Here is a 72,089-nt window from a genome sequence, read left to right as displayed (position 1 = left end):
TCAAAAGTTTGCATTTCAAATATTCTTCGCTGCTTTTCCAAGCCTTTTTACTTTCTTTTCTTCTCTCATCACACATTCAAGCCCCCCAGTGTTCATGTATCATTTCAATCTAAATTCTTCACTTTCTTCTTACACATTACATTTCAGCATAGCAGTTTAGCGTCAGCTTTTCTGCATAAAGCATTCCCACTAGCAATTTCTTCAGGAATTGCATTCTCTAGTTTTAGTTGTTTGTGCATGGTTCACTCTGTGAGCATCCTGAGGCTACAGCTGTCCCCTTCTTTAATGTGTAACGTTTGTATATACATTTGGGGCCTTTTTTAGGCCTTCATTAGAGACAAAGAGCGATGTCAGAAAATCTTTAATCTTTAACCTTTAATGAGTTCAGTTACCACGGTTACAGGTGGTGTTTTGTCTGACTGACATTCAGACACATACTTCATGTCTCTGCTCTGTGGAAGTCTGCTCAGTCCAGGTATCATTCAAACAAATTGCCAATATTTCCATGATTTTAGCTTTGTCCCAAAGTATTTGACCTTTTATCAGAATTCCCAGTGCCCATGATGACATCTTCATATTTCTGGTTTTCAAGCTTATAGTCCAAAACTTACGCTTAAGAAGACGTTCTGTATATTTCAAATAAATAGATTATTAAAATAGTTGCTGATACATTTGAAGTTATTTCATTAATTGTCTAAATCAAATGTGTATGCTACATTGATTTGTTCTAAATGGCTGTATTTATTGTGGTATTGGTTTAGATTTAGATTAAAGTGTCACATATGTGCACAGTAAACTTCTCATACTATAACTCCTGTGCATTATTATAACCTAGAGGTTGTGTTGACTCATATTTACAGTTCATAGTCGACAAAGAAAGTAAAGATGGCTGCCATGCTGTTCATGGTGACCTGTTGTTCTTGCCCTCTTGGAAGTAAGAAGTGGTTTGTCTTCCTATTTGACTCTTCATCCTGCTGTTACACAACTTCATATAACTGTCGTCATGTTAAATAGTCAGCATTTATAGTGTTATACCTGTTCCCTTGTTCTGCTACATGTAGAAACAGTGAATGACATTTTCTACAATAAAAGGTAAACAAAAGTGAGTTTCCACAGCCTGGGGGCGACCCAGTTAAATATTGCTTACACTTGACAACTATCCTGAACTAAAACAACGTCTCTCATCCACAGCAGCTTGACAAATTCAATTTAAAAAAAAAAACAGAATGTCTTTTATTTACAGTAGCACTGAATGATGGGAAACATAATTAGCTCAAATGTAGGCGGGGTGATCAATTATGTATGACTACATAGAATATCAATATTGGGACTAAATGGAAATAGTAGTATTGCACTTATAGTAAGTCACTTTGGATAAAAGTGTCACAATATACATTTTGTAAAATGTTAAGCTGCACTTATCTCTCTACTTTAGGCTCATATTAGGTGAGATATCAGGTTTGCACCGCTTTAACTTTTATAGAAGCGAGGGCTCCTTATTTTCATCTAAGTAACAGACAGAGAATCAGCACTTTGGAAACAGGGCTGAAACAGAGGGGATTATGGGATGCTGCAATGATCTGTTTGGTGTTTGGAGCCAAACACTTCAGAGACATGTTTTGTATATATCCGAGACCTATAATATATTGATGAAAAACAGTATAATAGGGACCTTTAAGAAAAACCTTGTAAATTAATTCTGAGAACCCAATCCAAGGTGTACATTCTGACGTATACATTTTTCTGTTGTGTTCTTTGTTTCAGGAGCCTGTTTTAAAGGTTGAGCCGGAGAATGAGGCCCACTGAGGGGAGTGGGCCGAGTGGATGAAGGAGTAGAGGAGTTCTTCACCAAGAAAATCATCCCTGACTATGCACTGTGAGTTGGACATACACACACTGTGAAGGAAATCTTTAATGTCTACCTATTGTAACCAACGTAACATTTTGTTTTTAACTGAAGGCAATCATTGCCTGAAAGTGCGATTCAATCTCACAAACGCAGGTGAGTAGAAGACGGGGGTTCTTCTACTCACCTGTATGAAGCAACCAGTCGTGGATAGTTTCCATGACGCAATCCACCTAAACCAATATTTAACATGATTGTTTAATATTGTGTTGTTTCAAACATATCAAAACAAAAGAGCAATAAACATATTTTAAACTCAGTTCGATATGCAGTATGCTGCAGCTAATGACAACACACAAACAACACTCGTTTCCGGTTGCATTATAACAAACAACTCTTTCCATCTCAAGTGTTTTCAGGAGCTCAGCAATCAGAAAAACAGTGACTGTCAGAGCAAGAAGACATAGAACCATTCTTGCTACTTTAAATAGTAATGACTGATGAGTTATAATTATAGTGTTTGCATTATGAAATCAAAGGCCAAACCTTTCCTGGAAATGCTATAAAAAAATAGTTTATTGTTGTGTAATCAACATGCTGTGAAGCCAGCCGTGCAGCTGTCTGTGTGAAATGCATGGTAAATGTTTGTGTGTCCCGCATAACTCATAAACTAATATTCTTTTTACTAATTCTGTCCTGGATATATCTCAGTTTATTGAAATCAAAATTATTAGGACAGCTGTATTTTAGCCAGATATTAAGAATATATTTCAATTCTGTAATTACTCTCATTAGTCTGTCTTACACTGCTTGCAAGAAAGTTAGTTTACCCTGATACTACTAAAATCTACTCTAAATAATCAACCCAGTCTCACGGCATTTCGTGTTATAGTCACGACATTTAATCTATTGATTTGTGTTCACCAACACGATTTTCCCCTTTTTTCGTCACACAGAACGATTTTAAAAGCAATGTATTTCTATTGGTAGTATGTTTTGTGCCTGCACCACGTCTTTTGTCCGGTCGGGTCTTGGAAGACCGGAAGCTGTGTGGTTCATAAAAACATGTTCTTACTCAATATCAAGCCACGATTATTGTTTTTATTTTAAATCGTATAATGTCTGACTTTTTTTGCCGTCTGTGAGGAAAAGAAATGGGGCTCAGAGCCTCAGAATACTGAAATCAGTATTTTTTAAATCTTTTTTTCCTTCAAATTTGTTCTTCTTTTCTAAATAACACACTGTTATTTACTCAACAATAACACACAATTATCCTTGTTTTTATTTATTTGTTTAATTCTATAATATCGGGCTTTTTTGCCGTCCGTCAGGAACTGAATTTCAAAATAAAGTCACTGGAAACAGACGTAGGCGATACACACCAAGCCCCCAGGAAGTGCGCCGGACTCAGATGAAAATATTCGTGCTGGCCAAACGGCGGTACTACACTTCCTTTTGGTTGCCAGGCCCGGAAACACTTTTTCCCATTGACTTACATGGGGAAAGAGTGGTCTGTAAATCGTTGGATAATTTTTTTTAAACTAAATAAACTACCCAGTATGAACACTTGTATAGCCCTTATTAAAAACATTCGTTCCTCAAGTTGTAAAAATGTGCTAATAACGTTATTCTGCAAGTTATTTCCCTAACCCACGGGACCGCGCCGCCCGGCACGTTCATGTTACGTGTTCAGCACTACATGCGTTTATCTTTACCCATGGATGCACAATAAGAACGGACCCATATCGCCTTACTGCCAGCCCACGGAGCTGTAATAATGGATATATTGCACATGTTTGCTGTAATTCATCATTTGTAAAATATTATACTACATGGGCTGTATGATTAAATCTTGTACCGTAAATGTTGTATTAAATAAAGTTAATATTACCGACGTAGATTAACGTCCCTGTAGCTTCTTATTGCACTAAGAAGCTTATTGCACTGTATATATATATATATACAGTGCAATAATTCTTTCATGCTAAATGAAGCTCTGTTGCTTGGATATCACTAGATCCTGTTACAGCGTAATATAAAAGTACATAACGATTGATGTGTAAATTAGCATAATTACTAGCTAACCGCTAGCTGCTAACTGCCGCCTCGTTAATATCAAATCTATCATAATAACAAACCATTACCATGCTGTCATGAACGTGCGGTGCTGTTACGTGTACGCAAATTAACGTGCTTGATGTGTGAACGAGCATTTTGGGGGGCATGGTTAAAGTTGCGCATGCGCTATGAGCGCACATACGGGTACTTCTCAGGCATGCCGGGTAATCTGTGACGTTTCGCTCTCTCAAAAGTTGGGCCATTTTATCATCATGCGCGAATGAGCAACTCTCATAGGAATGAATGAGGCCCCGCCTCCCACGCTGTATCCAGTTCTTATTATACATCCATGATACACACCCACTGAACTGATAACCCAAGATCCTCAGCTATGGTTGTTGAGCTCGGTGATTGGATGTTTTAGCCGCAATGCACGTTGGGATATGGTGTTAATGCGATATGAAATAACTATCAACAGAATTGCGTTGCCATGCAACAGCTTGGGGTGAAAACAGTATTTCCGGTCTCGAAGTTTGCATAGTAATCTGCAGTACTCATCAACTAAAAACATCAGTTTATCCTTGTTAATTACTCAACATTGATTGGTTTAAATTGTGTACAATGCTTTTGTGTTTTCCCCCTTCGATTCGAGGAGAAACAAATATTTTTTCAGAGTTTATGGCCGAAGACACTACACTACCCATAATCCTCCAAAACTGGACTCGAAAGGGTCCAGCCCCGACATTGACAAATTCAATAAAATTGACTAGAACTACACATGCTGGCTATTGTGTTTCGCAACATGTTCTATGGCACGTCTCTACTGGGAACGTTTTCGTTTTTCCCACAATTAGAAGTTGCCAGTATTAAACTGTGTACATCCCTGGAGGTTTAGGGGATAGGAAACACAGTGGTGTTATCAAATTTAAAACATATAATTAATACATGGGTGAAAATTGCTTGTGTCCATAATGGGCAGCATTAATATATACCCACATGACAGCTCATTATTACTTTGTAATTCTACTCCACTACAATTCAGAGGTTAACCTGGTATTTTTACTCCACTACATTTATTTTTGTTACTTTGCAGATTCTGATTAATGATGTGAAATATAAACAACCCTTAAATCAGACTTTAGTTACACCTGAGTAAAATTCAGGAAAGGTGATTGTCAAGTGCCAACAATCAGGAGAGATATTTGATAGTTGCTGCTTGAGAAGACTAAACATTTATCTGCAGATCCCTATGAAGTATATTCATTACTCGTTATTCTCTACTAATAGTTCATTAAAGACTGTATATAATGGCTATTTTGCACATCCCTTTCAAGATTTCAAGATTTTCTAAGGTTTATTGACATATCATATACACAACTGTTGTAGTTATGCAATGAATGAAAAACTTGGGTCACAGGTTCCTCAACAGTGCATTACAAGACATCTATCAATATGTGTGTATACCTCCACCATTAAACTGTCATATTCTGCACATTTCTTATACTATCTACATACATAAGAGTATAATTCATACGTATAATATCAGTTAAAATAAGTGCTTCAACATAGTTAACATTGCAGGAAAGCAATATATTAGACGTTAAGTACTTTGTCAGGCTTAATATTTATCTGTAGATACCCCCAAAGCTTTTTCTTATTTAAAAGAAGACCTTAACCTAAATTATTCTTTAATGTTTAAATAATGTTTTTTTCTGTTTTGCACATCCTCCTATTAATATCTTTGTACATCCGGCACTAAACTGTTTTATTGTAGAGATCACTTACAGTATCTTCTTGACTTTTTTATATTCTATATGTCTATCATTGACCTTCTACTTTCCCCCTATGAAATGTAGTACTCTTAATATTTTTTTCATCAAATATAACATATTCAACAAAAAAATTAAATAACGTGCTTTAACCACTAGGTGGTGCTGGTTAAAACACTGTCAAGTTTAAAGTGTTTAACACAACAAATTATACTTTTTATTATTAGCGTAGGACACTTAGTATGTATAACATCTGCAGATGTGTAGTTTTATTCATGTTTTCACATAATTTGACAGGATATTGCTATAATATTTGACATGTTTTACTTCTACACATTAATATCTGATTTGTAAAACATCACAGATAGAAAGGTATATCCGTCATTTAATAGTAAGCTATTGAAATCTGAATCCATAGATGTGTCTCCCATCACCCCAAAACCCCTGACTATTCTTTCAACTCAGTATTTACATTCTTTAATTCAAAGAAAATCAGTAATATCTTTAAAAACGACAAGTCCCTGTCTATTAGCTGTGCACTGCTACCTACTGTATCTACCAATTGGATCAATATAAAAGTCAGCCGAATTAAGTATGATACTGCAAGGAGACGTATTGTGTGAAGAGAAATTGAAAGATGTTCTTTAATTGCTGATATATTTATGATCCACGTCACGTATTCAGTTTCGGTGGGAGTTCTTCCAGTTTGTCTAGAAGTCTTCTCATCAGGGCTCTATAAATAAAGAACTACGGCAGATCTGTAATATTTAATGCAGCCGAACTGTGTATTACAATGCCGTTATGTGATGACTTTCAAAGAGAAAAGCAAGAACACTCGGAATAAAGTATTAATTTCTTCTTTAAAAAAAAAAGTTTTCGGATTTCATATCGCATTAACACCATATCCCAACGTGCATTGCGGCCAAAACATCCAATCGCCGAGCTTCAACCATAGCTGAGGATCTTGGGTAATCAGTTCAGTGGGTGTGTATCGCCTACGTCTGTTTCCGGTGACTTTATTTTGAAATTCAGTTCCTGACGGACGGCAAAAAAGCCAGATATTATAGAATTAAACAAATAAATAAAAATAAGGATAATTGTGTGTTATTGTTGAGTAAATAACAGTGTGTTATTTAGAAAAGAATAACAAATTAGAAGGAAAAAAAGATTTAAAAAATACAGATTTCAGTATTCTGAGGCTCTGAGCCCCATTTATTTTCCTCGCGGACGGCAAAGAAAGTCAGACATTATACGATTTAAAATAAAAACAATAATCGTGGCTTGATATTGAGTAAGAACATGTTTTTATGAACCACACAGCTTCCGGTCTTCCAAGATCCGACCGGACAAAAAGACGTGGTGCAGGCACAAAACATACTACCAATAGAAATACATTGCTTTTAAAATCGTTCTGTGTGACACGAAAAAAAGAGGAAAATCGTGTTGGTGAACACGAATCAATAGATTAAATGTCGTGACTATAACACGAAATGCTGTGAGACTGGGTTGAAATAATACAACAATAATTAAAATAAATGTAGTTGGCCTGCTGTGAGACAAATATGTTCAGTTCAAAGGGTCCCATAGTAGCGTTTTCCTGGACTACCAACAATATTTCACATTCTTCATCAGTGAAAGAAGAATGGATCACACAACCCATCATATATTAGTGACTGCAATCACATGATGGTGATTGTACATGAAGGGAGTTGGTGACCTCATGTTGGCTAAAGCAGGTTGACCTGACCTGGGTTATGCATCAAACACAATTTACACTCAAATTGTACTACATGTCTTTGTAAAGTTGAAGACATGCAAAGTCATTTGAATGGAATCATCTCTGACTGCCCTCTGTTGGCGTCCATATGTTTTCATTTTCACCCTTCGTCGACACCAGCCATGAAGCAAAAGCATCCATCAGCAGTTGCCGTCCACCACAGCTGTTCCTCCACACAACTGCTGAATCATAGCTCTGTAGCCCCATCTGGACTGTGAGTGGAGAAAAAAAGAGTGGAAGCCTAAAAACTGTTCCAGCCCAACACACTGCAGCAGTTGCTGAAATTAAAGCATATCTGTTCATCATGGATGGATTAAAAAAAGTACTTGATTTGGACCTGACAATAATGCTAGACGAAATCTCAGAAGGCAACCACAGTAGTTAAAAAATATTAGCCCGGAAGTTAGCATCCAACATTTTTTTCATAGATTTCGGAATAGAAAAAGATCCATGTCAAACACACGTTTATGATACTTACAAGTCTTGTTCAGCATTATATACTCACAATATTAACACCACTTTAATTTTTTGAAGAAAAGCTAACGTTAAGCTATTAAGGAACTACAGTACATGACTTCACGTCACCATGGCTAAGCTAAAGACGGCTAATGTCGGCTTGATGACGTTTAGTTTTCCCCATTTAGTCAGTTGCTAGCTAACTGCTAACTGCCGCTTTTATGACACAGAAGTTTGGCCATTTATTAGTGCGGTATTTATGTTTTTCATGTACTTATTGTATATTACTTACCCGTTGTTCAGCGGGATAATCTTCACAGATTAACACCAATGTTATGATCTTTGAAGCATAAATGCTATTGACAGAAGTAAAATGCTAACGTTAGGCTAAACAAGGAAAATACATGATGGCGCATCAAAACCGCTAAGCTAAAGGCAGCTAATGTTTAGCGTGAGACATTTAGTAGTCTTATTTAGTCCCTTGTTAGCAACCACTCTTTTACGACACATAGACATTTTGGAAATTCACGATTACTGACGTATTTTATGTTGTTGAACAAAATCTCTCCAGCTTGTGTTAACCAGAGATCTTGTTTCAGGCATCCAACCAAAACTTAGTTTCAAAAGAAATGTTGACTTCTAGACAAGGGAACCAAAAATGGAAGAACTCAAGAACTTAAGAACTCATTCCTGCACCACTCCAAATATCCAAACCAAATTGAATGGCAATCCTTCCAAGAGTCGTATAGATATGGTACTCTGGATCATGGTGTGGAACAGACAGACAGTGTGGTCTGACGGATGTCTTTGCTCTGTGGGCCGTCTGCATGACCCTTCTTGTTGTGTTGTGCACCTGAACTGAGCATGTGTCCTGACTCCTGTAGTAGTAGTGGTAGTACTGAGTGTCTCTTCTTGTCTGTTGCTCTTTCTGCTGTCTCTGCTGCAGAAAAGGCCGGTGGGAGGAGTCAATCCCTGCCCCAGCCACTACCCCAGACTCAAGCTCCACCCCCTCAGCCTCAACCCCCTTTTCCTCTTCGTCTGACAATATCACCCTCTCCCCCAGCACCACTGTCACCTCTCCCTCTGTCCCATCCACTGACACATGCTTTACATCCACTGATGTACCCCTCCTCTCTACATCCTCCACTCCCCCCGCACCCCCCTCTTCTGTCACCCCCACCACCACACTTCCCACCAAAAACATCAAGAAAAAGTTTGGCGACTTCTTTGCCTTCAAGAGGGCTCGAGGCGGCCGAGCCCCCAAGGCAGGAGGGGGAGAGGGAGGAGGAGAGGGGGTGAAGGTCAAAAGGACCTCTATCGCAGACCTCATCCGACCCCTCCGCGAGGCCAAAGAGAGGGACAGGGACAAGGGGAGAGGGGCAAGGTCAGTGGAGGATGCTAACGTTTGTAATGATGCCGCCACCACAGAAGGAACCGCTGCCCCGGGCCAGCATCCTGCAGGCGATGCGAAGGGAACGATGGCGCCTGCCAAGACTTTAACCATGACGATGCCTTCCAGTGACAACACTCCCTCTTTCCCCAACACCGCCACAAGCCCCGACCTCACCACTGCCACGCTTTCCAATCTGACAGGAGAGGCAGTTCCTCTCTTGCCAGGTCGCCCCCCCAGTCCTGTGGTCACCTCCCCTCTCACGGAGCAGGAGAGGGGCGGGGTGCAGATGAAGGAGATGTTGGGAGGGAGTCCGTTTGGAGAGAGGAGACTCAAGGTGACCAAGAGGTCGCTGAGGGAGGGAAAGAGCCAGAGCCTCATCCTGCTGACAGGGTTAGAGCCTGAAGACAAGGATGACACACACAGTAAGGTCAGTCTGAACTGACCCGTTTTCAAAGCACACTGAAAATGCCACTATAAGTTTTTTGATCAAATCTAAAAAAAATTATAACTGCGGTTTCAAACCAGAAACTGGTTTGTAAAATGTACATGTATATTTCTTCTCTTTGACTTGGTTATACAAATAATTATAATTTATCTACAGCAATATTATGCCTGCACTGCTGTAGTGAGGTGCATAGATTATTGTATGGTACTACTTGTTAGTAGTAAAAGGACAACAACATGTAAAAGCACAGATACTGTCCTAAAGTCTATCCTGAGGACCTGAACAGACTCTTAATCTTGATCAGACTGTCAGAGTTCAAAGCTAAGAGATGTAACAAGAACTTATCTGGAAAGAATTCCAGCATCTGTCAGCTGCATCTGATCCTTTAAGAGATGGAGACACTCAGAAGTCCTGCAGCAGTTTCAGTTGTTACCAGAATGCGAGACAACTGTAAGAGTGTTAGATCAGATTCTGTCAGATGAAGTATTCTGCAGGCTTCATGTGTTTATCAGTTTGGTCCACATTTATAATGATTGATTATTTGATTGATTATGGTGAAGAATACCACAGCACTGACAGTAAACATACAAAATGCATTTTTTATATTCTAAATGTCTATGGATGGTCTTTCAGAAACATTCGTCTGAGAGCACGTCTAGTTTGAACAGAGGCTTCAGATGATGCTGCCACAGAATGGGCGTGGCCAAAACTCCACCTGCTGACACCAAGACCAGTCAGGGAGGATTTGTGGTGTGTTTTAGAGGGATTTTATATATTTGTGGCACATTTATTTAACGAGGACTGCTTATCCATCATACATGTCTGGATCCTGTGTTGAGTAGTTTAATAATGTATTTGAATGTGTCTAGAATAAAGACGAGGAGCTGAGAAAGGCCAACTCTGAAGGTGAGAGTGCATTTCTATTCAAATCTTTAACACAAAAAAATAATACTAATCATTTTACAATCTTCAGTATTTAACTTGCAAAGTCGTGTTGAAAAGTGTAACATTTGAAGTGATTCTACAGTGGCAGACAGTTACAAACACGTTACAAAGGCCCAAAACTCTTCCATAAGGAGAAATGCACCACAGTTTCAAAACTATGCAAATAAAAAACACTAATCTGACAAAAACACACGCAGATGAAGAAAAAGTCTTCACCTAATAGGATTATTCTGGGGCCGTTGAAGCCAATTGCGCTTGTCGACCACCGTAGATTTGAATTTCATTTGGGAACTAATGAATGTAATATATTGCCAGCAGTAATGTTGCTGCTGCACCTTCAGTGAAGCTCCTGCTGATGAGAACAGAGCAGCAGATCACTTAGTGCTGTGTCACTTAATTAAAAGGCTTCAGTGGAGCCCGGTGTTCCTGTTGTATTCATACATGTACAGCTCGGATTAAAAGTGACCCTCAGTCTTACTGGGACCTACTGTCTCTGTCCCTCAGGTGCTATCCTGGACAAGCCTGTACCTCCTCCCACATACATGAAGCCCAGAACCATGTCCACGTCATCAGGTATAAGAAGTTGGCATCTCCCTGGTTCCCTCGACAAATAGCATGAGATTTAACATTGGATTTACGGAATATTGCAGAAAAAAGGCTCTGTGGCAAACACTTGTTTATGATATTTGGACACACCTGCTCATTCTAAGGTGTTTATTATTTTAATAATTTTCTACATTGTAAATTAATATTGAAGACATCAAAACTAAAGAACACATATGGAATTATTTAGTAAACAAAAAATCCAGAATATGATTATATTTTTAGATTCTTCAGAGTAGCCCCCCTTTTGCCTCGATGACAGCTTTGCACACTCTGGCTTCTTTCAGTCAGCTTCATGAGGTCGTCACCCTGGAATGGTTTTCAATTAACACGTGAGCCTCGTCAAGAGTCAATTTGTGGAATTACTTGCCTTCTTAATGTGTTTGAGACCATCAGTTGTGTTGTGCAGAGTTAGGCTAGTGCACAGTGGAAAGCCCTATTTGACTACTGTTGTAATTAGGGATGCTCCGATCGATCGGCCGCCGATCGATATCGGCCGATACTCACTCTCTGCCGATCGATCGGTGCTCTCTAAAAATGCCGATCGCGAGAGCCGATCGCATGACGTAAAATGATGACGTAAAATACATGACACTTTTCTCTGTGCACGGCAAAACAAGCTCGCCAAAATGGCTTCACCAGTCTGGCAGTATTTTAAGGTGTCCGAAAAGGACAGTAAAATAGCGGTATGCAACGTGTGTGAAGCAGAAATCCTGCAGCTCCACCCGCTGTGACGGACCGGGGAGCGGAGCAGAACACACACTAAGAGTTAGTATAAACTTGAATAATGTACTTCATTTGAATGTAATAATTATGTTGGTTGTTGTTTGTGGAAGCGCCAGTGAATGAGCCCCATTAACTGAGTTTTAAACATCACTTTATTTGGAAGATCCCCATAGGCCCCGCCCACTCGATCGGATCGGTGATCGGTATCGGCCGATACTGATTCTGGCGATCGGCCCCAAAATTGGCGATCGGAGCATCCCTACTTAGAATGTGTATTATGGCAAGAATGACTCAACTCAGTAAAGAGAAACGACCGTCCATCATCACTTTAAGAAATGAAGGCCAGAAGATCCGGAACATTTCAAGAACTTTGAATTATCCTCAAGTGCAGTCGCAAAAAACCATCGAACGCTATGATGAAAACTGGCTCTCATGAGGACCCCCCTGGGAAAGGAAGACCAAGAGTTACCTCTGCTGCAGAGGATATAGACATCAGAGTTACCAGCCTCAGAAACCGCACATTAAAGCACCTCAGATTAGAGCCCACATAAACGATCACAGAGCTCAAGTTGCAGACAAATCTCAGCATCCTCTATTCAGAGGAGACTGCGTGAATCAGGCCTCCATGGTCCAATTGCTGCAAATATCCACTCCTGAGGATGAACAACAAGAAGAAGAGAATTGTTTGGGCCAAGAAACACAAGGATTGGACATTAGACCGTGGAAATCTGTACTTTGGTCTGATGAGTCCAAATTTGAAATTGTTGGTTCCAACCGCCGTGTCTTTGTGAGACGCAGAGAAGGTGAGCGGATGGTTTCTGCATGCGTGGTTCCCACCGTGAAGCATGGAGGACGAAGTGTGATGGTGAAGCATGGAGAAGGAAGTGTGATGGTGTGGGGGGGGCTTTGCTGGTGTCACTGTTGGTGATTTATTCAGAATTCAAGGCACACTTAACCAGCATGGCTACCACAGCATTCTGCAGCGCCATGCCATCCTATCTGGTTTGCTCTTACTGGGACCATCATTTGTTTTTCAACACACCATGACCCTAAACACACCTCCAGGCTATTTAAGGGCTATTGGACTAAGAAGAAAAGTGATGGAGGGCTGCGTCAGATGACCTGGCCTCCACAATCACCTACTCCATATGTGTTCTTTCATAGTTTTGATGTCTTCAGTAGAGGTAGAAAATAATTAAATAAATAAAAAACCTTCGAATGGAGCAGGTGTGTCCAAACTTTTGACTGGTACTGTACACGTTTTGTTCGACAGGATAATCTCAACATATTAACAGTAGCCTACTTTATTATTTATGAAGCGTAAATTAAATTGCCAAAAATCCAAAGATAATATAAGGTGGTGACGTGACTTCATATCAACATGTCATCAGTGCTAAGCTAAAGGTGGCTAATGTTTGGCATGATGGATTTTAGCATTCTCAGTTAGCAGCTTGCTAGCCACCGCCATTTTAGGATGAAGAGATATTCATGTTTGGTTCTACGGCTGATATACTGTATATTAGCAAATACCCCACTGGTGTATGTCTGGAGTTAAAACATTATAATAACAGCAGTTGCTAACAAGTGACTAAATGAGACTACTAAATGTCATCACGCCAAACATTAGCCGCCTTTAGCTTAGCGATGTTGACCTGAAGTGCAACAGTGATGTAGTTCCTTTATAGCCTAACGTTAGCAACTTACTTCTTTCAATTGCATTAATAATTCAACTACTCTAAAGTGATGTTAATATGTGGGGATTATCCTGCTGAAAAAAACATGTAAGTATCAAAAGTGTGATTGCCACAGAGCTTAATTTCTGCACTTTTTCTAAATCAAAAGGAAATCTTGTTGCTTTTTGTTAAGGTATCCCATGCAATGCTAACTTCCGGGTCGGCCTACAAAAATCGTCCCTGCATCATTCACACACTGTCTTCTACTCACTGTCTCTGCACCTTGTTTCCAGCTGACCCCAGACATCCAATGAGAGCGCTGGACCCCATCAGACCGGACCCCCCTATTCACCCAAAACCCACCGTTCACGAGCGCCCAGGCGGCCCCCTGCCGCCTAAACCTGCCGTGGCAGCCAAGCCTCCCCTTCCCACCCCGGCCTCTCCTGCCGGGGGGGCAGCCCGTCCCTCCTCCGCTCCCCCCCACAGCAGCTCAGCAGGGAGGGTGCAGCTCAGACACATCCATGACGGCCGGCTGAGCGATACTACAGCACAGGTAACACTGCAGTCAGTCAGAAACTTCAGAGGGAACCCAGTGGCAAGAGTGTCATGTCAATGCCTTGTTAATATTGACCTCTTATGATAACTTTAAACTGATAACAACACAGGAGGAAACGCTTTGAAGCATGAACTTGTTACACTGAAAGAATTAAACATTGACTCTAATTAAATGTATTGAATTAAATGTGTCAACAGGTTACACATAATTGTATTAGGTTAGTTGAAAGCAATACTATTAAGTTTAACCTATTATTTTGTATTTAAACCTAATATTATTGCTTTCATAAAAAACCTTATGACATCATAAAGTGGCCAAAATCTGATCAGCTCATTTTCAGACAGGTTTTTATATAAATGGATCAGGACAAAAAGAGAGAGAATCTTTATTCCTGAAACTTTCAGAGTCTCTTTACACAGAGGGGACACATGTTGATGTATAAAAGACACGAAAAAGTGGATTTTGCATAATAGGTGACCTTTAAATGCAGACAGTTCAGTAACCAATAGAGAATGAGAGGATATGTTTTTTTTTCAAACTAAGGAAAATGTACTTTATTATGATGAAGATAAAAGAAATTAGAAGAAAATACTGCAGGGTACATCACATTTCTGTGAAAAGCACCTGTAAAATATGGGTTCAAATGGTGCACTGAAGAATGCTCTGAAGGGTAGGAAGTAAAAAAAATAAAAGAAGACAGCATGTATTGGATTATGAAAAGCTTCAGCATAAGCAAAACAAAAGATCAATGCAACGTTAAGAAAGACAACTGCTGAAAAGCTCTAAGAAGAAAAACCATGAGAGGAGGTTGCCAGAAGGAGGGGGAAATAAACCATGCACTGCTTTCATAAAGAAGTTACATTCAATAAATAAATATAGTGAAAAAAACGATATTTGTTGAATACACTTAAGAAAGAAAGATAGAAAATGAACACATTTGAGGTATATTTGATACATTTCTTCCCATTATATATCATTGAGGGTGAACTGAATATTAGAAAGACAAAAAACACAATACAAATCAACAGTAGCACAAACTACAACTTATACCATGAACCATTAATGAAGTAAGGATTTGTTCCACAACGGTCGTTTAGACTTCTGAGCTACTTTTGATTTCCATATTGCAACATGCATTCCCTGCCTCCATGCTCAGTCAGTCAGCACATACACATTGTTTGTGTCACGGCTCGCTGAGTTTCATCCTCTGATCTTCTTCTCCAGAACGGCAGCCAGGAGCGGCCCCCGGGTGCAGCCTCCGCTCTGTCCCCCAGGAAGGAGCTGCTCCCCTCTGCTCCGTCTGCCTGGAGGGGGCCCGGCACACAGGAGCGTTCGGAGAAAGCACAGTCAGTGACCGACGGTACGTCTGACTCCTCACTGAAACCACATCCTCATCCATATTAGAGGTGGATTGGTATGGATGAAAAGTAAAGTTACCAATACAAGGTATAATCAAAAAGTAGCAGCATTATGAAGTTGGTGAGCATTGAAAAAAGTGCCAGGTATAACATAATTAAAATGTAAAAGTAGAAATTGCAAATTGCTATCTCCCAACATTTGTTACAGTCTTAGGGAGTGAAGCAGCAGACAATTATAACAATATTAAACCATGTTAATATGTGTGTGTGGTCTACCACATGTTAGTAGGTTTTACATTTAGTAGCTGAAGAAAAGCTGATTTGTTTGTTCACTTGTATACTTTCAGAGAGTCTTCCTAAGACACGGCAACACTTGAAGCCCGTTCTGAAACGCAGAGCTGTGTCGGTCCATGAGGACACTCTGGCCATGACGCAAGGTGAGGCTTTGAAAACTAAAGGAACAACAGCGAGGTTATTGATTCAGCAGAAACGAGAACATGATAGAATTGTCTGACTCTTGAAATTCTCCTTTTCGATGAAGGCCTTATTCAGCAGTGAATAACAATTGTCTGGAACATTCTCTAGCCAATTCCTAAAAAGGCCAGGGGTGAAGCCGCTCTCTCAAGCTTTATATTACATACATGTTAAATGTTCTCTACTTTAAAGCTGTGAAAAGAACAGCTGATAAGGATTCAGCATCAACCTGTTCCCTCATGGAGAACCCTGATACAAACTGACATTTCACTTTACTTTTGTTTATACATAAATCCTGATACACTACTTGACTTGTGTACTTGGCTTTTATAGTTATTTTGTACACACGGTCATGATTAAAGTTAAACTCTGTCTCCATGTCTCTCAGAGCTGAAGGCGGTGCTGCAGAGGTCTCCTATCCGTTTCCGCGGCTCCAGAGGAGACCTGCCCCCCTGCACTGAAGACCCTCCCTGTGTGGAGGAAGCACAGAGAGCTCAGGAGGGTGAGAGGAGGGTTCATGCTCATAACTGAACTCTGCATCTCTCTTAATATAAGAGACATGTTGCTTCTTTCTTTCTGTTGAAACACGTTCTCACTGCAAAAACCCGACATCTTGCAAAGTATATTTGTCTAATCTCTAGTCAGAATATGTCTTTATAATAGATAGACATAATAACTTAAGAAGTAACAATGCAGTGAGATATACTGTAGGGTCTTGATTTTAAACAATGCATCCTAAGTATCTGTTTAAGTCAAAGACTCTTAAAAACATCTTATTTTGAGTTGTAGCTCAGATGAAACATGTCACAAGGTTGTTAAGCTAGTGTGGTATTTGTAAAAGATTTATCGTCTTGTTTAAAAATAAAAAAGATCTTACTTGATATTAGAAAATCACCAGAAAACGGAAAAGCATTTCTGGCATCTCCTGATCCTGGTCCAATATAGTTCAAAATCCTTTTTCCCCAGCTAATTACAGGATGTAATTTATCTAAATATCCCATCTTACTTCAGGAGATCGTACCAAGCAGATTTTCACTTGTTCTATTGGCAGATATCTTTCTTATAATAAGTGAAAAACGATAACAAACCAAAACGCTGTGTTTTCATTATTGCTGTACTTTTTTTTGGAGCAGCATTTCTTCCAGTGCTTACATCTGTCTATCTGTTCTTCATCCATGCAGCCGGTCACGCAGGGAAACAAGAAGAGAAGAGGAAGACTGCCCAGGATGAAGAGGAGCTGAAGACAGAGAGAGGCAGGATGGGCTGTGGAGCTGAAACTAAGCCCCCCCCCCCAGGCTCAGCGTGTCCCTCCTCCACAGAAGCATCAGCAGCCCGACTCTTCAGTCCAACTGCAGCCTCCGACAGACCCCCACCCGTCCTGGAGAGGCTGACCCACGGCCTCCAAAAGCCCTCTGTAACACCCCCATCTGAGCAGAAGAGCCCCAGCACAGGCCCCCGTTTCCCTCAAACTCTAGAAAAACGGCTACTGTCCCCACCCTCCCAAGAAAAGACCCCCGGCACAATCTCAGCTATATCTGAATCCCAAGAAAACCCGCAAGTTAGCCCCTTGTCCCTCAAGAAGAAAAGCCCTGGCACAGCCCCCCCCCCAGAGGAGGGGAGGAACAGCACACAGGAGGAGCTCTCTAAACAGCACACAGTGAAGGCAGCAGACCAAAGAACTGAGCCCCCTCTGTCTGAATAACACAAATACGTACTTAAAAAAGGACATAAGATGCACCTGGGAAGAGAGGGGGGGGGGGCTGTGACATCACTGAGATCAGGATATAGGAGGGTATACCAAGTCTGAGAACAGCATGAATGTTGTACCCCCCTGTAGAAAGCTGCTGTGTCCCGTGTCAGGGTGCTCTCTTTGAAAGTCTCAGAACCAAGACCCTGTGTCCACACAGCGTCTCCACGTCTTGACAACGTTGCTGTTGCGTGACAGGCTGGCATCGCCCCTTTTCATTTTATTAAATATTTCGGCTACTTTTTATTTGTTTGCCAATTTTTGTCACCATTAGCAACAACTGGAGGATTCTTGCTCTCACACATTGTATAATTGAGCTTGTCACAACTAGATCCAAATATGAGAGTACAACACTCACCTGCTCTGCTCAAACTATGCTGTATATCTTTGTTTTGCTAGCTGAAATGTTTGAAAGCTTCTTCTCGAATTTCTACAGCGATGTCACCAGCGCTTTTCTGAAAAGTTTTTATATTTTCATCTCAAAGCATTTGGAGCATCAAAAAAAGACCCTGGTCTATTCTCATGGTTGCCGCATGTGATGGCATGGGCTCACTCCTCATTTGAATCAATTGAGAAAAAGATGCTAGTGTTCAGAAAAGGCGCTATATGGATACAGGCTCTAATTTAGTGCACATGGTTGGTGCAGGTTTTGTTGCCATCTTACAGCGAACGTCTGCACAGTTGCTGTACTGTCCGTTTGAGGTGGATAAACACACACTGCACAAACCGTCCAGTGGTCAAACACCCAAAACAATAAAAAGCGGACAAACTAAATGACAAACAGGACCTTTACACAGTAGGCCATGAAATACACACATGCACAAATGAATGCAATTGATGAACAGCTGTTAGAGTGCTGGGCTGCAGTAGTTCAGCGCCCTGGAGCTGTTGGGGGTTTGGTGCTTTGCTCAAAGACATCCTAACAGTATCCAGGAGGTGAACTGGCTCATCTCCAGCTACTATCTCCAAACCACGTATATTTTATAACTTGGACCAGTGACCATGTGGTTCCCAAGCCCCGGGCCTGTTGTGCTGAGGGCAAAATCTCTACGTTGATTAGGGCAGCTGTTTTAATATGCATCATCAGGGGGAAATCTGCATCCATTGCATGTTTGCATTAAGAAGGCAACTGATCGCCTGTAAACTCACTTTCCATTCAGTCTGAGGAAACCTTTAAGAGTCATCTGAGTCCTTCCAAGGAGGTTGGGTCTGAAATGGGACACAGACAGCATCAGCTGAATGAGTAACTGACAGGAGTGTGTGGTTGAGATATCTTTATTGTGTGATCTCCACACAAGGATGGCTAATTGAACAGAACGTCTATGAGTGTGGCTCATTAACACATCATGTCAAAGACTCACTTATTTCACATGTTATCATTTTATTTAATAAGGGATTTAAAGGCACATGGTGTAATTTACAATTAAAAGAGTATATCTCTTCACTTTTCCTTGTTGATATTTTTTTCCCGAAGATGAACGGGTTCAAGGAAAAAGGCTCTTGAACTAGTTGGACATATTCCATCCATTGGATTTTGGTAATTCATCCACATTTATACATATGGCCCTCATTTGCATACATTTTTTTAAATTGGGCATTTGTGGTAATGTAATGACTCACATTTTGTATTGCATGATGTTTTGAACTCTACTTTTCCCCTCGTAATCCTCTGCTTTTGTTTTTGTCTATAGCTGTTTGGGAGAGTTTCTTTGCTCCTATACAGTGGTGCAGTGATGACGATTTTTTTGTGGGCCGACCGGGAAGTTAGCATCACCATGGCTCCCTCGACACCAAGCAGTGGGATTTTTCCATTGGAATGTTACAAAAATGAGATCTGTGGCAAACACACGTTTATGATACTCACACATTTTGTTCAGCAGGATCATCTCCACATATTAACACCACTTTTATGATTTTAAGCTAAGCTAAAGGCGGCTAACATTTGGTGTGATGACGTTTAGTAGTCTCATTTAGTCACATGTTAGCAACCACTGACATATTTTATGTCGTAGAACAAAACGTGAAAATCTCTTCAGCTTGTGTTAACCACAGACCTTATTTCAGGCATCTAATTGAAAAAGCCTTCAAAAAACTTTTACTTCTAGACCAGGGAACATGAAGTGCTAAAATGCTAACTCATTCCGGGCTTTATAACTCATTCCTGCGCCACTCAATAGTGCACACTGACAATTATTTTGTCAGTTAATACACTGCAGATCTGCCTTACAGGGTGCCAAACTGCTCATCATGTAATCTAAGGCTTATTCACTCACACTCATACACTGATTGAGGAAATTGGGGTCGGGTGTCTTGCCCAAAGACACTTATGGCGCATTTCCACTACAGCGCAGAGCACGGTTTAAGCGTGCCGTGCCGTGCCGTGCCGTGCCCGGCCCGTTTTTGGTTGTGTTTCCACTAGGCGTAGTTCCGGCTAGCGGGTACTTGTTACAGTTTTCTGGCTCTCAAAAATCGAGGTTCTTTCAGGGCCAACAACCGGGCTGAGTATGCTAAACTAGTGAGAGAATCGCTGGCAACTACAACAAAATGAACATATTTTACCGTGATTTAATTGTAATACATGTTTCAAAATGATGCCGAAGTAACAACATACTGATACCGGTCAGTAAAAACCAAAAAATATACCAAAACATCCCAGTTAACCAACAACTTGAAAAAAAAAATTGACAAATAATGGAAAAAACCCAATTTTATGGTTATTTTCTCAAATAATTGTACACATTGAAAACAATGTCAAATCCATTTCCCTTACAATATTTCTAACAATCTCATCATGCCATCGATGTGGGAAAAATATATCCTGCCTTGTTAAGTGTTATTTATTTTTTACTATCAGCCAGTATCTTGAAATGTACACATGGGACACTAAAGCTCTGCATGTTTCTGTTGAATCACATCAATATGTGACATTTTAGGGTCATTACATTAGACACACACATATGTAATAATCACCATATCTATCATTTCACAAGAGACCAGATATGACCAATATATGATCAGAGATAGTGTGAGATAGCAACAGGAGTATATTTATTCTATCAAACTCTCAGGTGGCTGTGGAGGATGGTGTGTGTTTTGTAAGAGCAGACCTCAGTTCAGTTTCCTGAGCCTGCGTCTCATACTTGGAAAGAAGTTATTTTCTATAGTCTTGTTTATCTTTGCCTTGCACGCACAGAATATGTACAAAAATACAAAGCATAAAAAACAAAGTTATGAACTGAGTGTAAATCCATACCTATACTTGTTAAGAATTATTAAAATATGAGTTCTGTCAACATTTTGTACTCTGGTTTGTTCAATGTCTTGTCTCTATGAGTGGGCTTCGCAAAGTCTGAGAAAATAATCCTGATGATGTCCACATCTTACATTCATTTAGGCTTGAGTCCTTAGACTCAAAATTAATACGGAAAAAAATCTGCATTTTAAAACACAATGTGAGGTCTTACTGTCCAGCAGTTACCAATGTGTCAAGTTTGTGGAAGTGCAATGCTACATTTTAAGCATTCCAAATACTTTTTTAATAGAATGTGGCAATCATAACATTTAAATGTATGTAATTTATAAAAAAAACTGCCCCAAAAAATGTAGTTATCAAGCAATTTAAGCAAGTTATTCTGCAGGTCTCCCTTGAAAAAAAGATCGTTGATCTCAATGGGATTTTTCACCTGGTTAAATAAAGGCTACAAACAAATCAAAACTAAAACTAAATCCCAGCCTAAATATGTGTCCCCTCCCCAGTGTGTCAAGACCCACTAGTATACCATAGTATGAGAAGAGACCATCCTCTCTCTTTCTCCTGCTATGAGAAAAATGTAGGTATAGCAATGAGCTAATGAGATTAGCTGCTGATAAGAAGTCTTACTCGGTAGCGTTGTGCATGAATGTGCTCATGCTTTTAGTGAACTAAACATATCCATTTTGCACTGATATCTGTATATCCCCTCTCCGCCGTCAAAGAGTCAGGAGTCAACTGGATGAGCAACAAGGTTTCAGTTGTTAGGATTCTGTTCCTCCGCGGATACTGTTCTGGGGGCCCGTATCATGTGCGTGTTGCTGAGACTATTTTCAAGTTGTTATTGAGCCTACATTACGACCATTCAACCCAGTCTCACGACATTTCGTGTAATAGTCACGAAATTAATTTAATCTATTGATTCGTGTTCACCAACACGATTTTCGCATTTTTTTCGTGTCACACAGAACGATTTTAAAAGCAATGTATTTCTATTGGTAGTATGTTTCGTGCCTGCACCACGTCTTTTTGTCCGGTCGGGTCTTGGAAGACCAGAAGCTGTGTGGTTCATAAAAACATGTTATTACTCAATATCTTACCCTAAGCCTAACCCTATCCCTTTTATTTTAAATTGTATAATATCTGAGTTTTTTTGCCGTCCGCGAGGAAAAGAAATGTGGCTCAGAGCCTCAGAATACTGACATCAGTATTTTTTTTTATTTTTTTTTCCTTCTAATTTGTTATTATTTGGTGCAGGCACGAAACATACTACCAATATAAATACATTGCTTCTAAAATCGTTCTGTGTCAGAAAACTGAAATCTGTATTTTTTTTTATCTGTTTTTCCTTCTAATTTGTTATTATTTACATTGCTTTTAAAATCGTTCTGTGTGACATGAAAAAAAATGGCAAAATCGTGTTGGTGAACACGAATCAATAGATTAATTTCGTGACTATAACACGAAATGCCGTGAGACTGTGTTGGACCATTGGGATGTATCGTACTAACAGACCGTCCAAGAAGTCTGTGTTTTTCAGTAAGTTAAATTCTAGTATTATTTTATTTATGTCAGCACTGTTAGCACTAATTAGCAGGTATTGGTATGTCTGCTCCATACACTGTATTAAATAGGGGCTGCTCAGGCGTGTTAGCTTACTGTAGCTCTAGCCAGTTAGCTAGCTAATGATTTAGCTTTTGAGCAATTGGCCAAAATGTTTAAACTGAAGTTAATGCTTGACATACAGTATAGGCAGGGAACTCTGGTTCTTTATACATCCAAAACTTAATAGAGAATATTTTTTGGTTTACATTTATATATTGACCATAATATTATTATTATTATTGACCTGTTATGCCCCACCTTAAGGTGGCCCCATTAGACTAACAAAATCCCAACTCTGACCCAAATACAACACAGAAGACACCTTTAAAACAATCAAATCCATATAAGATTCATTATAATCAACATGTGAAATATACAAATATCAATCCTAGGCTAAGAGGTCAAAATACAGCAGTCCCCACACCAGAGGCCTCCCTCTTCTGCTGCTGCACTGGAGTTTTCAGACGTTCCTTATCCAGGTGCAGCTCGTCTGAACCTCGTTGCAGCGACGCATCCAACCCAGTCTCACAGCATTTCGTGTTATAGTCACGACATTAAAATCTATTGATTCTTGTTCACCAACACGATTTTCTCCTTTTTTTTTTCGTGTCACACAGAACGAAAAAGCAATGTATTTCTATTGGTAGTATAATTTGTGCCTGCACCACGTCTTTCTGTCCGGTCGGGTCTTGGAAGACCGGAAGCTGTGTGGTTCATAAAAACATTTTCTTACTCAATATCAAGCCACGATTATTGTTTTTATTTTAAATTCTATAATGTTGAACTTTTTTTGCCGTCCGTGAGGAAAATAAATGGGGCTCAGAATACTGAAATATGTATTTTTTAAATCTTTTTTTCCTTCTAATTTGTTATTCTTTTCTAAATAACACACTGTTATTTACTCAACAATAACACTCAAATATCCTTGTTTTTATTTATTTGTTTAATTCTATAATCTCTGGCTTTTTTGCCGTCCGTCAGGAACTGAATTTCAAAATAATGTCACCGGTTACAGACGTAGGCCTACAGTATATATGGGACATTTTGAGTGTCATTATTGCGATACACACCCACTGAACTGATTACCCAATATCCTCAGCTATGGTTGAAGCTCGGTGATTGGATGTTTTAGCCGCAATGCACGTTGGGATATGGTGTTTATGCGATATGAAATCCGAAAACATTTAAAGAAAAGAAAATAATACTTTAATCCGAGTGTGCTTGCTTTTCTCTTTGAAAGTCATCACATAACGGCATTGTAATACACGGTTCGGCTGCATTCAATATTACATATCTGCCGTAGTTCTTTATTTATAGAGCCCTGATTAAAAGACTTTTCTGGAAAAACTGGAAGAACTGCCACCGAAACTGAATAAGTGACATAGATCATAAATAAAACCACCTAGTGGTTAAAGCACGTTATTGCATTTTTTTGTTGAATATGTTATATTTGATGAAAAAAATATTAAGAGTACCGTAATTTTCGCACTATAAAGCGCACCTGAATATAAGCAGCAGCAGCTAAATTGAATGATGTGTACATATATAAGCCGCACTGGACTATAAGCCGCAGGTGTTTTAATGTTTAATTACCATATCTAAGGGTTCGTGCACAGAGGGGATTGTCGGGAAAGAGATGGCTGTTTGAGGAAGCTCCCATTTATTAACATTTCAACAAACAAGTTGCATATTTGCATAACGTATTCAAGTGTTACCATTTAGTGCAATAGTAGCTACAGAACATGTACTGTGCTGTGTAAACTGTACTGTATCACATAGCGTTTCAGACACACAAACTTTTCAACTTTCAAACTTAGGAGAGGTTACGTCTTCTTTGTGTTATAAGATAGGACTGGCAGGGTCAGTCAAACCTGGTCGTTATCCCGCGGAGCTCCTGTCCCGGTCCCTTGCGCTCTCTCGGCCCGGTGTCTACAGGGCTAGCCCGAGGATCCCCCGCTAGCATCCCCCGCTAGCAACAGGCCTTCAAAACAATGTTAGAGGCTCTCCTGAAACAGCGTCAAAACGGGTATATTTCCCGGGCTTTAATATACGCTTTGTTTCACTCGTTTGTTGTTTTGCTCCTCCGTGTTTTCAGAGCAAGTCGTCGGAGCTGTAAAAATCCATAGATTAGCCGCACCGTTATATAAGCCGCAGGGTCGAAAAATGGGAAAAAAGTCGCGGCTTATAGTCCGAAAATTACGGTACATACAAAATAGGGGGAAAGTAGAAGGTCAATGATAAAAATATAGAATATAAAAAGTCAAGAAGATACTGTAAGTGATCTCTACAATAAAACAGTTTAGTGCCGGATGTACAAAGATATTAATTGGAGGATGTGCAAAACAGAAAAACTAATTAACCTTTATTTAAACATTAAAGAATACTTTAGGTTAAGGTCGTCTTTTAAATAACAAAAAAGCTTTGGGGGTATCTACAGATAAATATTAAGCCTGACAAAGTACTTAACGTCTAATATATTGCTTTCCTGCGATGTTAACTATGTTGAAGCACTTATTTTAACTGATATTATAGATATGAATTATACTCTTATAAGATGTATGTAGATCAGTGGCGAGCTGTGACTTTTATACCTAGGCCCTCTGACCCCCCCCCCCCCCCCCTGTCGAAAATTATAAAAGTAGGGTAGACATGTGGATATTATCCGGCTGAACAAAACGTGCATTTATCTAACAGGTTAGTTTTCCACAGACCTTATTTCTAGCTATTTTCCAAAATCCTATGGAGAAATCCCATTGCTTTTTTGTCGAGGGAACCCATGCGCAGCTTACTTCTGGGTTTTAGGACGCGTCACTGCACCACTTTAAACACATGCATCAACTTCACAGCAGGCGGAACTTGTCATAAAGTCCGCGAAAATAAAGCCCACCCATTTAGAGGGAAGATATGATTGGTCAATTGTACTGTCATTTGACATTACTCTCTCGTTGGGCCCTCTGTGAATTTACAGCAGGACCACCAATCAGTTCCTGTCTTCACAGTAACTCTAGAGATGGGCGAGTCCTGATTAATCCGGATCATTAACCCGGATCCTAGAAATGAGCTGGTCGTGACGAGTCTCCCTCTCCATTAACCCGAGTCCTTTGAGTCCTACACCTGGTGACGTACAAATTAAAACTATAAATTGCGTCACTCGCTACTCTCTTTATAACATGTAAAATTACCCCAGTCCATCTGCCTACCCTTTAGCAAGTAGGATAGCTGCCAGAAGTTATCGTTTGGCTCAGGGGAGGGGACGCGGATCAGTGAAACTTCCTGCAGACTCGTGGGGACTCAGAGGAGCCGACGGCTCCTAACCGTAATAGCATAGCAGATCCAGAGATCCATACTCGTCATGTGCACGAGCATAGCCCCTCCTCCAGCACCCGGCTCCCGCGGCTATATTATGCACGAGTCAACAGCATACTCAGAGATTTGCAAATCCTGGCTCACTGTGCAAAACATAGCAGACTCGTGCGGACTCAGAGCTGTAACCGTATAGCAGCAGATCCAGAGATCCAGCAGACTCGTCATCATGCACGATTCAACAGCAGACTCAGATTCGCTAAATCGCAAAATGACCCTTTTTTTTGTGATCAATATGTTTTATTAAAGCAAAAGACACCACTTTACACACATGTAACACATACAAACACCAGTATTGCAATGATTACGCAGTCCATGAGAAAATATGGGGGGCATATGATTAGATATAATTATATGTTTAATAATAATAATTGTATAATTAAGACATTTTATATATTCTAACTGTTTTGCAATTTTCTATCATTTGTCATTATTTGTTTCTTTTTGTGTGCTATGTTCAAAATAAACGTTTTGCCAAGTAAGATCCTTATTGGAAATGCAGCTATTACACGCAGGAGACTGTTGCACAACATGACAATTTTGTTAGAAGTCTACACTGAAACTTCATTTAGAGCCGGAAACATAATGGACTTAATCAAAATCGCGGGATCCGTGAATCCAGGTCAATGATCGAGAGAGACCAGTAGCCTACGAGTTAGTCAGCGGAACTTCACAGACTCAGATTCGCAAATCCTGACTCACTGTGCAAAACACAGCAGACTCGTGCGGACTCAGAGCCGTAACCATATAGCAGCAGATCCAGAGATCCAGCAGACTCGTCCTCATGCACGAGTCAACAGCAGACTCAGATTCGCAAAAAAGCCAGAGATTATAGAATTAAACAAATAAATAAAAACAAGGATAATTGTGTGTTATTGTTGAGTAAATAACAGTGTGTTATTTAGAAAAGAATAACAAATTAGAAGGAAAAAAAGATTTAAAAAATACATATTTCAGTATTTCTGAAAGAAATGGTCTTTTCCTCACGGACGGCAAAAAAGTCAGACATTATAGAATAAAAAATAAAAACAATAATCGTGGCTTGATATTGAGTAAGAACATTTTTTTTATGAACCACACAGCTTCCGGTCTTCCAAGACCCGACCGGACAAAAAGACGTGGTGCAGGCACGAAACATACTACCAATAGAAATACACTGCTTTTAAAATCGTTCTGTGTGACACGAAAAAAAGGGGAAAATCGTGTTGGTGAACACGAATCAATAGATTAAATGTCGTGACTATAACACGAAATGCCGTGAGACTGGGTTGACGTATCACACCTGGGCAGAGGAGCTAGAGGGAAAAGGAACAGGGGACACATACAGCCGTAACAGACCTTAATACATTAATATAAATTGCATAATAGATTGATTACCAGTTGCTCTGTGAAAGTACACATTAGTGAAGTTCAATGTTTCTTAGACGCAAAAGGCCAATTGAGGATTTTATCAATCGAGGAACATGACAACACTTTTACATGTATCTTTGCATTTAACACAGAGTCTTTATCATACATTGAGAATGCCATGGTCCTTGTTTTTAGCTTATGTGTTTATGTGTTTTATCTTAAAAAGTAATTTCCCCCTGTGATATTTCTGTTACTAACTGTCTTTGTGTGTTTTCTCGCCTGTTTTGATTGTCTGTCCTGGCCTAATTAGTTTCACCTGTTCCCCATCAGCCATGCAACCACCTGGACTTCTGTACGCCTGACCTTTATCCCCTCATCAGTTCAGATGATACAAAGTATTGTATTGTTGCTTGTATGTCGTGCAACATGAAGCAAAGTTCTATTTTCCTTGCCTGAAATTGAAAGTATTTTCAGTTAAGTCTACATGTCTCCTGCATTTGGGTCCACCCTTGCTCCACTGAAAAATAATTGCAAAAAGATGTTGTCACATACAGTTTGTGTTAACTTGTGGTAAATATGAGTTCCCATTTTAGACTTAACATTTATACTCCAATTTCCTTGGTACCCTACTGTAAAAACCACATTTAAATACCAAGTTGGGTACAGAACTATATGACACAAACCTTTTATGAATACCAGCCACTGATACCTTACCATTATGTTATCTTTTTGTCGTATTTTCATTAAGAAAGGACATGCCTGGAGGACACTGTGCCTAACATTTTAGAAGCCCAGCAAAGAGGAACAAGCTTGGTAAGTGACAGCCCTACTCCTGTTAGAGCTATGAGGAGCTTGCAGATGTAGACACTGGGAGCAGTGCCAACAGTCTTGCCGTCGCTCAGAGCAATGTCATGATGATGGAAGACAGCTGAACAGCCTTTGTTGCTCAAGGTGTTATGCATATTGACATTGCTCTGGGAATGTATCTTTGATTGATCACTGCTACATTGTTTTTGAGTCTCCGATAGCACTAGAAATGACATCTTCTAAAGTGGAGGAAAAACGTTGTTGAGCTCGCAAAAAGCTGAGGTTGAAAATCCAGCAGACAAGGAGAAGCAATGCCAGAGTTTTCTCCGTGAAAACTTTCATGAAAGTGCTGCAGAATAAAGTTCTAATATCAACTGTATGTGCATCTCTTTTTGATGGTGTTCCCCAGGAGTGTTTCTGACAGTACACATAAATAAAGTTAGTGTCTTCCAAAAACTTCACTACACTTCAACTCTCAAAAGTCAGAGAGAAGGTTCACTTGGCTTTGCTTCATCCTCAGACCATTGCACAATTGTTCAGTAGCATCAAGAATATCCGGAATTTAATGTTGCTTCATTCACAGCTTTAAAAAGTCATAATGCTGTGAAGAAGAAAGCAGGAAACACAGTTTGCTCATTGACGATGGATGAAATGTACACTCATAAGCAAACTAAGTATAGGGGGGACCAAATTCATGTCTATGTTGTCATTGGTGTTGGTGAGATGGAAATCTTTGTGTCCTTACAGTATGTTTGTTGCAATTAAGTCTTTCTTTCTTATCAACAGAGCCAGAGCAAATGGAGCAAACGTCGCCCTAGAGAGCCTTGTTTAGGCTTTGTGCAATCAGAGTTAGGGTGGTCACATAGATGTGTGATGGACCCTACCAAAACTTTGCAATGATCAGAGAGTTTGGTGACAACTTGGATATCATGGACATGAGATCTTACTTTCTCCCTCCTGAGGATCAGACACAAAGAGACCTTGTGCTCTGGATCTCTGGAATGGAACTTATGCTTTTGAGCATTGTGAGCAAAAGTCAAGTATCCCCAGTTCATCAGATATTCAGCCACAGTTCAGTTCTATTCAAAACACCTATCAAGCCAGCAACGGTGCAAATGGAATTTTAGAAGAAACTGATTCGCTTGTTTGTGGGCTCAAAGTGAAAAACAGAGACCAGAAATGTGAACATGTGCATGCCACAAAAACACACATCTGGTTAATGCGCATTTAGTGCAATATAATGATGTTGTTAACTTCTTCAATGGTTTTGAAAAACTTTAGAAAAGTCTTTATTTTACAGTCACTGCACATGCCTGGTTTTTGATAAATCTGTTTTGTTTAAATGTTGTACGAAGGAAAACAAGTGCAAAAGGAGATCTGAAGTTAGGAGTGTTAAAAGACATGCAGACACAGTAAATCATTTTTCATACTAACAGAGACAGACCAGACAGGTGTTAATAAGAAAATAGAGCAAATGTGTTTAAATTAATTAGGAATAATAATCTTTTTTTTTCATTGCTTGAGTATTGTGCATAGTACTCATGCCTGTGTGTTAGTTGAAGATGTGTTGTTAAAGGTTTTTTATTGTCTTGTGTCCTTAAGCATTTGTCATTTTATTTGTATGTGTTTTTGTCACGAACTTGAAAACACAAGGTAGTAGGACTCAAATAAACGACCCCAGGAGACAGAGGTAAAGAAAGAAAGAAAAAGGCAAATAATGCCACAAAAAAGGATCGACCCTCTTGACGAGGTGAAAAAACTACAAATCAAAAGGTATCAACAAAAATTCCCTCAGTAAGAGGATCAAAACTAACCATCAGAAAAATACCGCAAAAACGGTTGTCAGAAAGTATCAACGGAAAATCACTCACAGAATGAGGAACAAAACTTACTAGAACAAAACTCTGGAAAATGAATTAGGTAACTTGACGAAGGCAGACACACACACACACAAGGATAGGGAGTCAAGGGACCTGGAATGAGACACAAAAGGTGGCCGTGTCTCAATTCAGGGGCTGCGTCTCACTTCGGTTAAATGGAATCCTTGCGCCCCTCACTTGCGTCGTTTCCCTGCGTCTAGTCCAGGGGTGTCAAACTCAAATAGACAGTGGGCCAAAATTAAAAAATGGGTACTCGTCGAGGGACGGACTGGTTCAATGTTTATTGCAAAACTTATTGAAATGAACTTATTGCACATATTAAACCTAGAACTAACAAAGCTTAAATGATTGCCTATAAAAACAACATTAAATAATCAGTTGTATTAATTACTTATGGCTCTATCTGCAGCTTTTCCGGAGTCATTTCTTATGATTACATTTCTCCACAGGCCAACAACAGCTTCAAAAAAACTCAAAGAATAAACCAAACATGCCCTGTTGTCGTGAGAAACAAAGTGCAGAAGGAAACATCCATGTAAACTCAGTTTGCTGCTCTGTGATGCTAGTTCAAGCCAGATACTTGGCATCTCATCTTGGGTGCAAGTTCATCAATGTTTGGGCTCAGGCTCTGAGCTGAGGAGATCCTCAGGATTAAGTGAAGGTGTGCGTGCAATATACCGACGGGCCAGATCTAATAGTAATTAGAAATTATCCTGCGGGCCGAAATGAAATCCACCAAGGGTTTGATTTGGCCCCCGGGCCTTGAGTTTGACACATGTGGTCTAGTCCCTCCCACCAGGGAAGCATGAAGAGACGCAAGGAAACCACGAGAAGCAGGGAAATGAGTTTTAAGAGCAATGGGACGTTGTTTCCTCCGGAGCGTCACGTGAAGCGACGTCCGTTTGTGATGACGCCGCACAGCTGATCGTCTGACAGCAGCTCTGTCCCCGTTTTTTTCACAAACACCCCCGCCTCTGTTAGTACACATTTACTGACACAAACATTTGTATCATCTGTTGTAGACCCAAATAAATCAAATCAAATAAGAAGTCATTCTCAAAAAAGATAAACGCCATTCTTAAAATGTATAAACGAACATTAGTTTGATTAATATTGATTAGAGTGCACAATAGACATAAAATAATTGAGAGAAGAAAAAGAGATATGTTATCTATCAAAACCCAGTTAGATTAACATTCATTGGATTGCACACTTAGTTTGTTTGTGTGGATATGTAGCTAATTAACATTTTAAATAGCACTTAATGACTGACTGAATGGAAATGACAATAAATGAAAATGTAAAACGAAAAAAGCGATCATGAAAATGTTTCCAATAAATAAATAAAATGATTTTTGACCACTTTGTTGTTCAGACAGTGGCGTAACTATCGACGGTGCAGCCGGTGCAACGCACCGGGGCCCAGAGCCGGCAAGGGGCCCATGCAAAAAAAATAATAATAATAATAAAAAAGAAATTTGGGGGCCCCAATGGCATTGGCCGGTTCACGCAGTCTTCAAAGTAACCAAGCAACCTAAATTAATTTGTAATTTGTCTGTCCAATGACCTTGCTCCCTTTCATGTCATGTGATACCTTGCGTGACGAGCAAACCATTTAATCAACCTGTACTGTAGCTAGCAGCAGCAAGTTCGGTAGCATTATAAAAAATGTAATAGCTTGCATTTATAATGTACAGCAAACCAAAGCACAAGAGCAACGCTCAAAAGAGAAAGGACAAGAGAGAACAAGGAGATGTAACAGCTAAACTGACAAAATTAGTTTTTTTGTCATACATCGTCCTCGAAATCGAGCGCTAACGTTAGCAATGTTGACGTGCAGCGGCAGCCGGAGCCGGAGGCTAACGATAGCTCACCACCATCATTGCCATCTAGCTCCACAAGTGAAGCTGTATCCGTGGCTGTGGCTGTGTCTGGATTTGGCTGTGCCCGGCGGTGGTCCAACAGTTCCCCCAAGGGCCCCAACCGATAGGGGACTCTATGGCGCTATTGAGACCCCCGACACCAAGATCAAAAGCTATATTATAGCAACCGGTCTATGTAGGCCTACCGGCCCATTCCCCAGAGACAAACATCAAGGAAACAGGTTTAATCCTCTTCTTAGTTCGCTGTGCCGTTGTCAGGCTGTGGTGGTCTGAGGCCAGGGCAGGCTGTTGTTGCTAGCCTATACATGTGGCGCTTCTGAGTGGTTGTGTATGTCCGTGCGCTTATGTTTGGGGCGATATGGGGGGGGATTATTTTCTAATCATAAATCTAATCGATAGAAAATCGAAAATTATAAGAGATGGGTAGACATGTGGAGATTATCCGGCTGAACAAAACGTGATCCGTCTCTTAAATGTGTGTCAACCACAGACCTTATTTCCAGCTATTTTCCAAAATCCTATGGAGAAATTGCATTGCTTTTTTGTCGAAGGAACCGGAAGAAGTTTACTTCCGGGTTTTAGGACGCATCACCAGAGTTGGGTGTAACGCGTTACTGTAATAATATTACTTTTGTCGGTAACGGAGTAGTGTAACGCGTTACTTTTATAATTCAGTAATCACACTACAGTTACTAACATTGCCCCGACACGCGTTACTTCGTTACTTTTATAAAATCAGTCAGCGATAACTTTCGAGGGGTGGAGGTATGCCCATTATTTTGAGTTTGTCCGAAGAATAGACAGGAATGTGACGGTGAGGTGCAAACTGTGTCCAGGCCAGAAGCTGTTATCCACTGCTGTAAACACCACGTCAAACCTCAACAAACACCTGCAAAGAACACATGCTAAGGTGAAGCTAATAGCTAAGGACCCCCCGAACCCAGAGTGAGGATGTTGTGAGTGCGCCGTGCCGACTCCGAAGCAGCAAAAATTACCGGTAACCAAAGCAGAGATGGACAGGCTTGTAGCATCTTTCATAGTAGAGAAAATGTTGCCCATTTGCACAGTGGAATCACCATCGCATCGTTCAGAGATATACTGCGCAAAATACAGATAGCAGGAGACAGAGGACAGCCATAGTCAGAGCTATCTGGATCAGTCTTATGCGACAATGGAAACTGAACTAAAGAGAACATTTGAAACTTTAGCAGTCTGCGTGATCTGCCTGTAGGGAGGGGCGGGCCGGCCCTGCGAGTAAAGTAACGAGTAAAGTAACGAGTAAGTAACGAGTTACTTTATGTAGAGAGTAACGAAGTAGTGTAATATATTACTTTTTTTTAAAGTAATATGTAATATGTAATATATTACTTTTTTTTAGTAATGACCCCATCTCTGCGCGTCACTGCGGTTCTCTATTGGGACAGCCTTCTTTCGGCGGAAGTGACGTATGTGGTCTACAAATGCAGCCTCCGAAGGGTGCAGCCCCTGAATTGAGACACGGCCAGAGAGTACCAAAATAAAACAGGAAGTGGGAGACAAGACAAAAATTACTTAACAAAACATGAAACATGACAAGACTAACATTTTGGACGAGACACAACAGTTTTGTCTCAAGGAATGCAATCAGGCAGTCCACAGTTAAACTGTATATGCAATTTACTTGGAAAACACATTAAAGTAAAGTTATACACTGTCAGTGGCAAATCTTAGTGAGTGAAATTTTACCATAATGGATGTGTTAGAAAATGACCATCGCCATCATAAAGGAGCAGTTATTCAGACTGATCAAAAGAGCACAAATCCGTAATATGCAACCTGTTTTGAAGCATATGTGCAATGTCCCCTACTGTTATCCTCTTAGGCGACTTTAACATCCACATTGACGACCCATCCAATGTTTTTGCAAATGATTTAATCTCACTCCTGGACTGCCTCGATATCACACAACATGTCAACATCCCAACAAATAACAAAGGTCACATACTGGACTTACTCTGCTGCACTGGCATCACTCCCATTAACCTTGCTGTCATTGAATTCCCCATTTCTGACCATAAAGCTGTAATTGTTGATATCCATGCCCCCCTTTCCAAAGCCAAAGAACAACGGTCCATCACCTTCAGAAACATTAAACACATTAACCCCGCAGATCTCACCACTCTGACCCCAATCCTCCATCATCCGCCCACCCTGCTGACCTGGTGAATCACTATAATAACTGTCTCTCCTCTTCCCTCACTGGGCCAGGGGGCTCCCCTGAAAACTCGCAAAGTTTCATTTACCCACTCCGCCCCCTGGTTCACCTCTGAGCTACGTCAGCTCAAAACAACTGGCCGCCGACTGGAGCGGCTGTGCAAAAGCACCGGACTGTCAGTTCACACGCAAATGTACTCGGATCACCTTCACCTCTACAAGAACGCGCTTTCCAATGCCAAATCCTCTTATTACTACAACCTCATCAGCACTGGTAACAACAGAGTTCTCTTCTCCACAGTCAGTCACCTACCCTCTCCAACCCTTCACTTCCAAGACCCTTGAGAGGGTGGTTGCCGCACAGCTTCAGTCCCATCTTGACACAAACAACCTCCATGAACCCTTTCAATCTGGTTTCCGCCAAAAACACAGTACTGAAACAGCCCTGGTTAAAATCACCAACGACCTCCTCGTGCATCTGACTCCGGACTTCTCCCCATCCTCATCCTCCTTGACCTCAGCGCTGCATTCGACACCATTTCTCACTCACTACTCCTGGACCGCCTGGCTGGCATTGGGATCACTGGTGTTGCACTCTCCTGGTTCTCATCATACCTCACTGACAGACAACAGTTTGTACAACTCGGTAATCACAAGTCACAAGAAAGTGCTATTTCACTGGGTGTCCCCCAGGGGTCAGTACTGGGTCCACTCCTATTTATCATATATCTCCTCCCCCTGGGCACAATCCTCCGTCACCATGAGGTTAATTTTCACTGCTACGCCGACGACACACAGGTCTACATTTCCTCCAAACCCACCACTGCCCTGCCCTGCCCCCCACCTCCCTCACCACCTGCCTTGAGGACATCAGGAGCTGGATGAGCAGGAATTTCCTGAAGCTTAACAGTAGCAAAACTGAGGCCCTGCTCATCGGCTCCAAATCCTCCCTCACCAAGTCACAAAACACCCCAGCACCAAACATCATCATCGACGGCTTCCCCATACCATTCGCTGCCCAAGTGAAAAGCCTCGGTGTCATTCTGGACGGCTCCCTCTCATTCGCACCACACATTCAAAACATCACCCGCACTGCCTTCTTCCATCTTCGGAACATCTCCAGACTCCGCTCATCTCTGTCCCAACCCAGCACTGAAATCCTGGTCCACTCATTCGTCGGATTGATTACAGCAATGCACTTCTGACTGGCCTTCCCATCAAACTCCTCGATAGACTGCAAATAATCCAGAACTCTGCTGCCCGGATCATCACCCGCACCAACTCATCCGACCACATCACCCCCATTCTCACTCAGCCACACTGGCTTCCTGTACGCTACCGTATTGACTACAAACATCTTCTACTCACTTATAAAGCTCTCCATAACCTTGCCCCCATCTACATCACCGACCTCCTTCAGGAGTACACCCCCTCCCGCACCCTCCGCTCTTCGTCCGTAGGACTTCTCACCGTCCCAAGCTCTCGCCTCAAAACCATGGGTGCTCGAGCTTTCAGCTGCTCGGCTCCCAGACTCTGGAACTCCCTGCCACTACACATCCGACACACTGTACAACACACACCTACACACTGTACCACACACACCTACACACTGTACAACACACACCTACAGCTCCTAAAGCATATATATATATCAGGATACAGCCGTTGTGTATTTTATTATGTGAAGCACTAAATGGTCTTAGAAAAATATCGACTCTTTGTTTGTAGATATCTACTAAACTAAAGCATACAAATAAAGAGAGTAGGCCTGTTATACTGAGTGATATATATTATACACACTGCTCTGCTTTCTGCACAGACCTCACAGCTGTTCTCACTGTAAACATTGCGTCGCGATGAAAGCAGTTACTAAAATAATATCTAGGGGATGCATGCAGAGCTGTCATTGGCTGAGATAAGTCCGGCCGTGCGTCACGCCTCCACCGTTCCCGGAAATGCATCCGCAGAGGACCCATCAGTGTATCCTCGGTTATAGCTCCTCCAGAGAGCCTCCTCGATGCTCGGTCCTCGATGTGCATTTAGAGAAATGAGATGTCCTTCAACATGGCGCGCTGAAATCCATTTCCGGGTCACTACCGGAGGACCGAGGAGTCGAGGAGTCGAGGAGGGGAAATTAGAGTATTGAGAAGCCTCTCTTCTGTCCTTTTGTGGCCTTCTGTAGTCCATTTCCTGTTGTTTGTCTTGTTTTACCCCGGCTGATATTTCACTAAATCCACTGTTTGAATTGTTCCCTATGCCCTGTAAGGTGTCCTTGGGTGCTATGAAAGGCGCCCCCCCAAATAAAATGTATATTATTATATTTGTAAAGTGTAAAGTCAATGAGTTCTTAACAGGAACAGAATCACTTCAACTGAAATTATGCATAAAAAAATATACGAGACAACATTTAGATATATTTATTATATATATTACAGTCTATAACAGAGTTGACAGCTATACAATATAAAGAAATAAACATTTAATATAAGTTGTTGATAGATTTTAGGATTTCTTCAAATAAAACAATTTCATTATCACTCTTATAACCTTTTGTCTGCAGTTTGACATCTAAAAATAAAACCCCTTTTTTGCAAAAACAGCAGGCATCTAAAGTTAAAAAATACAGTGGAACCATCGTCACCGGAGTACAGCTCTTTGGCTGAAAGGTAGAAATGATAAACATCTCCATCAAATCACGAATAGCTCCAACACTACACATATTCCATATTGTTCAACCTCAAATCATTTGTGGTAACAGGTTCTAAATGCAAACTATTTAAAGTGATATCTCCAAGATTTTCCACTTATTGTTGACACATGCTGCCTCGAGTTTATAAACCATTACATCATTGTCAATAAAAAGAATGAGCATCTTGGAGATTGTCTGTGACTGAAGAACACGTTCACATGTTACAAACCTTCATGAAACCGTCCTTAAACAAATGTATTAATAAGCCAAGCTCATGTCAAATGTTACAAATGTGCGGATGTGATTCCACGGTGTAGAGATGTGTAATATCTGTTTTAATGCTTTAAAATCTTTTGGGTTGTTAGTGCTCCTAGCGCCCCACAAGCAGGTTGGTTTTATGAACGTAAACTAAAACCAATGACTGGGAGGAAGCAAACAAATCTACAAACTGATGGTACTAATTGGAAAGTGATAGCACACATTAAAAGAAGCTTCCAAATCCCATTTCTTCCTGATTACCCTCTCAATAGAATACGTAAACAGGAACAAGTTGGATCGTGTGATGTGAAAATAAAAAATAAAGAGACAGTCTTCCATGATTGTTACAGGAATTCAATCTGTGTCTACTGTATGTTTCTAAGCTTCAGGTTCACTGTCTGAATTATCCAACTGTTCTTGCTGGAACAAAGGATTGTGAGCCATTTTGTGCAGATCCTCCGGAGCAATCTCTCTCATCGTCCCGTCCATACCGAGCTGCATGGGCTGGATCAGGTTGTTCCTGCAGGGAGAAATGGTTCACATGTGATAGTGTGAGTACAGACTGCAGCATTGAGTGTTGAAAACTGTGTCAGGAATAATTACTGAAGAACATGTGCAGTTAATGCCACTGTGACAATGCCACAAGTGTAAAATAATATGTTTTGATGTAGTTTGTCCCTCTCTCCCCTCCTTAAAGGGGACCTATCATGCAAAATGCACTTTTGTACGTCTTTTATACATGAATATGTGTCCCCGGTGTTCCAGGGAACTCACCAAGTGTCAGAAAACACAACCCTCTCTATTTTCCTCCATACCCAAATCTCTAAAAAAGGGGCTGCAACGGATCTGATAAAAACTGATCCAGATTTGAACACTGTCCTGACGTCAGGACTATTGGGCCAACTCCACCAATCAGGAGGAGACAGCCACGGCCATTGCCGTATGAAAGCGCTGGAGACGCTGTAGTATATATGCCAGGCCTCTAGATGGTGCTCTAGATGGTGCTGTTGCTCACAGAATCAGCCCAGAGCTAGAAATTGTCAAATTGAGCAAAATGAGGCATGGCTAAAATGCATGATCTGTTTGGTATTTTGAAAAAAAAAAAGTATAAATATGCCTTATATAGGTATGGTCCTACACTATATTATTCAAATATAGCATGATAGGTCCACTTTAAAGGAACCCTATTATGCTTTTTGGGGTTTTCTCTTTCCTATAGTGTGATATACTTTATAGGTTTTTATGCAGCATGTAAATGGTCTGCAAAGGTTGACCAATCAAATCAGAGCAGACTGGGATCTGGTTTCAGGGTGAAAAGAGGTGCTGCAGCACAGGCAGTATGAGACACATAAAGAGCCTTTTGAACATTAAAGCATGGAAGCATACAATTATGAACCTGAAATGAGCATAATAGGGCCCCTCTAACATGTCTCCATCAGGTGTGCTGTTCCCCACAGGTGTAATGGGGGCGTGGCCTAGGGAACTTTAAGTTTAGTTGGAAATAAAGGGGAGAGAGGGAGGACGGGCAGCTTGCTCAAGTGAATCAGGAAGCTCTCAGCTTGCTTTCCTTAGATTTATTTTGGAGATATTAATTTATTCAGCCGCACTAGCAAGACACTTCCTGTGGTCTGTGAAGTTGACATCTCTCAAGTTACGTTTGTTTGTGCTTTTGTTATTGAGCAATACATTGTTTTAACCTTGCTACAAACTTTCCTCCGAGTGTTTTTCTTTGGTTGGATTATTCAATATTTAGATGAGCCAAATGAATATCAGCCCCTGTCATAACCAGGTTTTAACAGAAACCTTCATACAGTAACCCATTAAATGTTCAATTATATATTTGTCATATACTGTAGCTGTTGCAATGATTTCAACCAATTTCAAATGTGTGTGTGTGTGTGTGTGCGTGCGTGCGTGCGTGCGTCTGTCTGTCTGTCTGTCTGTCTGTCTGTCTGTCTGTCTGTCTGTCTGTCTGTCTGTCTGTCTGTCTGTCTGTCTGTGTGTGTGTGTGTGTGTGTGTGTGTGTGTGTGTGTGTGTGTGTGTGTGTGTGTGTCATGCTGTTATTGACCTGGACAGTCTGTCAAACATGCTGACCAGCTTCATGGCTTCAATTTCTTTCTGCTCCTCTGTCATCCCCTCCATGGGATCGGGCTGATTCTCCTCCACCACTCCTGTCACCGGGTTAATACTGGAAAAGAAAGGCATAGATAAATATCAAAGGAACAGAAAACCACTTTTTTTTGTTTTAAAGTTAAGCAGCTGTGCATAATTATTTAAACTTTAGTTCACATTGATTGACTGCTCATGAATAAAACACCTCAAGGTCTACTAAGTAGCTGTTTCAATCATATCACATGATCTTCATCAGGTCATGATTGAATTTTGAAACTCAACTTTTAGGTCTTTTTATAAAGTAAAACCAGGACATTTAGACATAAGACAATTGGCCAGACTCCATTTTCTGATGAACATTGTATGATATGAGCAGATACTAACTATACATTTTTGTGTTTCATGTTTTATTTTTTTATTTGAAATGTAGTTTCTCCTTGTGTCTTGTCTTGTTTTACTTCCTGTCTCTGTGTTTTCCCACCTTTGTCATTTGAAGCCCTGATTCCTTCCAGCTGTGTGATCTCCTTGCTGCCTGTGTGTCTTTACCTGTCCTCCCCAGCTGTGTCTTATCAATGTAATAAGTCCTGTGTGTATATCTGTCCTAGTGTTCTCTGTTGGTTTGTCGGTTCTCCGGTCTGGTTCGGTTTGTCATGTGTCCTTGTGTGCCCTCCTTGTGTGCCCTCCTTGTGTGCCCTCCTTGTGTGCCCTCCTTGTTTTGCCCTCCTTGTTTTGCCCTCCTTGTTTTGCCCTCCTTGTTTTGCCGCCCTTGTTCCCCAAATCATCCCAGTTTGTTCCTCGTTTTGTTTTCCTGTTTCATTACCTTTGGTTTTTATCATTTTGCCTGATACCTCTGTGTTTTTTTTCTGTTTTTGCGAACAGCTTTAGTCTGTTTTGCTTTTGGTTTTGTTTACCTGCCTCCATTATGTGTTCTGCATTTAGTTCATCCCTGCTCTACTCTGCATTGTGACACGTTCTGGAGAGCTGCTTTTGCCAATAATCCTAATATCACATTTTCATTTTGTTTCTTTTCATTTAGTGTTCACTATTCTATTGTCCCTGGTGTCAGCCCAGCTGGGTCATCAGTGTACAACCACTGTGAATCGATTGACTGGAGATGAGAGAGAGCTTTTTTTTACCCCTTTGTACTTTTAGCATGCCACACAGTGTCGGACTGCTAATCAGCTGACCGGTAAAGATGCGGCCCATTGCATTCTGACTCTAGGCTGAGAAAAACTGGTTCCAGGGACACAGACATCAGCTCTCTGGTGTATACAACCCCAGAGCTAATGCAGACGACTGAAGCGTACAAAATATAGTCGTGCATGAATGGCTCCAGAACTAAGATCCTGGATAGGGATCAGACTCCTGTCTACAATGAGATGTTCACCTGACTGGATACACCTGTCAGAACAAGAGGATCTTCTTTTAGTGCCATACAACATGAGAGGGAGGCGATGACAGCTCATAGTGCCTATTCACAGAAACACAGTTCAGAGTCTCTCATATGGGACCTAGAGAGGATGCCGTGTGTGGGGGACTTTAACATTCTTGTAGGCAATATAAGGAGAGGACCCAGCTTAAGTATATATGTTTTCCCTTTTCTGCAGCCGGTGAGTCACTTCCTTTTTGGATATTTTTTCTTCTTTGGGCAAGGTTTTGTTTCACTTGGATAATATTTTTGCTTTTTTTGTGACATTTGAGTTCATTTTTGTTTTCAATTGGATTATTCAGCTGTTTTAAGAAAACTGCAGTTTAACTTGGACATTTACTGGCAATTAGGATAAAGAAATAGACTGATTATTACAGCGTTTGTGGTTAGAAGCCTGAAATAAGGTCTGTGGTCAACACTTGCTGAATAGATTTTCATGTTTTGTTCTTCTAAGACATCAAATGTGACAGTAAATAACCGACGGGTGAATGTCTGAAGCTTTTTTTATGTCCTAAAAACTGTGTTAACAAGTAGCTAAATGAGACTACTAAATGTTAGCATGCTCAAAATTAGCCACCTTTGGCTTAGCGTTGGTGTTTTCGGTAATAAGGGTAGCTGACAAAAAGACCTGGTAAACCTTAATGTGAGGTGGGGTCTGCTACGTTTTCAGGGGACTCTTTCCTGCATTGTGAGGGAGATTGAGTACAGTGTGATGGTGGTTCTTACTGGGCCTTGGCCTCTTTATACTCTTCTGTCTCAGACTCTTCATCCTCAGAGTAGATCCCAGAGTCTCTGGCCCCCCTCAGCAGTCCTCTGGCAGCCAGCAGACCGGCAGCATTCCCGTATCCTGTGTACTTAATGAACCTTGAAACTGGATAGAGCAAAGAACACAGGTAAAACAGTAGTATACAAATACTACTGTTTTAACTGTACTTAAGTACGATTTTGGGGTAATTGTACTTTACTTAAGTATATCCATTTAATGCTACTTTATAATTCTACTCCACCACAGTTAAGGAGCCAATATTGTACTTTTTACCCTTCAACAATTATTAAACAAGATTAGTTACTTAGTTACATATTCATATTATACGTTAATACAAAATAAACATAAACTAATACATAAACTATGCTACAAAATGATAGGTTATGATATTGAGCAGCAGTATACAAAGTGATTCAATTAGCTCTAACTTTAGCAACTGTGATGAACACATTAATGCATGCAGCCCGGATCATCACCGGCACCAAGGCCTCAGAACACATCACCCCTATCCTCATCCAACTCCACTGGCTCCCTGTTCAATCCTGTATCAACTTCAAAAACCTACTGCTCACTTACAAAGCCCTACATAACCTGCCACCCCCCTGCCCCCCTCTTATCTGGCTGACCTCCTTCACCCCCTCTCGCTCCCTCCGCTCCTCCTCTGCTGGTCTGCTAACCGTCCCCACCCCACGCCTCGTCACCATGGGTGCTCGGGCTTTTAGCTGCACTGCTCCCAGACTCTGGAACTCCCTCAAAAATTCAAACCTGCCTACTCACTGTAGTGCTCCCCATTATATGTTTCATTTGTGTCCACTTGACTGTCTCCTCCATGATTTCCTGTTTGTGTTTTTATCATGTCCTGTTGCCTATTAGCGTTTTCTTTTTTAACAAATCGTACGGTGTCCTTGGGTGTCATGAAAGGCGCCTAAAATCAAATGTATTATTATTATTATTATTAATAATAGTAATCCAGTTATCCAATATGTATTATTCTAAATGGGACATTACACACAATAACTACTTTTAATGTTAGTACCTAAAGTACATTTTGATGCCAATACTTTTGTACTTTTACTCAAGTAAGATTTTGTATGCAGCACTTACTTGTAATAGAGTATTTTTACACTGTAGTATTTCTACTTTTAAGAACTGAGTAGTTCTTCCACCTCTGCCAATACATTACTGCAATGTCAACAAAACCAATACAACGAGCATTTGATTGTAGCCGTAACCTTTTAAATTATTTTTAACCTTTACAAGTGATAAATCAAGATGTTTGATGACACACTGAGCCAACGTCATAAAAAAAATGTGTATGAATTATTAGCAAAACAGATATTTGTCTCACCATTTTCTTTGCAGAGAACAAACAGGAATTCAGCTCCACAGTCCTTGACGTCGGTGTCAATGTGCGTCATAATGCGCACCAGCTTGTTCCTCAGAGCATTGCCCACCTCGGGCTTGGTCTTCACGTCACGCAGTGGGGGTAACACCTAAACACACACACACACACACACACACACATACATACACATACACATACACATACACGCGCACGCGTGCACACACACACACACACACACACACACACACACACACACACACACACACACACACACACACACACCTGAGCCACCTGAACACAAACAAAACTCATCATTAATCGTTTCAATGTTCATTCTGTCTTCCTCACTGACCTTTGACCTGAGGAACTTCCTGGTCTCTCGGTGGATTCGGGCACTCTCAGTCAGCAGGTTCAGGGATGGGAGGAGGGTCTCCTTCAGCTTAAGCCCCTGGGAGTCAATGTTACTTCATTATACATGAAAAAACTCAGCTATACTGTAACAGCAAGTATAAGTTTCATCAACACTGTTTCATGTAAAACAGAGATGAAATCAATTCTAGAATGAAAATACACACCATGTGAGTACAATATGAATACAATGTCACAGCACAGGGGACAGTGCAAATCAAATGCAAAAATCAAATGAGGAGGTTAATGGAACATTTAGAGACTTCTGGATGTGTGAGGCTGTGGTTAATGGACATGAGAAGTGTCTGCTCACAACTAAAGATAAGCTCAGGAGGGAGATGGTCTTCCTCAAATCAAAAGGTCGATGTGGCAAGATACTTAACCCCAAATTTCTCCCGATGGCCACGGTGTGTGAGTGTGTGTGAATGTTAGTCTTCTTAAGCAGATGGCACCTGGCATTCAACTTTGAATCTCCACATTGCCTTATTTTGTGTAGGTACTTACCGTGAGAGTGGATGTGCTATTACTTTGCATTTGGGTTCAAACTGGAAGTGGGAAAAGGGGTGGGGCTACTAGAGGTCAATGGTGTACTTTTACTCCACTACATGTATTTAATACCTTTAGTTACTTCACAGATCTGGATGAATGATGTGAAATATAATCAAGTGTTAAATCAGACTTTAGTTCCACCTGGAGTAAATTCACAAGCTACCCTGCAGTATACAAAGTCATTCAAACTAGCTGCACCTTTACCAGCTTTGAGAAGACTTTCATGATCAATCAATATTATTCTGAAATGGACCAATCTGCGCAATGAATACTTTTACTTTTGGTACTTCAAGTATATTTTTATGCTGATACTTTTTTACTTCTTTTTGAGTAACATGTTGAATTGCAGGACGTTTACTTGTAACAGAGTATTCCTACACTCTGGCACTTCTCCCACCTCTGTTTGCCTCTGTATGGCAGACAGGTGTGGGTGAATGGGTGATTGCGAGATTGAGAGATTGCAAAACTGGAAAAAAAACGATACAAATTAAGTCAATATACCATATACCATTATATTAATATTTTCACAGAGTTATAGATACTCCTCATGATAAGTAACTGACCTTTATTTGTAAGATTGGTGGAGTGCTACTTGAAGCCAAAACACAACTGGCTTCTCAACTTTCCGAACAATCAGCCAATCAGCAGCTTTGTCATCAACTTCTGAGACCTACATCGTAGCTAACCAGAATGATTTTTGAAGTACAATGTAAATGCAACTAGTTCTTCTCCACTGCTTTCTGTCAGGAACATGATCCACTAGGTATTTTAATTGTTTACCAACAGTGTGTGAGCATGTGTGAATGTTGTCTCCCTGAGCAGGTGGCACCTTGTATGAATGTGGGTGAATGGATGAATGCTGACTTGGAAATGTAAAGCGCTTTGAGGTATTTTAAAGACTGGAAAAGCGCTATATTAATGCAGTCCACACTGGAAATGTGTAGCAACCAGATGCCACCCTATTATTTTGCTACTTGATCACATAGACACCGTTCATCAGTTAATCCTCCAGACATACTCCAGCTATAGTGACAAACATCATCCTTACAGCAGTGTGCCTGGGTGTGTTTATTTACTTCCCAATAAATAAGAATGATTACCAATCAGGCAACATCAATGTGATTTAGAGGTATTAAACCTACATACCCATAGAGTGCAGTCTCACCTGGTCAAGTCTACTCTCCATGAACTCCAGCAGCATGTTGACAGCATCCATGTTGACCCCCATGTACTCAATAGAGCCCTGCTGCACTTTAGGCACCAGCAGAACATCCAGACAGGGCAGAGGGAGGTTTCCTAGCAGGTTAACAGTATGGCTGAGAGAACAGGGAGAGAGATACATTGCTTTATGAATGAATGAACAGAGAATCAGCTGTGCAGGTGAAGCGTGTGTTCTTGTACCTGTGGAACTCCTCATTGCGCTCCTCTCCCTCGGCCTGGCTCAGCAGACAGTGTCTCAGGATGGCCCCCACATGTCTGTACTCTGCTGCGTCCCCCTTCACACACAGGCAAGACACACACATTGGTCACGTGTTCCTAAAACAACCTCCATCACTGTAAATGTGTCTTCATTGTATATTTGCATTTGCTTGTGTGTAAAAAGCTAAGAAATCTGACTGACAAATGTTCTGTTGTTTTCTGAAATTGACATTTTTGTATTACCCTGACTTTTTGTTTAGTCAGTGGCAGGGGTGTAATGTAACTAAGTACATTTACTCAAGTACTTAACTTAAGTACAAGGATCAATAACTGTTACTGTAAATTGAGGTGTTTTTTACTGCCACTTTATACTTCAACTCAACTATGACGAAAATAGGGAAAAATTGTACTTCACTATATTTATTTGACACTTTTTTGGTACTTTGCAAAGTAAGATTTTTGCATAAAAACACATCAGTTAATTTAATATGACATTATGTTATACATTAAACTAATGGTCAATGGATTTCAGGTGTTTTCATCTCCAGAGGATGAATTCTAATGTCTTTGAGCTGACTGCACTGAGTGTGTGTGTGTGAGGAAGTCCGTGGATTGGTCAATTTGGACCAATCAGCGGGGGCTTAACGTAACGGCTCCGCGGACGTAACGTAACGGCTCCACGGATTGGTCCATTTGGTTCCGGGTACCGCATGACGTTAAGCCGTACCCGGAAGAAACATTGGACAATGACGTATCAGTGACGAATCTCCAACGAGGCGTTCTGGGGCAGCATAGACAGGTCTTTTCTGTGTTAGAGTTTTACTCGCTACAGGGTGTACTTTGAGGGTTTTTGACTCTGCAGACCGTTTACATGCAGAAAAACCTTCATAACACACAAGGGGACGGGTAATAACTGGAAAAGCATGACATGGGCCCTTTAAGCATTTAGCTCAAGCCCTATTAGCCCAAGTACTGTACAGCTGGGAGAAGGCTGTAGACTCTTAGGTGCAACACACACCAGCCACACCACATGTGTGATGTCATCCTGTGTTCATGCAGACAGAAGATACAGTAGCTTGGACGTACCAACACCAGGAGATCATTTGATATGATTGCTACTTCAGGTAAGTCGGGAAAAAAAGACGTATCCTTATGAATTAATGTACAAAGTCTACCACGGAACATAGTCAATCAGTTCGAACATCCAAACACATTTTAAATACGTGTCGTTTTTTTTTAGTACCTCGTCAACCTTGCGTCTGTTGGTGTCAAATGTGATATTGAAGAGTATTTTCAGTATTTCCATGGCCCGTTCTGTCGGCTGCCGGCTCAGGGGGGGCAGCTCTTCGAGGGGGACGCCCTCAAAGCCCGCCCTGGCCGTCTCCAATGTGTCCGGCCAACACAGACCCAGCGTGGCTTCCAACTGGTTGCCTAGAACATACACAGAGGGGAAAGTTATGTACTTGTGCTCTCTCACCTAGTACATTTGTACCTTCTGTTTACACAACCATTTACCTGTCTGATTATGTTTGCCTATTTTTTACATGTGTTGTTAAAAACTTATCGTGAGTTTTTGGCACTTAGAACATCTTAGGGATAGAGTGATGCAGTTAAGACATATTTTTGTAGGCCAACCCAGAAGATAGCATTGAAAAGACTCCTCGACAAAAAGCAATGAGAATTGGATTTTGTAAAACACCAGAAAGAAATATCTTTGGCAAACACACAATTAATATACTTACAGGTTTTGTTGAGCAAGATCTCCACATACTAACACCACCATGATTTTTAAAAGCTAACGTTAGCTTTTAACAAACATCCCAGTCACATGACTTCATGTCACCGCTAAGCTAAAGCGGCTAATGTTTGGTGTAATCAAGGTTCAAGGCTCAAGGCTTTTATTGGTCATACGTACATAGCTACAGTGTAGTTATGACGATTAAAATCTTAGGTCACAGGCTCCTCCAACAGTGCAACACAATAAAACAGAAAAACAGAAAAAACTGTGCAAGTAAATACAAAAAGAAAAATTGTGAAATAGTGAAATAGTGCAATAAGAGTCTATATACAAGTGATTGGACTATGATATATTGGATACATAATTTCTAAATTGCAGCCAGATTAATGTTATGGATGTTGTTTCAAAAGTTCAGGTGTTTAACAGTCTTATGGCCTGTGGGATGAAACTGTCCCTGAGTCTGGTGGTTTTAGTCCTGATACTGCGGTACCGCCTGCCAGACGGCAGCAGACAGAACAGTTTGTGGCTGGGGTGATGGGGGTCTTTGATAATCCTGAGAGCCGCTGGGAGTAAAGGTCCTCCATGGATGGCAGCTCCGTCCTGGTGATGTTCTGTGCAGTTTTCACCATCCTCTGTAGAGTCTTATGGTTGAGGGCGGTGCAGCTGCCGTACCAGGCCGTGATGCAGCCAGTCAGGATCCTCTCCTATGGTGCACCTGTAGAAGGTCAGGATGCTCTCTATGGTGCACCTGTAGAAGGTCAGGATGCTCTCTATGGTGCACCTGTAGAAGGTCAGGATACTCTCTATGGTGCACCTGTAGAAGGTCAGGATGCTCTCTATGGTGCACCTGTAGAAGGTCAGGATGCTCTCTATGGTGCACCTGTAGAAGGTCAGGATGCTCTCTATGGTGCACCTGTAGAAGGTCAGGATCCTCTCTATGGTGCACCTGTAGAAGGTCAGGATGCTCTCTATGGTGCACCTGTAGAAGGTCAGGATGCTCTCTATGGTGCACCTGTAGAAGGTCAGGATGCTCTCTATGGTGCACCTGTAGAAGGTCAGGATGCTCTCTATGGTGCACCTGTAGAAGGTCAGGATCCTCTCTATGGTGCACCTGTAGAAGTTGCAGAGTATCCTGGAGTCCATGTTGAACCTCCTCAGCCTGCGGAGGAAGAAGAGCCGCTGTCTAGCTCTTTTGGTGATGGTGGTGGTGTGAAGAGTCCATGTCAGGTCCTCAGTGATGTGGACACCGAGGAACCTGAAGCTGCTGACTCTCTCCAGCGTAGTCCCATTGATGGCGATGGGGGCGTGTCCCTCTCTCTGCTGCTTCCTGTAATCCACAATCAGCTCCTTGGTTTTGCTGACGTTGAGATGGATGTTGTTATCCTGGCACCAAGATGTCAGGTTTTCGACCTCCTCTCTGTACGCCGTCTCGTCGCCGTCGGTGATCTGGCCGATGACGGTCGTGTCATCAGCAAACTTCACGATGGTGTTGGAGCTGTGTGTGGCCACGCAGTCGTGTGTGAACAGGGAGTAGAGGAGAAGGCTGAGCACGCAGCCTTGAGGGGCTCCGGTGTTGAGGATCAGGGCGGAGGATGTGATGTTTCCCACCCGCACTGCCTGGGGTCTGCCCGTCAGGAAGTTCAGGATCCAATCAATTTCCCTGCTTCTCGTGGTTTCCTTGCGTCTCTCGATGCTTCCCTGGTGGGAGGGACTAGTCGCAGGGAAACGACGCAAGTGAGGGACGCAAGGAATCCATTTAACCGAAGTGAAACGCAGCCATGGACACTAATGCAATAAGCATGTAATGGGAGCACTCGCTGCAGAATCCCCATTCATCCTTCGTTCTAATCCCTAAACGTGGCATTATCAGTAAGTCAAGTTACTAATTATTATCTTAGCTACAAGTGTTTGATATTATTTGTGATAATATAATTTTGTAGTAAGGATAATTATTTATTTATTTTATTTCCCCCACAGAAGTTGTGTGGAAGAGATAGAGTCCTTGACTTCTCAGATAAGTTCACATCAGAAAGTCAGTGAATATATAGCTCAGCCTCAACACACAACTATAAAAGTTAACCCAACAGTCAAGCATGAGTCTGACTCACGTCGTCTAGAGCAGGGGTTCCCAACCCCCGGTCCGCAGAGGTGTTACTGCCGGGCCGCGAAATAGCTGTGAATTTATCGTAATATTTGCAGAATTATAAATATATAAATAATTTTCGCACCTATACCAGTCATATTATTTCATCCAGTAGCCTAGTTAATCTTTCACCAGAAAACCGTTGAAAATGGCTTTTATGATGTTCCGAGGGATTCGGCGGCTCAGCCTAAGGTCTCAGCCTCTTGTGCGCACGAGAAAGTTACCGGTGCGCCAAGTAGGATGAGGAGCGCACAGGAGACAACCGTTTAATTGCAGACTCAATCTCAATCTCAATCTTTATTTATTTATATAGCACATTTAAAACAACCTTCAGTTGACCAAAGTGCTGTACAGGCAATAAATATTAAATAACACAATGGGAGTACAATAATAAAACAATAATTAAAAACATGATAAAAAGCACAATAACTAGAAAAATATTTTAAAAAACACATACAAATGTAAAAATGTAATGTTCAACTAGTATTAAAAGCCAGTGCAAAGAGGTGAGTTTTTAGCTGAGATTTAAAAAGTTCAATAGACTCAGCAGTCCGGATATGTACTGGGAGGCTGTTCCACAGTCTGGGAGCTGCAACACTGAAAGCCCTGTCACCTCTGGGTTTTTTCCTGCACCGAGGAACCACCAACATATTCTGCTGAGCTGATCGCAATGCTCTAGCTGGAGCATGGCGGTGCAACAACTCAGACAGGTAATGTGGTGCCAGTCCATGCAATGATTTAAAAACAACAAGTAAGTACTGGATCCTGTAACTGACAGGAAGCCAATGAAGGTCTGCCAAAACGGGTGTGATGTGGTCATAACGTCTCTTCCCAGTAAGAAGGCGTGCAGCCGCATTTTGGACCAGCTGCAGGCGACGGATCAAACACTTATCAACACCAATATACAGGGAGTTACAATAGTCTAAACGAGACGTTATAAATAGGTGGATTAGCTGTTCAAATTCCTTACTAGGAAGATAGGCCTTTACCTTCCCCAGAAGCCGCAGCTGGAAGAAGCTTGTCTTGACAACTGAGCTTATTTGTTTGTCGAATTTAAAACAGTTGTCAAAGATTACTCCAAGATTTCTGACAGAGGGACGGCTGTAGGAGGCTAAGGGGCCGAGTACACTATTAAAGCCATCCAGGAGTTCAGACTGTCCAAATATTATAATCTCTGTCTTGTTTTCGTTGAGAGTCAAGAAGTTGATTTCCATCCATGATTTGATGTCTTTCAGACAGCTAAGCAAGGCAATCCTAGATTCCTTATTTGCTTTTATAGACAGGTATACCTGCAGACTGTTATGTTTATGTGGGGAAATGGTGGTGGATACATTATTTGAGATATATTTCAAACTCGGACTTCATTTTAAGGACATGTCGGCCTGGGGTGTAGAGCTATTTGTTTAAGCACCGGATTGGCAAAACAGGAGAGTAAACCAGTCTGCTTTGATCTATGAATTCATGTCCGGGACTCTCACGGTATCTGCTGCCCGCAGCTGTTTTATAGAAGGAAAACCTCCTTCACTTCATGAAATGGCTGCAGCATCAGGTGGCAGCGGGACGTATACTCCGCCTCTGAGAAGTGCAGCACCAGCGGGTAAAGATGTGCCTTTTTACGCACCGCCTTCGCTGTGTTTACCTTAATCAGAACAGCGAGTGACTGCAGGCTGCTACGTGTTAACCACACACACCTCTACACACATCGAACTGCCCGATTACTTCCCCTTTTATTAGTTTTATGAAGGAGATGTCCAGTCACCAAGGCGCATGATGTGTGTGTGTATGTGCTCTGCTCAGCTCAGCTCTGTGTGTTCGGTATTTTTGTGTCTGTCCGACACCGGCATTTGTTTTCAAATGACCATGAACAGTAATTTACATACATCTGGCTAACTCCATAGGTATATGCGGGTGTTCCCAAAAGAAGTTAGTTTAATCTTATTCTCGATGTAGTGCTAAATGCTGTCGGAGTGCACCGGAACGAACGTCACTATCATAATATCTTCTGAAAAGAAATGCCAGTGTCACACAGACACACAGACACACAGACACAGACACAGACACACACACACACACACACACACACACACACACACACACACACACACACACACACACACACACACACACACACACACACACACACACACACACACACACACACACACACACACACACACACACACACACACACACACACACACACACACACACACACACACACACACACACACACCCTGGCGACCGGACATCTCCTTCATAATGCGCCTTCTCCATAGCTAATGAACTACCAGCACTTAATGACAATTACATTATAATATTACAAGTTACATTATAATATTACTGTCTCTGAAATGTAATGAGTTACACTACTTTTATATTACTTTTGAGTTACTTTACCAAAATAACCGCAAAAGAATGGCTAGGTATTTTAAATGCTAAAATGTAGTTTAGTGCAGCTCATTATACATCCAGTGAAGGGCGATGTGGTATAGCATAACAACTGTGTAGGCCATTAAGGCTACTAACAACTTTTATTACACGGCTTAGTTGAATACTCGATTCTGATTGTCCATTCTTAACATGTGACACGTTGTTAATACAGTAGTACAGACCACTGTCAAGGACTATAATGAAGGTTGCTAAGGAGGATAAAGAAAGAGAAAGGAAAAGAGGTTAAAAGACAGAGTGCTGGACGTCAGATAAATCACCAGAAGAAGGCAGAGAGGAAGTAAACAATAACAGGAACACGGAATGGGCTCTGTAGTTTGTTTAGTATATGGCCGTGTAATAAGCGGGATAATGTGCAGCGAGGCGGTCATTATGGGGAAAAGAACATCAGACAGGCTGATCAGGGAACCCGACGCGAAGCGGAGGGATCTTGATGAGCCTGAAGGGTAAATACCAGGCTTACTAATCTACCCGCACAATTTTTGTGAATGTCTCGCGATGTTGGTAAATTCTTAAAAAACAAAACTTCGAATTTCGAAGTTAATTTCGAGTTAAAATGAGTTGTAACTGCGTTACTGAGAATTGTAACGGGTAGTATATTACCCAAATTTCATTAGTAATGCGTTACATTACTTCGTTACAGCAAAAAGTAATAAATTACTGTAACTCCGTTACTTTTGTAACGCGTTACACCCAACACTGTTGTGGAGTCACTCGACGGAAAGACAAGCATCCCTCTCCCAACTCTTATAGAGTGCAATCAAGTGGCGAACAATAGAGAATAAATTCCTACTCCTGAAGCCGCATATCACCACAGCCACATGCGGGCCATAGCTAATGAACTACCAGCACTTGATGACAATTCAGATATCCTGTTACTCCTGGGACGGGACATTCTACGAGTCCACAAAGTCCGGAAACAGTTTAATGGTCCTTACGGGCCGTCTCCACGGCAGCGTTAAAAAATCTTGAAACGCTTCTGCCCATTCACTTTGAATGGGGTGACGTCACTTTTTTTCGCTTTCGCCGAAATGCATTGTGGGCAGGCGAGCGGAGATTGTCAGGATTTTCAAGATCCAAAGTTGAACAATGTTCAACTTTTGAAGCTGAGGAGGAAGCGTCAGCCAATCAAATCCCGTGTACGCAAATCTGACAGTTCAAGCTCTAGCCAATCAAACGGCGTGTATGCTGGGAGAGCCAGACCGCAGGTCATTTCCTCATATTCCAAAAAATGGAGGAGAAATTAGCGGTAGCGAATCAATCACCCGGTGCTTTATGACCAGACCTACCGGGATATAAACCGGAGGAGCCAGGCATGGAGGGAGGTGGCAGAGACAGTGGTATGTTTTTCGCCTGTTTTGGGGAGTTTATATCCAGTTTACTTCGGGCTTTTTGGCTTCGTATGTCGCGGGCGGGAGATTCATGTGATTGGTTGATCGCAAAAAAATCCCCAAGCCTCAGATACGCCCACCTCCAAGATTTTTTTAACGCTGCTGTGGAGACGGTCCGTTATGGTGCTCCGTATGCACAAAAACTGGATCTTGGATGGGTCATTGTAGGTGATGTGTGCCTTGATGGTGCACACAAGAAAAAAGAGGTCAGCACTCTGAAAACCTGTATCCTTGAGAATGGTCGACCAAGCCATTTGACACCCTGTGAGAGTCTAGTCAGAGCCAAGGAGAACTTCAACCTGGGCTGCCCACAGGTCACTCCAGACTGGTCTCATATGCTAAAACCAAAGGCTCGTGAAGCAGAGGAACGTTTCGGCCAGACAGTCTTCCAGAGAACTGAGAACGGCAATCACCTTGCACCTTCAATTGAAGACCTGGCTTTCCTACAGATAATGGAAACGGGATTTGTCAAGGATACTTCTCAAAGTTGGGTGGCTCCTTTGCCCTTTCGTGAGCCAAGAAGACGTCTTCCGAATAACAGACAGGCAGCTCACCAACGTCTCATGTCTCTGCGACGTACCTTGGAAAAGAAACCCACTATGAAGAGCCACTATACCGAATTCATGCAAAAAATCAAGCACGCTGAATTGGCACCACCACTGGAAGCAGACAAGGAATGTTGGTATCTCCCCACCTTCAGCGTGTACCATCCTCAGAAACCTGAACAGATTTGGGTAGTTTTTGACTCCAGTGCGCAGTTTGAGGGAGTGTCTCTTAATGATGTGCTGCTCTCTGGGCCTGATCTCAATAATGGGCTGTTGGGGGTCCTCCTGAGGTTCAGAAAAGACCCGGTCGCTGTCACCGCTGATATACAGCAGATGTTTTATTGCTTCATTGTACAGGAGGACAACAGAGATGTCTTGCAGTTCTTGTGGTATCGTGACAACAACCTCGATAATGAAGTGGTGGAGTATCGCATGAGGGTCCATGTATTTGGAAACAGGCCTTCCCCAGCAGTTGCTACTTATGGGCTGAGAAAGGCAGCACAAGAGGGAGAGAAAGACTTCGGAAGCGACGTTCGTCATTTCGTAGAAAGAGACTTCTATGTGGATGATGCCCTGAGGTCTTTCCCCACAAAAGAAGAAGCCATTGACATACTGAGAAAGACTCAAACCGTGTTGGCACAATCCAATATAAAGCTTCACAAGATTGCATCTAATAGTGCGGATGTCATGAATGTCTTCCCCACGGAGGTTCGAGCCAAAGACATCAAGCACCTAGATCTTTCGGTTGATGACCTACCAGTTCAGCGCAGCCTTGGAGTGAGCTGGAATATGAAGTCGGACACATTAACATTTCAAGTTCCAGAATGCCAGAAGCCCTTTACACGCCGTGGTGTACTTTCCACAATAAACAGTTTGTTTGACCCCCTTGGACTTCTTGCTCCGGTAACAATACAGGGAAGACTTATCCTAAGAGAGCTAACATCTGAAAACACAGAGTGGGATACACCCCTCCCTGAAAGTAAGTACACAGAATGGAGGAGATGGCAGGACTCGCTACAGGAGCTGAAAGTGTTGGATGTGCCTCGAACTTATGCTTCATTCCCTCTTTCAAAGGCCAAAACAACAGAACTTTGCCTATTTTCAGATGCCTCATGCAAAGCAATTGCCGCAGTCGCTTACTTGAAGGTGACAGATGAAGAAGGTCACATTGAGGTTGGTTTTGTCCTCAGCAAGGCCAAACTTGCACCTTCATCAGAACCAACTATTCCCAGACTAGAACTCTGTGCAGCAGTACTGGCAGTAGAGGTTGCAGAGTTTGTCAAAGAAGAAATAGGGCAGAAGCTGGACAAAGTGACATTCTACACTGATAGCAAAGTTGTCTTAGGATATATCTGCAATGACTCACGAAGGTTCTATGTGTATGTGCACAACAGGGTGCAACGTATAAGACAGTCAACTTGCCCAAGTCAGTGGAGGTATGTTGCCACTGACAACAATCCTGCAGATCATGGGACACGGTCTGTTTCTGCAGGTCAACTGCAAAGTGTCAACCGGCTGTCTGGACCATTGTTTCTCCTGGAGCCTGAAAACTCTCCTCAGTTCGAAGTGATTGATCCAGATTCAGATGTAGAGATCCGTCCAATAGTTACGGCTTGTTCCACCAAAGCCTCAGTAAAGGAGCTTGGCACAAAACGTTTTGAACGGTTCTCATCTTGGAGTTCTCTAACGAAGAGCACAGCTCGTCTCTGTCACATTGCACAAGGTTTCAGCAAACAATCAGACAACCCCAGCTGCAGGGGATGGCATATTTGCCCAACAGGTCCCACTATTGCTGAGATAAAAAAAGCAGAGCATATAATCATTAAAAGTGTCCAGAATGAGGTGTATTCTGAGGAGATTAAATGTATTCGGACAGGGCAGGCTCTTCCTTCAAACAGTCCCCTACAGAAGCTTCATCCAATGATTGATGAGGAAGGGCAGCTACGAGTAGGAGGTCGAATAATCCATTCTAATTTAGGAATATATGAGATCCATCCTTTCCTTATCCCTGGAAATCATCATATTGGTAGGTTGCTCATCAGCCATCATCATGAAAAGGTGAGACATCAAGGGAGGCATTTCACAGAAGGAGCTATCCGTTCAAGTGGTTTATGGATAGTGGGAGCAAAGAAAAACATCAACAGCTTGATCCATAAATGTGTAATCTGCAGGAAGCTACGTGGGAGACTGGAACAACAACAGATGTCGGACTTGCCTGCAGAGCGCCTACAACAAGAACCACCATTCTCTTTCGTGGGGCTGGATGTCTTTGGACCTTGGGAAGAGGCGGCAGTGCCAATAGCAAGAGATGGGCAGTATTGTTCACTTGTATGTCCACAAGAGCTATCCACATCGAGATCATTGAGTCAATGATTGCTTCAAGCATGATAAACGCACTACGTAGATTTTTCTCCATTAAAAGGGCCGTCAAAGCAGTTACGGTCAGATTGTGGCACAAACTTCATTGGTGCATCAAAAGAGTTGTTGCTTCTACCTAGCAGTCCTGGGGAAACCACAATCGAAGACTACCTCCTGACTCAAAAATGCACCTGGGTTTTCAACCCACCACATGCATCCAACATGGGAGGCGCTTGGGAGCGCATGATAGGGGTTGCTAGGCGCATCCTGGATTCAATGCTACTTCAACTAGGGAAGTCCAAGCTCTCTCATGAGGTCTTATGTACATTAATGGCCGAATTAACAGCCATTATCAACTCCAGGCCACTGATACCGGTGTCCTCAGACCCTGAAGCTCCACTGATCTTAACCCCGTCAATGCTTTTAACACAAAAGATTGGCATACCTGCGGTTCCTTCAGGGCAGTTCTCTGAAACTAACTTGTTCAGACATCAGTGGAAGCGAGTTCAAGTCTTGGCAGACATTTTCTGGACGAGATGGCGGAAAGAGTATTTAAGTACACTTCAGACGAGGCAGAAATGGCACTGCAAGAAACCAAATCTAAAAGAAGGGGGCATAGTGATGTTGAAAGACAAGCAGGCACGTTGGAGTGAATGGCCCATGGGACGGATAACAAAGACCCTTACAAGCTCAGACGGAGTAGTAAGGAAAGTGGAAGTAAAAGTGTCTTCTCACCAACCTAAAAAGACATACACAAGGCCTATCTCGGACCTTGTGCTTTTCCTGGCTTCTGGGGAGTAACAGGAAAGAGAAGAGAGGAAGTAGCTAAATGTGGCATCATTAATGACACCAGACGGGGAGGGTCATGGAACACAAATAATAATTTATTAGCAGTTAGAAGGCAGCTTTTATTTTGAAATGTACTTTGAAAGAGATGGCACTTCCTTTGTGGCTATGACCACTTCCTTAAGTTTCAGGAAGTCATTTTACACATGGACACTAATGCAATAAGCATGTAATGGGAGCACTCGCTGCAGAATCGTAATCGATTGTAATGATGTTCGTTTACGCCAATCACTACGGAGAGACCGTACAGCTGTGACCAGTGTGTGGGAAGATGGCGCCTGTGTCGGCTCGCCGCTCCCTCAGCTCTCTGCCTTTAGCTATCCTGTTTTTGTTTTATGTTTGTCAGAATGTCTCTGCTCTGCTCGTCTACGATCGCCAAGCTCTCCTCCACCTCAGACCCTCACTGGAGTTTACAGTCTGGCAACCATAAATCGTCCCCCCCCCCTCTACTGTCGGATATTCCCACCTACCTGCGCCGGTTGCCCTGCATCCTGCCTCGCCGAAAGCGCTTTAGACGACGGGGAAAGCGTGGTGGTGCACTGGTCCGTCAAAAACCATACCTGACGGCTTCTTCTGGGACTTATCCACGTATCAGATGTCATGGCCCTCCCGCTGCACGCCATGTGAGGGATCGATGGATTCGCCCTGTTTTTCCGGAGCTGCGGTCTCTGCTGGGCCCGCTGACAGATCCTCCTGCCCGACTGACTGACGCACTACACCTTCGGCAAGCCCGGAGCGAAAAACTTTGCATGGCTTTGCTAAATGCTAGGTCGATAGCAAACAAAACGTTCCTGCTAAATGACTTCTTCACCTCTCGTGAACTGGATTTTATGTTTCTGAGGGAGACCTGGGTCCACGCTGGCGTACATTCTTCAGCTCCCCCCGTACCACCGGCCATGGTGGGGGCATAGCCTCAGTGTTTAGAGCTAGCCTCCAATGCCGATTGCTTCACCCTGTAACTAGCTATGCTAGCTTTGAGTTGCAGCTTTTTTAACTGAACCCGGCCTCGCCTATACTCCGCCAAATATATATATATCGTCCGCCAAAGTGCAATAAGGATTTCATAAATGACTTTTCTGACTTTCTGTCCGGGATCATGGTGAAATATGATCGTGTTTTGATCTCCGGAGACTTCAATGTCCATGTGTGTTGCGAGTCCAAACCTCTGGTTAGGGACTTTTTAAATCTCCTTGATTATTTTGGTCTCGTTCAGTCCGTGGCTGGCCCAACACACGAAAAAGGACACACTTTAGATTTAGTATTATCATTTGGACTGTCTGTATCTGTGGATGAAATATGTGCAGCAACGCGTATCTCAGACCATTTACCGGTTCTGTTTACAACCTCCATCCCTTCCGCAGGAGTCGAATCACGTGCCCCTGCGCGTCGTCTGCGTTCGATTAACCCCTTGACTGCCTCACAGTTCTCTAATGTTTTTAATGCTTCTCCGATCTGTAAATTAGATGTGAACTGTGCTTTTAATGCTGATGAGCTTATCTCCATGTTTGACTCGACATGCACACTAATACTGGATTCTGTTGCTCCTTTTACGCTTAGACGCACCAAAGTTCTCTCAGAGCCGTGGCTCAATGACTGTACTCGTGCTCTCAGGCGCGCTTGCAGGCGTGCAGAGAGAAAATGGAAAAAGGATAAACTCCATGTCTCCCTAGAAATCCTTCGTGCTTGCCTTTCTGACTACCAGACGGCAGTCAAAGCAGCCAAAACAGAGCACATTTCTCTGTTAATCTCCAAAAACAGCCATAAACCTCAGGTTCTTTTTAATGTCCTCAACTCTATCATTAATCCCTGTGATGTTTCTTCTATTGTGCCATCGACTACTCTCTGTGATAAGTTTCTTACATGTTTTATTGAAAAAGTATCTGCTCTTAGGCTAGCCCACACTAGTGCTTCCCCAGATCCTGCTCCTTTTCTGTGCCCTGCTGTCCTGGACCACTTTGAGCCTGTATCCCTCTCTTCTCTCTCGGATGTAGTCAAGCACCTGCGGCCGACAAACTGCACCTCAGACAGCATTCCCTCTCGCCTTCTCAGAGATGTTTTAGAATCAGTTGGAGCAAGTATTTTATTACTTATAAACACCTCTCTTAGCTCAGGATGTGTCCCAGCTGCCTTCAAACATGCCGTGGTTAAGCCACTACTTAAAAAGAAAAATCTCGACCCCTCCATTCTCGCAAATGTTAGGCCCATCTCCCAGCTACCTTTTTTATCTAAAGCCCTGGAGCGAGTAGTCTACGCCCAGCTGCAGTCTTTCTTAACCACGCATGGAATCCATGAAAAGTTTCAGTCTGGCTTCAAACCCATGCACAGCACTGAATCTGTGAGGATTTGCAGTTCTCCCTCCTTCTTCTCCCCTTTGTTTTGTGTTTGTTTTTGTCTGTCTGTCTTCCTGGCTGGGCGTGGCTGACCCACTTCTGTTTCCCGCCAACTCACCTCCTCAGCTGTTGCTCATCATCCGGATTACAACTACTCACCTTCACCTGCATATATACCCAGTTCCTCCCACCAGTATTCACCAGTTCGTCGTTTCACCACGCTGGTAATACGACTTGGTATATTCGCTATAGCTAAACTATACTCTCTGTGTTCCTGTTATCCTTACCTTGTGCTCTCTCTGTCCAGTATCCGTCTGCCTACTCCTCTGCCTGCCACGTCCAGCCACCAACCCCTCGTCTGTGTTCCTCCATGCTTCCACGCACACCAGCTCAAGCCTGTCAACTCTCGCCAGCTCTGGATCCCCGGCTCTCCTCGCCAGTGTTCCCCCCGTGCTTCCACGCACACCAGCTCCAACCGGTAAACTCTCGCCAGCTCAGAATCCTCGGCTCACCTCGCCAGCGTACCTCCGTGCATCTCCGCTGGTGATAAACCCTGGCCCAGGATTAAGTGGACATCTAATCCCTCTTTTTGTCTCTTGAAGGGTTTTTTGGTTAATAAACCTTTTTTACCTCATAAACTCTGTCTCCTCTTCCTGGTGTTCAGCATTGTGAGTTCAATCCTGTAAGCACGTGGAGAGCGTAACAGAAACAGCCCTTTTAAGAGTTTTTAATGATCTGCTCCTAGCCGCCGACTCAGGTAGCCCAGTTGTCCTGGTGCTGTTAGACCTGACAGCTGCCTTTGACACTGTGGACCATAGCATCCTGTTGTCACGGCTTGAACAGTCCGCAGGCATCACAGGCTCTGCACTTGCATGGTTCAGGTCCTACCTGACAGACCGTAGCTTCTCAGTACAGCTAGGTGCCTTCTCCTCTGCCAAAGCCCCTCTTACCTGTGGGGTTCCCCAAGGCTCTATTCTGGGCCCCATCCTCTTTTTACTGTACATATTGCCCCTAGGGTCAATTCTCACAAAACACAATATTCCCTTCCACTGCTACGCCGACGATGTACAGATCTATCTGCCTCTCAAAGCAAATGTCAAACACTCTCTACAGCAGTTGATGGACTGCTTAGCAGAGATAAAATCCTGGCTGAGCAAAAACGTTCTCAACCTCAACGAGAGCAAGACTGAGGTCATCTTTTTTGGACCCCAACCTCCAGCCTCTCCGGTTGATATTCTGGGCTCTCTCAATAAAAACATCCTCCCCTCTGTCATGAACCTTGGAGTGACCTTCACTAGCGCTTTTAAATTCGACAAGCAGGTCAGCACCGTAGTCAAATCCTGCTTTTTTTAAATAAGACTATTGGCCAAAACCAAGTTGTATTTATCTTTTAAAGACTTAATAACCCTTTCTAAGTCTTTGTAACCTCGAGACTGGATTGCTGCAACGCTCTGTATGTGGGTATGGACCAGGCCTCTATTAAACGCCTGCAGCTAGTCCAAAACGCAGCTGCACGTTTGCTGACTGGCCACAAAAAGCATGACCACATCACCCCAATTCTGGCCTCCAATTCGGTTCCGAATTGATTTTAAAATCCTTTTATTTGTTTTAAAGCCCTAAATGGGCTGGCTCCGGCCTATATAGCTGAACTCCTCCAGCGCTACACCCCAGCCAGAGCTTTAAGGTCTGCTGACCAGCTACTGCTGGTAGTGCCCAAGACCAGGCTTAAAACCTGAGGGCACCGAGCCTTCGCAGCAGCTGGCCCTAGGCTCTGGAACACTCTGCCCCTCCATGTGAGGTCGGCCCAGACCCTAGGGGTTTTTAAATCTACTCTTAAGACACACTTCTTCTCCCTGGCCTTCTAGTCAGAGCGGAGCATGACTCCTGACTTTTCCCTGTGTTTTTTATATCTGTTGTAATTTATTGTCTTTTATTGTGATTGTAGTAATGTGTTTTTATTACATGTACAGCACTTTGGCTCGACCAAAAATCGCTTTTAAATGTGCTTTATAAATAAAACTTGATTTGATTTGATTTGATTTAGAATCCCCATCCATCCTTCGTTCTAAGCCCTAAACGTGGCATTATCAGTAAGTCAAGTTACTAATTATTATCTTAGCTACAAGTGTTTGATATTATTTGTCATAATATAATTTTGTAGTAAGGATAATTATTATTTTTGTAAGAACTTGTTGCTGTGTTATAGTGTGTTACGTAATGCTGTGTAATTTTGCATTGCATATTTACCTGCAATAACCTGCTCTTGTAAAAAGTACATTTATTCTGTAAATGTTAAAGGTCCCATGTCATGCTTTTCCGGTTATTACCCATCCCCTTGTGTGTTATGAAGGTTTTTATGCATGTAAACGGTCTGCAGAGTCAAAAACCCTCAAAGTACACCCTGTAGGGAGTAAAACTCTAACACAGAAAATACCTCCCCAAAACGCCTCGATTTCTCATTTTCCATTGTTTACTTCCTGGGTACTCTGACGTGGGGATACCCAGAGGCCACACCCTCTGCCAGCCTTTCACGAAACAAAGCTTCCCAAAACCTTTCAGGATTCATGCCGGATATGTACAGCGTAGGGCACTGAAGAACGATGCTGTTCCTACTTTGTTTGGACCAGCGGGAGATTCGGGTACACAACCTGTAAGTATTCATTGTTGTTTGTGTATTTATGATGTTTAAAACAAACAAGGTATCTACCACGGTCAGTGTATGTTGTGGTCATTGGATTTTCTTTTCACAAATGGAAATTCAAAAACAAAAAACGACTGGATATTTGATTTTCGTTTTCAAATTGAAAAACCAAAATTGAAATACAAGGCGTTTTTCTTTAACATGGTCAAAAAGGGATTTACTAAACTTAAAAAAACGGGATGATTTACATTTTCTACTTCTCAAAACAAAAAATAAAATCACTAGAAAACAGAAACAAAAAAAACCCCCGTTTTTTCATATTCTGCCACCGGAAGTTGTCTTTCAAAATAAGAGCGCAGATGAGGACGGTCAATCCGTGTATCTACGGTCCATTTGTTTTCACAACGAAAACAGCCAAGACACATATTGAGCCCAGAAAATGAATGTTATTAAGGGCTGTAAATATAATAGGCCTATGTTTAAAATGGACAACATTGTTAGGAGATTTCAACTATACAGCGATTCTGCACTGCGGTCAGCTCAGCCGTCTCTCGAGTTTGTTATAATTTCTTCTGCCATTAGTTCTTCGTGAGATCGATCCTGTTGGACTCAGTAGGTTAGTAGTGAAACTACTCCCACAAGTACTATGAAGTACTTACTGTGTACTTTTTGAGTACTCCTCTGTCAATGTCCCCTCCTGAGAACAAGAATGCATCTTTCTCTGCTATTTTGAATCAGCGTTAAAACACCTTTCTTCATGAGACTGATATTGTTGGACAGAGTATTTTAAGAGGATATGGTAGACATGATATCAGCAATACTTCCAGTCAGTAGTCCGGTAGCAGCATTTTTACCCCTTGGAAAGTCTTGCCCGTTATTTAAATTGACTTTGATTGAAGTTAATAACAATATTGATATTATATAGATATATAGATATATAGATATATAGATATATAGATATAGCATATTTGATGCAGTCTTTCTGAACACTTTTAAAATAAAATACTGCAAATGAAGAATATTTGTAATGTTCTGCACAGATAGTGCCTTAACTTGAATTTGAAAACACGTGGCAGCTTTATTAATACAGCAGATGAAAAGATTTGTGGAAGGATACATTCTTCATGGGCTTCAATGGCTCTCTAGATAAAGGGCGTTTTATGGTTGCTTGTATTATCCTCAGATAGGGGTTTGTTTAAATAACTAGTGACATTTTAATAAATATTGCAAAAAAGGGCTCAAAAAAAGGCATATATCCTGGCCGGCTTAGCCAGTGTGTATTTTTTCAAGCACCACAAGATTCATAGTTTATAAAGTACAATTCTGGGCCATTGATTGTGTCATTTCTCCAAACTCATACAGTAAAAATGGCTGTTTTTGAAGCCTTAAAATGGTGCAGGAAAAGGACTTTACATTGTATTATACTTAAAGACAGGACTATTCAGTTAAGAGAAGAGAAAAAATGAAAGAAAACTGTTATAATGGGTGATGTAACATTAATGACTGACATAATATGAGGTCCTTGGCACTCAGACTCTAGAGGGATCCTTTTGTGATCATGGGGCATCACCCTTACAGCATCAGGACAATATCATATGGAGTCAGACACTGGAAGTGTGCTGGAGGCGTTGACTGGGACTGATGGAAGGATGAGGCTGATGAGACTGAAGAATCTGCGAGGAACGAATTAGCGGCTGAGAAATAGTTATATATTAAAAGACAGCAGCATCATAAGAGGGCAACCAGAGTGACAGAGTGTGTTACTTTGCTGAAGGATATTACTACTAACAATACATTGAAGTAATTTTACTGTGTACTTTTTGAGAAATCCTCTGTCAATGTCCCCTCCCGAGTACAAGAATGCATGTTTTTCTTTTAATAAGCGTTAAAAAACATTTCTTCCTGAGACTGATATTGTTGGACAGAGTATTTTAAGAGGATGGTATGATATCAGCAATACTTCCAGTCAGTACTCCGGCAGCAGCATTTTTACACCTTGGAAAGTCTTTAGAGACTGGCCTGGATAGCTGGTCACAAATATCCTTCAGCAAAGTAACACACTCTGTCACTCTGGTTGGCCTCTTAATGATGCTGCTGTCTTTTAATATATAACTATTTCTCAGCCGCTAATTCGTTCCTCGCAGATTCTTCAGTCTCATCAGCCTCATCCTTCCATCAGTCCCAGTCAACGCCTCCAGCACACTTCCAGTGTCTGACTCCATATGATATTGTCCTGATGCTGTAAGGGTAATGCCCCATGATCACAAAATGTGTGCCAAGGACCTCATATTATGTCAGTCATTAATGTTACATCACCCATTATAACAGTTTTCTTTCCTTTTTTCTCTTCACTTAACTGAATAGTCCTGTCTTTAAGTATAATACAATGTAAAGTCCTTTTCCTGCACCATTTTAAGGCTTCAAAAACAGCCATTTTTACTGTATGAGTTTGGAGAAATGACACAATCAATGGCCCAGAATTGTACTTTATTATTTACATTACAAATATTCTTCATTTGCAGTATTTTATTTTAAAAGTGTTCAGAAAGACTGCATAAAATATGCTATATCTATATATCTATATTATATCAATATTGTTATTAACTTCAATCAAAGTCAATTTAAATAGCGGGCAAGACTTTCCAAGGGGTAAAAATGCTGCTGCCGGACTACTGACTGGAAGTATTGCTGATATCATGTCTACCATATCCTCTTAAAATACTCTGTCCAACAATATCAGTCTCATGAAGAAAGGTGTTTTAACGCTGATTCAAAATAGCAGAGAAAGATGCATTCTTGTTCTCAGGAGGGGACATTGACAGAGGGTTACTCAAAAAGTACACAGTAAGTACTTCATAGTACTTGTGGGAGTAGTTTCACTACTAGCCTACTGAGTCCAACAGGATCGATCTCACGAAGAACTAATGGCAGAAAAAATGATAACAAACTGGAGAGACGGCTGAGCTGACCGCAGTGCAGAATCGCTGTATAGGTTAAATCTCCTAACAATGTTGTCCATTTTAGACATAGGCCTATTATATTTACAGCCCTTAATAACATTCATTTTCTGGGCTCAATATGTGTCTTGGCTGTTTTCGTTGTGAAAACAAATGGACCGTAGATACACGGATTGACCGTCCTCATCTGCGCTCTTATTTTGAAAGACAACTTCCGGTGGCAGAATATGAAAAAACGGGGGGTTTTTTTGTTTCCGTTTTCTAGTGATTTTATTTTTTGTTTTGAGAAGTAGAAAATGAAAATCATCCCGTTTTTTAAGTTTAGTAAATCCCTTTTTGACCGTGATAAAGAAAAACGCCTTGTATTTCAATTTTGGTTTTTCAATTTGAAAACGAAAATCAAATATCCAGTCGTTTTTTGTTTTTGAATTTCCATTTGTGAAAAGAAAATCCAATGACTAAAACATACACTGACCTACCACGACTGTTTAAATGGGTAAACGTTTTTCGGGCTACTACGTTGGGATCGTGGAGAAATGCTCTCCGCAGACCCATTCTCACAGCGTTATAAACCTTTTTCTTACTCAATATCAAGCCACACTTATTGTTTTTACTTCGGCTGTGAGTGTTTGTGTGTGCTCAGGATGAGTTTAGCTTGTTCTCGCTGTATCGCCGACACGGAAGCCTGTCTGCTCCTCGCAGCAGCTCGCAGCAGCAGCTCGCAGCAGCTCGCAGCAGCTCGCAGCAGCTGCGAGCAGCAACGAGCCTCTCAACGTCGCGACCAATCAGAGCACACTGGGTTCACAGGGAGGGGGGGGGCAGGAGCTCCAACAAGCCGTTTAGGACAGAGAGTGAATACCGGTGAATACACATACTTTACAGAGATGCTGTATGAGAAACCAATGTGAGTTTGGAAAATTGCACAGCATAAATAAGGATAGTTGCCTCTTAACATTTGTAACCAAAACAACTGTTGTTGGTTTTCCAGGTCAGCAGTTAAACAGGAAGTCAGTTACCTAGCAGACTGATGCCGTGGAGCTCCTGGACCAGCTGCGCCCGGACGTCCACTCTCAGGGCCGTCAGCAGGAAGGTGAGGCGCAGGTCAAAGAAACGCACCTGGACACAGAGCAGGGACACTCATTCACTATTTATCTTTTCCTGTTCAGAGTATGGCTGGCTCAGTGCTCATTTGATACAAATATGTTGCATTAAAAATTCTAACGTACCAAAACAAGAACCGAATGTCCTTCAACAGTTAGGTATCACAACATAGGACTGACTTGAAGCAAGAGTCGGCACGTGTTGGCTTAATCAATATGTGCATTAACTACAACCTTACTCTAAACTTTGTCAAGTTAACTCTCAGAGTAATCATTTCCCCCCCCACATTATAACACATGTCTAACTGACATCCATACCTCATGGTTCCAGATGGGATCATGACACTGCTTCAGCCTCTCTGCCACGCCCTTTATCAGCTGGAGATCTGCTGCGACCACCTGCCATCCATCATCAATACAAAGACATATTTGATAAATGATCACCAACCAAAACACTTGTTATTCTCTGACAAATGTATATAAATGTAGGTTTGAGGAGACAACGGCAGACTGACCTGTCCTGTTTGGTTGTGCAGCAGCAGGTTACAGATGGACTTCAGAGCCTCAGTAATCACTTCCTGGTCAGCGTTTTCTGAAGGGGGGGAGGCTTCCTTCCCCTCTTCATTGCATTCCTCTGCTGCCTCTCCCCTCTCTCCTTCCTCACCCTCAGCTAGGAATAGGAAGAAGGCAATTAACAGAGTAAATCTTTATTTATTAAAAGGTTGGGGCAAATGATAAACCGAGTAGCTTCTATATCTCGAGATTTATTTTAGTAATTGTAGAACAAATTTGTGCTGTGCCTTCATGACACCTTGAATCTTGTCTCCTGTCTCACCTTCTACAAAAACCCACAGAAATTATGAGCAACACACAGCATATATCAATATAATAAGGGGGATATGGGGAAACTTTATCCAAGTGTACAATTAATCAGCATAAGTGTCAGCATTTGTCAAATCTGGAGGTTTGTTTCCAACCTGTTTCCAGATCTTCACTATTACTGCTGTGAGTATAACACTTTTAATGATGGCCAAAACTACAAAAATAAGACTGAAAATGTATTTTTATCCTTTAATGCCACCAAATCTATTTTTGTGTTTGGACAATCAAAAAACACAGGAGCACCAGGATGAAGGCCTTCCAGTCTGAAACCTGGGACAGCTGTCTGGAATCACCTTGGCCCTCCTCCCCCTGGTTGTGGGCCCCCCCAGGACTGGACACGGCGATGCCGGCGAAGCGGGCCAGAGTGGACATGGCAGAGCGGCTGGTGAAGGGGTCCAGGCAGAGAGGGTCCCTGGACAGGATCCGGACTGTTTCCAGACAGGCCAGGTGACAGGAGGGCTGCAGGTCCCGGTTCAGGAACCCCAGCACCAACTCCCCCAGGACCTGCATCACACAACAGATACATCAGGTCAGATTCAGTGTTATGAGAAATGATACACTAAGTGACCTCATTAGATAGTGACTGCACCAGACTTTCTATATTGAAATATACTTTAAAATATGTTACCTTGCAAACCATATTTCTGAATTGATCTCATCTTTATTCCCATTATAAATGTCAGTTTTAAGTTTTGACATTTCTATATATAAAGATTTTGCATTTTGAATGCAGCAGAAAGTGGAAGTTTTGACTTTACTTGGATTTTCAGTTCTGAATTGAGCTCATTGAATTCAATCAATTTGAATTATGGTTTTGAATACTGAGTGCTTACATTTGATTAATTTGTTATTTAATTTAATTTAAATGTCCAAATATGAAACTTTCTCCACATTTTAAATAGGGGCATTCAGACCACGTACATTTTTTCTTAATTTAGTTTTGAAGCAAATATATTTCAGTGTTATTTCAAATCCATATTTATCTCACTTTGGTTCATTTAAGAAAATATATGTTAATTATGTATTCAGCTACAATTTAATGAATGACTAAATTAACCAGGCAATAGCTTGCTTAAAATACTTTAAGCTAATAGTAAATATCACAACTACACAAGAACTAGACAATAGTGCTACTTTTCATTTGGATCACCAACCAGTATGAGGAAAATATCCTTCAACAGAAAAATGCCTTGACTAAACTTCAAAGGTAAAAGATCAGGAATCAAAGTTTGGAAGCTAAGGAATACCTTTCTGTCCTGCTCGTCTTCCTTGTTGAATGTGAAGCAGTGGTTCATCTGAAGAAGGAAAAGCAGAAGGCACAAATAAAGGTGTGAGATAAAGAGAAAGAGCCAAAACAGAAAAGGGGAAAGAGCAGTAAGGTCTGGGAAGAGAGGGAAAGCAGTCGCTGTAGCCAAGACACATCCGACCTGAGCCTTTGTTACCGCTAGTTTTGATGTTGTGGTTTTTCTGGTACATTAATAGTGTTAGGGTTGAGGTAGCCTACACAAAATGCAGACGGGCTGGCTGTGAGGCTCTGCAGTCTACATGTTAAAGAGTCTTTTGGGCAAGATACTGAACCCAAACTTACTATCATTATGGTGTGTGTTGTTTATCACTCCTGGGGAGCAGGTGGCTCCTTGTATGGTGACCTTCAGCAGTGTATAGATGTGTGTGTGAATAAGTAAATGATGTTTGTGTTGTGAAGTGTTTTGAGCAGTCGCTAAGACTAGAAACCTTTATTTTAAACATAGAACTTATCTTACTTTTCTTTTTTAAACATCATAACATAGGTTCCTTAGGCTTTGTCATTTAGGCAACATCTGAAAACCAAAGTGGTTCACAAAGCTGAGCCAGCAGTTCTCAAAGTCAACATTTTGAAAGTGTAAAAAAAGCTAATGTAGCCGACGGACTGCTGCCAAGCTGCATTCTGGAACACAAAACCTTTCAAACGGTTGTTCCAGCACATGTAACGTTATGTAGCGCTTTTTGATTCACTTATGTATTTTACGTGTGCCTTCTGATGTCAGGACTGTCATAGACAACATGGTGAATGGACCAGAGCAGGCTAACAGCAGAGGAAAAGTGAGCATAGCTAGATATAACACAGCCTATTCCACAGAGCCTGTAGCTCTAAGCTGCTCAGTGTTAAAGGGTTTAGTAGGGCAGGATTTGACCGGGCCGTAGGAGACTGTATTTGTGTATCAGAGAATCTAATCCAATTGCCTCTAAGATCAACGCCCACACAGCTGACCGGGCGGAGAGAAGCATGATGCAGAGCTCAGCTGGTTAGCAGACAGCCTGAAGCTCAGCTGGTGCTTAGTCAGATGAAGATTGAGGCCTCTATATTGGAAAACCTAGCGTAGCAGATTACACTGAAGTGCATGCTGCCCAAATACATTTTGGTAATTATACGGCCTGCTGCCCGATGCACCTGGGGCTCACTTAGTCACATGATGGGATCAGAAAAAAAATCATAAACATACATTATATACAGGCGTGTGAGACACATTCACACTGCGTCCCCTCGTAGCACAGAGCTCTCCCTGTCATGACCCAGGGTTCTTTATGGGAGTTAAAGATCTGATGGTCATCAGTGGGTTTAATGCACACTTTCAATAATCATTCCCATAAAATGTAGATCTAAAATGTGGTCTTGATTGTTTATTTTTTATTTTTCTTGCTTTAATTCTTTATTTGTAGAGTTTATTTTAATTTTACATGCGAAAAATTACTACTGACAAACTGAGCCAAGTTCTTGCCTCTTTGGTTTTTAAACTGTGACAAAAAACTATGAATTATCTAACAAGAAATAAGTATTTCAGAAATAACACAAGTCAGAATAATCTCTGTCACATTTGTATTCATATGACACTGGAGGCGGAGAAGACACGTCCCCCTCACAGTTAAAATCAGTTTTTTATTTTTTGTTTTGTATTCCTTAGTGTTGCCTTAGGCTACATAGTTTTCCAAACTTTTGACACACATTGACACCTGAGAGAGGTTGTGGGCTAAAAAAAAGTACTGTCACCTTCTCTGCATGTCTCTTGGTTTATTTACAGTTGATACTCTCCTAAAAAAGACTGTTGTGAAAGCTAGGACAGAAAACTCAAAACTAATGGTGCAAATAAAACATAATCCATGTGTTAGGTCATTATTCAGGTTAACATTTATGTATATGTTTTTCTACAGTATATAATATCCTATGCCCTTGCTAGTTCAGGCATGAATGGATGCATGATTGTTACGAATCTTTTTCTTCATGTGTCTCGGATAAGTTTTGTCTTCTTTAAAATAAAAACATTGCAAACCAATAACTATATAGAGTAGTGCAGTGATGACGTTTTTTGTAGGCTGACCTGGATGTTAGCATCGAAAGAGCTAACTCAACAAAAAGCAATGGGATTTTCTCATTGTACGTTGGAATATTGCAGAAAATAAGCTCTGTGGCTAACAAATGTTTATTACATGTTATGTTAGGCAGGATAATCTCCACATAGTAACACCACTTGATGATTTTTGAAGCTTAAATCGAATGCTTATTTCAAGGATCTAGCCAAAAACCGTTGATTTTGAGATAAGGTAATCGCAAATTGTAAAATGCTGACTTATTTCCGGGTTTTAGGGCTTAATTATGCACATAGGAGCCTTATGGAGATAGGTTTTTTATGTTTGTATTTAAATTATAAAGCTGCAATTATCATGTGAATTGTATTATGAACAATGGATTACAGTATTTTTGAGCTACAGCGGCCCCTTTACATGGCTTTTGTTTTCCAACTGATGAATGTATAATGTTTGGTCCCAGTGCTCTCATTAGCTTTGTTTCCATTAGCATCACTAGCAGCTGACTGTAAAAGCTCTGCTGAGCAGCAGGCAGACACAATCAGAGACTCTCTGGGGAGCATTTCTCAGCTGAAGAGACAGATATTTATCTCAGGATGGAAGATAAACGCAGGGACAGATGCCTCCAAAAGATTTCTGATGCTGCTCTGAGTGCTGGAGGTGTAACTGTTCTGCTTCCCACAAGTGGTCAAATATGTGATACAGCTTTAAAACTGGCATCCAGGATAGGAAATGAAATACTTTACTTCAACATTTAAGTTTCAGTTTGAAATTCTTGAGTCTGGTGGAAACCAGTGTTAGGCTAAAAAAAGGATTTTAATATCACCTGTAGTGAAAAAAAATACCTGCTTTTTTTTCTTTTTTCGTTATGCCAGTTTTCCATCTCCTCTAATGTGTTCTATAGGTTTTAGTGCATGTCTGCAAAGGCCACAATCCCTGTGTTCCCTGCAGAGGGAGTTTATCTCCCACACACAACATTAAAGCATGTGAATGACATGTTTACATGCTTTAATGTTCAAACAGCTCTTTATTTTTCTAGAGGAACAAAATACTAATATGAACCTGAAAATGTGCATAATAGGGCCCCTTTAAGGTTGGAGAGGTGAAAATAATATGCACGAGTCAAACAATTGTTTATTTTCCATAGATATATCGCAATAATAACGTTGTTTTGATTCTTTAGGCCACCATAATTGTGTGGTTAAAATATGAAATTATGACAGCTCTACGGTTTCACCTGTCAAATTAGGGAAAACACATGTTGTGAACAATGTCTTGTTTCTATTTATTTCATTTAAGTACTGTCAGTCCTGCACAACCCTGCAAATATTTTTGCACGTTTGTAGACAAAGCTTTTAATATCTGGACAGCTCTCCACTTTTCGTAACAATACTGTGCATAGTTAATTTTATTCAGTTTTTTTTTTCATATTATACTATATTTTTGGTTGTTTTTCTTACAATGTATCTTCTTTAACTGTGTTTATGTATCCACCATATACAATAAACCTGTTTCTGATTCTGATGCTTCTCTCTGATTCTGATTTGACTAACAATATAGAAACAGAAACAGTGTGCCCATAAGCCCTGGTCTCCCCTGAAGGCAGCACCATCCTCTGACCTGAAAGGTGTTGTATCTGACATAAAGCTAAGCTAGCCAGGCAGCATTAGCAGAACATATGTGTGTATGATAAACGTCATGCATGTATGCAGGGCGCACGTCGCGTGATTACCTCCTGGTTGTAGCTCTGCAGAGCCGTCAGAGCTGAGTCCTGCTCTCCGGTCTCCATTTGCTCTATGATGCTATTTAAATCCATCTTCATCTGACGCTAGCAGCAGCCTCCTCCTGGTCTCAGAGCAGTGTGTGTGTCTCACAGAGTGTTCAGGACCAGCTGACTGCAGGAGGATGGATCCCGGGAACCGGACAGAAACGATTAACGGACAGGCTTAGTGTAAACCGAGCGCTGCGTTCAGGTGTGTCAGGGAAACACGGAAGAATCTCATAAACGGATTGGCATATTGGTTGGAAATGTAGTTGATTTTAGCTTCAGAGGGCATCTCCAATGTATTCATTTTACATTTAAATAATAATGTAAAGAAGTTGTTTACTACATTATTTAAAGGACCCATGTCATGGCCATTTCCACTGATCATAATTCCATTGTTGAGGTATTCTAAAATACATTTATACTGTGCAATTTTCCAAACTCACATTGGTTTTGCATACAGCATCTCT

General features: G+C 41.5%; 2 protein-coding genes across 2 annotated transcripts in view; one reads left to right on the top strand and one right to left on the bottom strand.

Annotated features, from left to right (window-relative positions):
• The window catches only part of carmil2 (capping protein regulator and myosin 1 linker 2), a 54,709-nt gene extending 33,588 nt beyond the window's left edge, over positions 1 to 21,121 (top strand). The window contains 11 exon segments of the mRNA XM_034141312.1: positions 1,765 to 1,803; positions 1,806 to 1,876; positions 8,853 to 9,726; positions 10,378 to 10,482; positions 10,614 to 10,650; positions 11,194 to 11,262; positions 13,985 to 14,244; positions 15,472 to 15,607; positions 15,953 to 16,042; positions 16,468 to 16,581; positions 17,261 to 21,121. Coding sequence (XP_033997203.1) covers positions 1,765 to 1,803; positions 1,806 to 1,876; positions 8,853 to 9,726; positions 10,378 to 10,482; positions 10,614 to 10,650; positions 11,194 to 11,262; positions 13,985 to 14,244; positions 15,472 to 15,607; positions 15,953 to 16,042; positions 16,468 to 16,581; positions 17,261 to 17,781 — 2,316 coding nt within the window. The 3' untranslated portion in view covers positions 17,782 to 21,121.
• A 15,472-nt stretch (positions 21,122 to 36,593) lies between these two features.
• Positions 36,594 to 71,745, bottom strand: ric8a (RIC8 guanine nucleotide exchange factor A). The gene is made up of 14 exons (XM_034141199.1): positions 71,587 to 71,745; positions 67,760 to 67,807; positions 66,806 to 67,016; positions 66,146 to 66,300; positions 65,949 to 66,029; positions 65,547 to 65,646; positions 46,377 to 46,564; positions 45,116 to 45,210; positions 44,880 to 45,030; positions 43,110 to 43,205; positions 42,761 to 42,905; positions 41,373 to 41,517; positions 39,174 to 39,293; positions 36,594 to 37,624 (listed from the first exon to the last, which is right to left on the bottom strand). Exons 1-14 carry the CDS (start codon positions 71,674 to 71,676, stop codon positions 37,483 to 37,485), a joined length of 1,767 nt encoding a protein of 588 aa, XP_033997090.1. The 5' UTR covers positions 71,677 to 71,745; the 3' UTR covers positions 36,594 to 37,482.
• Positions 71,746 to 72,089: the final 344 nt, after the last annotated feature.

Source organism: Trematomus bernacchii, unplaced genomic scaffold (assembly GCF_902827165.1).
Source record: "Trematomus bernacchii unplaced genomic scaffold, fTreBer1.1, whole genome shotgun sequence".
In the NCBI taxonomy this organism is placed as follows: domain Eukaryota; kingdom Metazoa; phylum Chordata; class Actinopteri; order Perciformes; family Nototheniidae; genus Trematomus; species Trematomus bernacchii.
This window is presented reverse-complemented; position numbering and strand designations above follow the sequence as displayed.

Excerpts from the sequence above, each read along its gene's own strand:
- ric8a (XM_034141199.1), bottom strand. The coding sequence starts at position 71,676 with ATGAAGATGGATTTAAATAGCATCATAGAGCAAATGGAGACCGGAGAG. Across the intron at positions 67,808-71,586 it reads TGCAGAGCTACAACCAGGAG|ATGAACCACTGCTTCACATT; the intron begins GTAATCACGCGA and ends TTCCTTCTTCAG. Across the intron at positions 41,518-42,760 it reads TGTTCTCTGCAAAGAAAATG|TTTCAAGGTTCATTAAGTAC; the intron begins GTGAGACAAATA and ends TGCTCTATCCAG.